The sequence below is a fragment of the Melanerpes formicivorus genome, unplaced genomic scaffold, assembly GCF_026170545.1.
Source record: "Melanerpes formicivorus ecotype bairdi unplaced genomic scaffold, bMelFor1.0.p_v2 SCAF_18, whole genome shotgun sequence".
NCBI classification, from domain to species: domain Eukaryota; kingdom Metazoa; phylum Chordata; class Aves; order Piciformes; family Picidae; genus Melanerpes; species Melanerpes formicivorus.
The window spans coordinates 5,531,036-5,601,124 of record NW_027142370.1 but is presented as its reverse complement, the minus strand read 5'-3'; the positions used below and the strand labels follow the sequence as shown (position 1 = coordinate 5,601,124).

General features: G+C 52.1%; 2 protein-coding genes across 3 annotated transcripts in view; both read right to left on the bottom strand.

The window, feature by feature from the left end:
• LZTS3 (leucine zipper tumor suppressor family member 3) overlaps positions 1 to 4,898 on the bottom strand; it is a 41,543-nt gene extending 36,645 nt beyond the window's left edge. For both annotated transcript variants that reach the window (XM_068149443.1, XM_068149445.1), the window contains exon 1: positions 4,695 to 4,898. The gene's annotated coding sequence lies outside the window, so the exon portion shown is untranslated. The remainder of the gene's footprint in view (positions 1 to 4,694) is intronic.
• Positions 4,899 to 34,893: 29,995 nt separating this feature from the next.
• Positions 34,894 to 69,465, bottom strand: DDRGK1 (DDRGK domain containing 1). The gene is made up of 9 exons (XM_068149442.1): positions 69,330 to 69,465; positions 63,756 to 63,914; positions 55,709 to 55,815; positions 52,832 to 52,933; positions 46,843 to 46,965; positions 44,795 to 44,833; positions 38,964 to 39,020; positions 37,472 to 37,520; positions 34,894 to 35,581 (listed from the first exon to the last, which is right to left on the bottom strand). The coding sequence occupies exons 1-9, from the start codon at positions 69,415 to 69,417 to the stop codon at positions 35,409 to 35,411; spliced, it is 897 nt and encodes a 298-aa protein (XP_068005543.1). The 5' UTR covers positions 69,418 to 69,465; the 3' UTR covers positions 34,894 to 35,408.
• Positions 69,466 to 70,089: the final 624 nt, after the last annotated feature.

Sequence of the window (70,089 nt, the reverse complement as noted above, 5' to 3'; positions counted from 1 at the left end):
TAAAAGGCTGGAGGTGGCTGCTGAGTGAGCAGTGGGAACATGGAGGATTCCAAAAGATGCTAAAGGGCACAGAGGGACTCAGAAGGCAAGCAGAAGTCATGGAGCAAAAAGGAAAGCTCAGGATCATTGAACAAATCCCATAGCCACCAACTGCTGGAGGCTGGGAGAGTTTCTCTGATGCCGTGAGTTAGCCCAGGCTGCTGTAGGTGTAGCTATCGTGGATCCTCCTGTGCACCAGAGCTGCCCAGGGTCTACATGCTGCAGTGAGGCTCCAGCTGCTAGAGTCATGTTATCCCACAACCCCTCCTAATGTCATCCAAAGGAAAGCCCCAAACATTTCCAGCCTCTGCGACAACTCCAAAACTCGACACGTGTGTGTGAGAAGGAAGGGGCCAGCCACAGAACCAATTAACACAGGAGACAGAAAGCAGACACCTGGCCACCAGGTCTCATCTTGGGTCAAACTCCAGCAAAGCTCAGACAAAACTCATGATCTTGACTCAGGAGCCAGACATAGCCAGCAGGATCCACACACTCATTGCAAGATCAATTTTGTGAGGGTGAGACTCAGCTATGAGCGCTGGGACCCTGGTTTCATCCTTGCAGTAGTTCCCCTGAGATAAATCATGGAATTGTTTTGTTTGGAAAAGGCCTTTAAGATCATCCAGTCCAACCATTCTCTAACTCTACCTAGGCTGGTGCTAAACCATGCCCCTCAGCTCCACGTCTCTGTGCCTTTTAAACACCACCAAGGATGGGTTTTCAATCTCCTCCATGGAGATGAAGCAGGAGCTTCTGCAGCTCCTCCTTTGGGTCAAGGAGATATTCAGCTGCCTCTTCCAGGAGATCTTCCAGCTCCAGCCAAACCTAGGTTATAAAGCATAAGTCATCTCCTCTCCTGACAGCTGCTGTAATACCTATGTTTGCTTTCCTTGCCGTTTAAGAGGCTCTGGGAACCTCCTTGCCTCCTGGGAAGGTGAACTTCTACCTGGCTGTGTTCTGCCTAACCTTCTGCTATGGGACTGCTGCTGTGAGGTTCTCAGAAGCCATGTCCTTCTCACTCATCCCCCCACCAAGAGGTACTTGTGCAGGAACAGCAGGGAGAGGCAACAGTCCAGCCCCTGGCTTCTGAAAAATGGAGGGTGTCAGCATGATCCTTTCCCCTCACGGTGGTGCCTGGCGCTGCAGGGTGATGGGAGAGCTGAGTTTTGGTTGCCTGTTGCTCTCTGCTGAGAAGCACCCACTGACCGCAGGGTCTCGAAGCACCTGGACCACCGTGACCTCCGGGACAGAGCATCACAACCTACCTACGGTGCCACCATGACCTGCATGAAAAGGACCCCTGGAGTACAGAAAGCACAACCAAAGGAGGAATCCAGCCACCCAGCCTAGCTGATGAAGGCTTTACCCAAGGAGAAGAGGCATGGGTGAGTCCGAGGGGTGACCCTGCCTGGTTCCACCAGCCTGCAGGGTAGGAACGTCTGGGCTCCTGGACGTGTGCCTTCATTTCACTTTCAGAGCCCTCAAATAATAACTGTGTTTGCCAGCTCCTGTGACAAGAATGACTAATGGGGAAAGATCCTCAGCAAAGGGAAACAAGAAACCTCCTGTTTCACCCTTTGTTTGCTGGATTTCTCTGACAGCCCCCGGGCATGGGGTGGGCTTTCCTCGGTGCGCTGAGGTCGCCCTATGAGAAAGCAGATTTCAAGCCCTGCAAAAACTCCAGCAACACCTTCTTAACTCTTAAGCTACCCCACCAGGCCCTGACTCCCTTCAGAAACTTTTTGCAGCCCAGTTTATCCAGATTCCTGCTCCACACTGAGTTATCATGCAGTGAGTGTCTCTGGCTGCCGATGCAACGTGGTTTTCACAGGCCATTTGGAAACCGCCCTCCCCATCTGCCTTTTTTGTTATTGCAAGGCAGGGAGCATCATCACACCCCTTGGCAGGGTGATGCCCCTGTGATGGGTGCTGCAGCAAGTGCCCAGGCATGATGTTGCAGCCCCCAGGGGGGCTGGGGCTCTCCCAGTGCCACCTCTGGTAGGACAAGCTGCTGCTGTCTCCCAGATACCTAAGCTTCTGCAACCAGGCATTGGACTTTCAAACGCTTTTCTACCTCCTCCTTTTGGATCTGAGGGCTGGAGATTGGTCCCTTAGGACATAAGCCCAGTGACCCAGCAAAGAAGAGGTCAAGGAGGAGGGAGTCTTGTCCCTGCACGGAGCTCATGGGGCCATGCACGCTTCTGCCCTTCTTTTTCTATGCCCACTGCTGCAGCAGGGAGCCAAAGGTGGGGAGATTTCAGCCCCTCCACAGCTGCCTCCCCGCTGCCGGGCTGGCGTGGCCGGGCGCCTCTCCAGAGCCCGCGGGAGGGCATCGCGGGGCCGTGGCGTTTCCACGCCCGTTCGCAGAGCAGTCGCCTCCCAACCTTTGCAGAAAATAAATTCCCCAGCCGGGCTGAGGCGGGATGACAGCATCACAGGCTATATATAGCCTCGGCAGATCGCCGCTCCAGCCAGGGCCACACGGCAGCACGCCCCACAGGTCCCTGCCGGGAGAAGAGATGACACCGCCGCCTGCCTGGGGGGCAGGAGCCCGCCTGCTCCACTCCACGGGTGCTCTGAGATCCCGTACCCCCTTTGCACGCCAGCAGCTCCCTCGAGGGCCCAGCTGCTGCCATAATCTGCTGCCTGCGCGGGCTGATGGATGAAGGATGTGCTGGAGGGTGGTGAAGGCACAGCACCGATGAGCTAAGGGAGCTGCCGAAGGTTATCCTGGGGGGCAAGTGGCATCCCCTGGCTTGAGTGGCACCCGTTGGCTCCCAGCTTGAATTAAAGAAGCTGTTGGCATCACCCCTCCTGTGTCCAGTGATACGGTGCAGAAAATGCCAGCGCAGGCCCACTACAGCATCTGCCCTCCCCTCCGTGGCTCCCTGCAGCCCTCCTGCTTGCATCTGCCTGCTCCTCTCCCATCCCAGCCCTCTGCCAGAGTGTACGGGGCTGCATGGGGTTGCTCAGAGCTGTGTGGGGTGGCATGGGGTCTGCATAGAACTGCACAGGGCTGCATGGGTTGCATGGGGATGCTCAGAGCTGCACGGGTTGCATGGGGCTGCACAGGTATGCATGGGTTGCATGGAGCTGTGAGAGCTGCATGGGGTGTGAAGCAGAGGGATGAGGCTGCCAGTGTGCCGCAGGGATCCCTGCCTGGCTCAGCTGCAGGCCTTACCTTCAGTCCCCAGCTCCCCACACATGCAGAGCGGAGGCAGGGGCTGCTCAGGGAGATGCTCAGGAAGCTGTGGGGCAACCAGCAGGCTGATGGCCTCCTCTGGAGCCAAGGGACCATCCAGCCTGGGGGACTGCCTGCAGCCACAGGTCCCCAGGCTCTTGCCTTGGATCTTGTCATGGCTCTGAGGAGTGGCTGGGGGTGGCAGAGTGGGTCCCTGGCACAGCCACACCCCCCCACTGGGGCTCTGCTGCAGTGCAGTAGCTCCAGCCCTGCTCTTTCCCCCAGGGAGCTGGCAGAGAGTATGCCTGCCTTCATCCTGCCATCATCTTGCCCTCATCCTGCCTTCATCATGCACCTTCTCTGCTGCTCCAAACCTGGCTGCCAGGCCACTGAGTGGGATGGGCCATGGAGAAGATCAGCAACCTGCTCCTCTCTTGCATGGGGATGGAGCCTGTGGGCCTGGGCACCCCTGGGGCACTGAGAGCGGTGAGGTGGGTTTGCACCCAGTGTGTACCCATGGCTTAGAGGTTGCAATGGCTGGGGGAAACACTCCATGCCCACATCCTTGAAAAGCTGGAGTGCCTCCTTGAGTGCTCCTCTCCTGTGTGGGGCTGGAGCCTGTGGGGCTGGTCACCCCTGGAGGCAGAGGGCAGCGGGGTGGGTTTGCACCCAATGTGCGAGCAGAGCTTAGGGGTTGCAACGGTGGGGAGGGGAGCCTCAATGCTTGCATCCTTGCAAAGCTGGGGAGGCATGGATGCCTCTTTGGGTGATGTCCCAAGTGCAGAAACCCATGTCTCATGGGTCCCTTCCAACTTGAGATATTCTGTGATTTGATGTCATGACGTCCCCCCCCCTCCACATCCTCCCTCCCTGCCGCGGCTGGGCGAGGGCCACCCAGCAGATGACATAATTCCCAGCAACTGCACGTTAATCACTCGGCTGCCAGCAGCCTCCTTTTGCTCCAATCCAACCCCCCCAGTCCTCAGGCACTGTCCCCTCCCCTCCACCACGGCCAAAGGAATCCCCAAATAAACCCCAGAAGGGCTAGCGGGGGCTGTGGGTGGGGGGAACAACCTGTCCCACTCCCCACCCCCCAAAGCCTCTTCCAGCCTTTCACTCTATTTTTGGGTGCTGTCAGATCCAAACAGCCCCGCGGGGGCCAAATCCAGGCAGCTGCGACTTTCGGCACAAACAAGGCTCCCTCCCCTCCATCACACCAGAAAGCGACGCTGCCAGCCCAGCCTCCAGCCCCCTCCCCAAAATCGTCCCCTCCCCCCCCTCCCCAAATCATATCTGGGTGGGTGGTTCAAGCTCCAGCATCAGCAGGTCGTGTCTGGAACACCCTACCCCTTGCTCTCCGTGCACCCCACATCTCCCACCCCTCAGGACCTCCCCTCCTTGTCACCCCCCTAACCCTGTCCCACACCCCCCTCCCCAGTTCCTCCCAGTGCCTCCCCACCCCGAGCCTTACTCTTGGCGGGGATGCTGGGGGGGCTGGTCCCCGGCAGCGATGGGGCAGCGATGGGGCAGGGACCGGGGGATCAAGCGGCGTTGGTCGCGCAGCCGGGCGGCCGCTTCCGTCCGAGGGGTCTCATCTCATTCTGTCGTATGTCGCCGACACACACGACACGCACACACGACACACTCGCAGCCACGTTTCCCCCCCCTTCTTGCGGCAAACGGCGGCCAGCCCCGACCCCACCCCCTGTCAAAGCAGCAGCCTAACAGCGAGGAAGGGAAGGATGGAGGGAGGATCTGCTCGCCTTCCCTTTAACCCTTCCCTCGCCACCCTTCTTCCAGGATAGGGCTCCACCGGCTCAGGCCATGGCTCTGGTTGGGGATGGCATTATGCTACGTGGAACTCCCTGCCCCCCATCACCTTCCCCCAGGGCTATTCGACAAGGGCCATCTGGAGAGCCGGTGGTGGCTTGGTTCTGTCCCCGCAGCCCGGACATGTCCCATCACCCTAGCGCCTCCCAGGAGAGCTGAGCCCCAGCACTGCCCCATGCAGAGGGGCAGAGGAGGTGTGAGGTGGCTCAGGGCCGTGGTTGGTGTTGGGGGTCCCAGGCAGTCCCATGGCATGTGGCTGAGGGTGGGAGCTGAGTCTGTCTGCATGTGTCTACTTTGAGACCATGAAAAACCCATTTTGGCCCTTGGCTCCTCTGCATCTCTGGGAGCAGAGCCCCTTGGGGTGGCACAGCCTGAACCCCTGGGGCCCTCCAGTGGGGCTGGGAATGGAAAATCGTTACACCAAGTGTGATGAGACACTGGCCCAGCTTACCCAGAGGTGGGAGAAGCCCCATTCCTGGAAACACTCCAGGTCAGGGTGTTTGGAGCTGTGAGCAACCCGCTGTAGTTGCAGAGAGGAGCTGCTACACATACAGAGGCTGGAGGCACACAGCCCTGCCCCCAGCTTCACCCCAGTGCTGTGCTTGCTGCAGGACAGTTGGGTCCTTCAACATGCACCATCGAGTTCTGTTTCTCCCCTTGGCCCCTTCTATGGATGTGTGGTGACTACACCACTCCTGCTTGGCTGAGGAGAGTGGGAGAGGAGGCAGAAGTTGCAACCAGTTATTTCTGCTGCTGCCCAGTGAAATGGCAGGTTGGGTTACTAATTATCCCTGTTAATATTGCTGGACAGGCCCTCCACTGCTCCAGCAGCAGCACAGGCTGTGGTTGCTGCAGGTGGAGCTCCAGGAGGGGTGTGTGTGTGTTCCTTCTTGGATGGAGAGGGCAACTGAAGCCCTCTGACCTCCCTGTAGTCACCATGGGGACCCAGGCTAGAGACTGGGACAAAGCCATCACTCCTGTGGGTGGGACTGCTGCTTCCCACCAGCACTGCCAAACAATGGAGTAGTTCAGGTCCTGCACAGGCAAGTGGGTGGTCCCTCTGGCTGTTAAATCAGGCAGGGTGAAGGGAGGGAGCAGAGCTGCCAATGACAAATGGAGTATGTCAAGTCAGATGGGTTTGCTGGGACTGCCCCACCAGAAATCACACTGTGCCCAGGACCCAGCAGCCTGGTCTCCTCTGAGATGAGTGGCACAGCCTCTTGCAGGGGATGTGCAGGGATGTGGGGTGTCTCACATGGGAGCTTCCCACACTGCTGCCAGCCTCAGATGAACCCCTCTCTGATCATCACCTGGCCTCACACCTCCAGGACTGAGCACCAAGGCTGAGACAGCTGCACCCAAGGGGAGATGAGCTCCAGCTCCTCTCTTCAAAGGCTGAGAGCCTTTCACTCGCTGTGTGTGTCCCCACTGAGTCCATCCTTACCACAAGGCATTGCCTTCTTCGGCATGGACTGAGCCTGTAGGGCACTTCACATGGTCTGGGTTCAGCCAGCACTATTCCCTCCCAGTCTCATCCTGTGACTAGCACCTGGGCAGCAGGTCTTCTGCTCTCCCCTTCTGTACCCTTTCCACAGTGCTCCATCACAGTGAGGGTGACAGAGCTCTGGAGCAGAGTGCCCAGAGAGGCTGTAGGGTCTCTTTCTCTGGAGACTTTCAAAGCCAGTCTGGACTTGTTCCTGTGTGACCTGCCCTAGGTGATCCTGCTTTGGCAGTGGGGCTGGACCCGATGATCTCTGGAGGTCCCTCCCAAGCCCTACCGTTCTGTGACTCTGTGAGATTCCGAGGAGTGCTTGCAGACATCGTTGTTTTGGACATCAGGCCAGGCTGAGCCCTCTCCCCAGAGGCCATTGCTCTGCCTCTGCTCCTTGTCCTCAGGATGGCCTCGCTGCCATCTCGAGTGGACTTTGTTTTCCCTCATTTGCTGAGTGTTTTGTGCGCCTTGATGTGGTTATCATGCTCCAGCCGTCAGATTGTAGCGAGTCCCAGGGAGAAGGTGCCAACTTTAACATATGCCTGAACAGTTCTTTTCAGACATATACAAACTGGAACAAAGCCTTGCTGGGAATATGCTTGTTGGTGCAATTTGCCAACTGTGGTTGCAGATCTGCTCTTTTCAGCAAGCAGCAACTATTTGTAGACGGTGCAAAATCTTGGCTAGACGGGGATTGATGGGGTCTCTGGGAGGCTCTCTGCAGGCATGGAGGAGCTAGCAGGGAAGAGAGCCCAGTGCTGAGTGAAGACCTCCATGACCATCACAAATAATGTTTGGATTAAACACTTTGCCTCCCAGAACCTTGGTCCTTTTCCCCTTTGCTTTAGGAAGTGGCCAGCACTGGGCAGTCTCTGGTCTCTCTATCCCATGAGCCATGAACACTTTCTCACCTTGTGTAAGCAGGACTTTGCTCAGCTCCTCACATCTCCTGGGTGCAGACATCTTCCAGTGGGTTTTCCATCAGTGGCACTCATCATTCAGATATGGCAGACACTCTCTATTTGGTGGTGCCCAGTAACAGGACAAGAAACAGTGGGTACAAGCCAGAGCAGAGGAGGTTTCACATCAGCATGAGGAGACACTTCTGTACTGTGAGACTCACAGACCTCCGGAGCAGGCTGCCCGGAGAGGTTGTGGAGTCTCCGTCCTTGGAAACTTCAAAGACCCACCTGGGTGTGTTCCTGTGTGACCTGGCCTAGGTGACCCTGATTTGGCAGAGGAGTTGGACTGGATGATCTCTAGAGGTCCCTTCCAACCCCTGACATTGTGTGATTCTATGACATCACTGGGATGTGACTCTAGTGCACTTGGACCTAATGGCACCCAGCATGGAGCCAACCAGGTTGTCTCCTCTCAAGCATGTGCCAGGAGCCAGCAGGAGCCAGGAGTGACAAATCTTGGTAGCTGAACTTTGCCCAACATCTCTAGAAGTGTTTAAGACCAAGCTGGATGAGACTTTGACCTGCCTGGCCTAGTGGGAGGTATCCCTGCCCATGGCAGTGGGGTTAGAACTAGATGATCTTGAAGGTCCCTTCCAACTCCAGCCATTCTGTGAGTCTGAGTCCCTGAGGCTATGAGGCTGTGATTATTCCTATGGACTTGCAGACACCATGACAACATTTGAAGGAGGAGTTGGAAGACAATAGCAAGGTGGGTTTGGGTTGTGTCTAAGATGATGGGCAAGAGGTGTTTTCTCACCACCAGCCATTAGGACATGGCTCTGCCCTTGCCCACGTGTCTGCCTTCAGCCTGCAGCCCCCCAGGGCAGGAATCCTGTTCTCTGATGATGAAACCCCTCGTCAGCTGGTAGGGGTGGGTGTGGAAACATCGAGGAGCTGGTCCAAGAGCAGGAAGGTCAGCGCTTGAGCTGCCTTTTCTCCATGGAGGACTGCCAAAGGCATATGTGTTTAAGACAGCAAATAATCAAGAGACCATTGTTCATAGCAACCTGGGTGGAAATATTTTTGTGTGTGTCTGTGTGTGTGTGTGTATGTGCTGGCATCCAAGTTGGCAGTGGTTACTCAGCACAAGTGGGCGGCCTGTCCCTTTCTCTCAGCTGGAGTCTCCTCCTCCTCACAAGGGCCCAAAAGAGGGATGAAACTGGAGCAGATGGTTTGGGGGTGCTCAGAAATACCAGTGCCAAAGGCTGTCTCATCACCAGCTAGAGCTTTGTGGCATGCTGAACATGCTCAAGATCAAAGAGGTCTCTCCAAGGAAAGGAGCTGTGAGCTGCTCTAGATGGTTTCAGCTTTTGGCTTGATGTTGAGAAGGGGCAGAAATGGAGATCTTTGGGGTATCATGCAAAGTATGAGGGTTGTTGTTGGACCTTCCCTCCCCAAGTCCAGGGGAATTTGAAGCAGTGATGCTGAGGGGACACTGAGAGAGGCCATGGTGGTTTTGCTAGGAAAAGGTCTCAGTGCTTTCTCCAAGGGAGACTCCAAGGCTGCAAGCTTGGAGAGCTGGCCAAGCTCCAGATTATCTCCTCAAGTGCCACAAAAGACCTGCCACAGTCCTTCAATGGAGAAACTCCCAGGCTCCCATTGAAAGCTTTGCTGCTGCTGCTCTCATCCTTGCAGAAGTGAATGGAGACATTTGTGCTAACCTCCATCCCCCTCCACAGCTCCTGGCATTTCGTTTCTCCACAGCACCCTGCTGCTGCTAGAATCAGCTGAGATGAAGCCGAGCTGGCTCCTACACACCTTAGGAGCTCAGGCAGGGCTGCTTCCCACACAGTGTCTTTCACCCAAATTAAACAGCTCTCAGCTGAGCTCTGCCATCCATCATGCCAACCCTCAGGCAGAGCTTGCTTTTGGCAGCTTGGGTTCACATTTAGCAGGCAAAGAGTGAGGACCTTGTTTTTGTGAATGTGTTGCAAGCGGCACACAGCTGAGGAGGCCACGAGGCCACCTTCAAGCTGAGGTCAGAGGGAGGCTCACAGTCGTTAAAGATAGGAAAGTCCTCCGTGTTGAGGGCTATCTCAGGCTGCCCACTGCAGTGCTCAAGAGGGCAAAGACGGATGTGGAGTACCTGCTCCCCAAATCTGTATCATTCTACCAGGCAGGATCACCTCTGTGACATCTGGAGTACTGCATCCAGTTCTGGGCTTCCCAGTTCAAGACAGACAGGGTAGAGAGAGGGTCCAGGGGAGGCTGCAAAGATGCTGAAGGGCCTGGAGCATCTCTGTGAGGAGGAAAGGCTGAGAGCCCTGGGGCTGTTGAGCCTGGAGAAGAGCAGCCCCAGAGGGGATTTGCTCAATGCTCAGCAAGAGCTAAAGAGCAGGGGCAAGAGGATGGGGCCAGACTCCTTTCAGTGGTGCCCAGAAACAGGAGAAGGGGTAATAGGCACAAACTGGAACCCAGGACCTTCCAACTGAACCTGAGAACAAAACTTTTTGCCTCTGAGGGTGCTGGATCCCTGGAGCAGGCTGCCCAGAGAGGTCATGGAGTGTCCTTCTCTGGAGAGATTCCAAACCCTGCCTGGACATTGTGATCCTGGGCAAGCTGCTGTGGATGCCCCTGCTTTAGGTAGGGCAGTTGGACTGCATGATCTCCAGAGGTTCCTCCCAACCCTTACACGCTGCAGATCAGTCATCACTGGGTTTCTGCAGGGAAAATAACCTGTAAACCTTGACACAGCAAGGAAAGCCTAATCACAACAGCTGATGTTGCAAGGACTTTGGTGGCCTGGGGCTGAGCTGCATTAAGGCACCCAGCTTCAGAGAAGTGAATGCACTCACTCTGTGTCAGTGGTGGCTGTGTGTCACTCAGCTGACCATACTTTGGTGTCTGCACTGACACTAGGTAAGCAGCTCTCCAAGCTGCATTGGCTGGAGCTTGGCTCAGTTGCCCATGCCCATGCCATGTAGGTGTCCCAGGACATCTGAGGCACTTACACAGATCAGGTAGACATGGCATAGGTCCTCGGTTAGCATCACCTATGGTAGTGATTCTTGGTGGAGACCAAATGCTGTGTGTTTTCAGTTGCAGCCAAGACAGCAGCCTGTATGAGCTGGCATCTGTGTTGACAAGTGTTTACATCTGGCTGTTGGAGGTGGGAAACTGAGAAGCTTTGGCCACCCGGAGGTGCTGGAGACATCTGCACTGTGCCCACATCCACACTTGTTTCAGGGGGTCCCAGCCAGCTTCCTATGGAACTTGCTGTACAGAGCTCTGATTTCTGGGCTAATTTTAGCAGCTCCTCCACCACATCTCTGTGTGGTAAATGAACATCTTCCAGCTCTGCCTTGCGTAGGCTTCACCCTGGGCTCACCAGATCAGCCACTTCAGCAAGGTGGAGATCTCTGGCTCTTTGCCACAGAAAGGCTTTTGGGAGAAATCATCATTAACTCACATTCTAACTGGCTTTTCAGATCCCTTTCGGGGAGGGTAGCCTTGGCTAGCAGATCCCTCGGCACCTCACTGCCTGTTGGCTGGAGAGCAGCCTGGGGCAATGACCTTAGACTCGGATTGCATTAAGGAAGGTCCTCGTTAAACAAGACTGTTCTGAGAGTCGGAGTTTACAGGCATCCTAGGCAACTGCCTCGGGCTTTTTCCAGTCCTCCAGAGAGAAGCACAGGCCCCAGAAATCAATAACTGAGCTCTTTTGAAAGTCGGCAGGTCTTTGGCTTGATCTAAGCCACTCTCTTCACTGACTTCATTCTGCTGAAAGCAAACAATGAAAGCCCTGGACTCGAGCAGCCTGGAGAGGACCAGCCCTAACCCTCTGTCCCATCACGAGGGGATGGACTGCTGGCCACCGAGCTGCCTATTTGCCCCCTACCGAGCCAGGCACGGAGAGCCCAAGCAGGATTGTAGACTGCTGAGCTTTTTAATTGGAAACATCACCCTGAGGCTCCTCTGAAGCAGGGAGAGTCAGTCCCACCTTTTATAGGAGTGAGTTGCCCAAACCCATTTCATCTTCACATAGTGCCCCTCATTCTCTTTAAATCCAGGATTTCTTCTGTGACCACATCACTCCAAAGGCTCCTTATTGAACCTGCACCCCAGTCCCTCCCTTGTCTGTATTTTCCCTTCCCCCAGACATCCCAAACAGCACAGCTTCCTTTGATACTCATTCCCTTCCCAGCAGAGCTTCTCCTCTCTCTGTCCGAGGCTTCTCCCTTGGTTGAGGGACTTGGAAGGACTTGTTCCCTTCCCTCATCTCCATCCTACATCTCTCCAGAAGGAAGATGCCATAAACCAGCAACTCTCCTAACACTTATGGAATCACAGACTGCTTTGGGTGGGAAGGGACCTTTAAAGATCATCCAGTCCAACCCCCCTGCAGTCAGCAGGGACATCTGCAACTAGAGCAGGCTGCTTGGAACCCCAAACAGCCTGACCTGGAATGGTTCCAGGGTTGGAACATCTCCCACCACTCTGGGCAACCTGGACCAGGCATCTTACCATCTGCAGGGCAAAAAATATCTTCCTTCCCTCTAGTCTCAATCTCCCTCTTTTAGTGCCAAACCATCAGCCCTTGCCCCACCCTGCTAAAGTCCCTCCCCATCTTTCCTGAAGCCCCCCTTTAAGTACAGAAAGGCCACTGGAAGGCCTTCCTGGAACCTTCTCTTCTCCAGGCTGAACAACCCCAACTCTCTCAGCCTGGCCTCAGAGCAGAGAGGTTCCAGCCTTCCCATCCTTGCTGAAGCCTCCTTTGGTCCCACTCCAACAGGTCCAACAGGTCTGTGCTGTGATGAGGGCTCCAGAGCTGGCTCCAGCACTGCTGGTGGGGTCTCAGCAGGACAGAGTAGAAGGAAGGCTGAGGACATCCTGATATAATCCTTCCTCCCAGCCCAGCTGGGTCATGTAAAGCCCACCAAGGGCCCCTTCTGATGCTGGAGCAATATATAGCCAAAGCTAAGCCTGCTATGTGATCCTCTCCATGGGCAAGAGAAGGATTTTGAGCCAGATTTGACAGAGCCTAATGGTCATTCATGAGATGAATTCATGTGTCATTGTATGTAAAATACTTTATGGAGAGGTTTATGTTGGCTGTTAGGAAAAAAGTGTATTTCCCAAAGGGGTTGTGAAGCCCTGGCCCAGGCTACCCAGGGCAATGGTGGAGTCCCCATCCCTGGAGGGGTTTAAGAGCCATGAAGCTGTGGTGCTGAGGGACATGGTTTAGCAGTGACTTGGCAGTGCTGGGTTAATGGTTGAATTCGATGATCTGAAAAACCTTTTCCAGCCCAAACAAGTTGGTGATGCTGTGATTCTGTGAGCTGGATTCTCTGGTGGAAGCTGAGAGGCTGAGGGATGCATGAGCCAGAGAGAATAAAACCTTTATTAGAATAAACCAAACCAGGTTGGAAGAGACCTTCAAGATCATTGTGTCCAACCCATCAACCAATCCAACCCACCCAAACAGCTAACCCATGGCACCCAGGACCCCATCAAGTCTCCTCCTGATCACCTCCAATGACGGCGACTCCACCACCTCCCCGGGCAGCCCATTCCAATGGGCAATCACTCTCTCTGTGTAGAACTTCTTCCTAACATCCAACCTGAACCTCCCCTGGCGCAGCCTGAGACTGTGTCCTCTTGTTCTGGTACTGGCTGCCTGGGAGAAGAGACCATCATCAGCCTGTCTACAACCTCCCTTCAGGTAGTTGTAGAGAGTGATAAGGTCACCCCTGAGTCTCCTCTTCTCCAGGCTAAGCAGCCCCAGCTCCCTCAGCCTCTCCTCACAGGGCTGTGTTCCAAACCCCTCACCAACTTTGTTGCTCTTCTCTGGACTTGTTCCAGCAACTCAACCTCCTTCCTAAACTGAGGGGCCCAGAACTGGACACAGGACTCGAGGTGTGGCCTAACCAGTGCAGTGTACAGGGGCAGAATGACCTCCCTGCTCCTGCTGGCCACACTGTTCTTGATGCAGGCCAGGATGCCATTGGCCCTCTTGGCTGCCTGGGCACACTGCAGGCTCATGTTAAGCCTACCATCAACCAGCATCCCCAGGTCCCCCTCTGCCTGGCTGCTCTCTAGCCACTCTGACCCCAGCCTGTAACACTGCATGGGGTTGTTGTGGCCAATGTGCAGAACCCGGCACTTGGATGTGTTCAATCTCATGCCGTTGGACTCTGCCCATCTGTCCAGCCTGTCGAGAGCTCCCTGTTCCACCAAGGGTCAATCCCACGTCCTGCTCCTGTGCCTGCGGATCAGAGGGAACAAAGGAAAGCTGAAGGAAGTTTAGGAAAGCACCACGTTTATAATGGGCTGAGCAACCTGATGCATGGCCAGAGGTGTAGAGGGCAGCTGTGTTTGTGCAAGGGGAGGTCAAGAGGTGAGTGAGTCACAGGCTGACACCACTGGCACTGTGAAGAGCTTTCTGGAGGTCCAGGGCTGATCGGTGTAGCTGGGAAAAGGCACAGCGAAAGGCAGTGATGAGAAGATGCAGCTCCCTCACTTCCCAAGTTCACCCATTTTTCAACAGTGAGGGTGTTCTACCAGCTGGAGGACTTAACAATTGGATCCTCTCCCAGTCCTTAAGCGGAGCCCATCTGTGTTTTTAAGCACTAAGTTTAACCCCAGAAATTAGGATCCAGATATGAAAAAAAAATGAAGTCATTGGCTGCCTTCTGAAGAGGTTCAGGATTGATGCTCTTAATGACCCCTCAGAAACCATAACAAAGCTCTGCACCTTTCAGAAACAAACTCCAGGATGTTTTGAAATGCGTTTGCACTGTGCCTGGTGTGATGCAGCAACAGCTGAAGGTCATAGGTGCTGCATAAATAGAAAGGAGGCTTTGTAGTGCCATGTCCATGCAGAGCTGTTGCTCCTGGGTGTGCCATCTGGGATGGGAACAGGAGTCTCTGCATTCCTACCAGGACAGAAAAAGAGATCCTGGTCCTTGCAAGGAGTGAAAGGTAATAATTCCCTGTAGGGGGGTAGCAACGAGGTTGTAACTTTGCTCCTCACTTCAGCAATTCTCCAGAAAAATCAGACATCTGATAGGATAGGAATAGGATAGAATTAACCAGGTTGGAAAAGACCTTTGAGATCATCAAGTCCAACCTATCACCCAACACCATCTAACCAACTAAACCATGGCACCAAGTGCCCCATCCAGTCTCTTCCTAAACACCTCCAGGGATGGTGACTCCACCACCTCCCTGGGCAGCACATTCCAATGGCCAATCTCTCTGTGTAGAACTTCCTAACATCCAGCCTAAACCTCCCCTGGTGCAGCTTGAGACTGTGTCCTCTTGTTCTGTCACAGGTTGCCTGGGAGAAGAGACCAACCCCCACCTGGCTACAGCCTCCCTTCAGGTAGTTGTAGACAGCAATAAGGTCTGCCCTGAGCCTCCTCTTCTCCAGGCTAAGCAACTCCCTCAGCCTCTCCTCATAAAATGCTTTAAACCAACTGTTTGTCAGCCACTGTCAGTAACCCAAAAGATTGGCTGTTTGGAACAGCAGAGAAATCACTCTTTTGGGGGGATGGTTTTCAGAAGCAGCATGACCAGTACCACGAGACAACTGATGCTCTGGGAAAAAAACATCAAATGGAGGAAGAAAAGGGAGCAAATAGTTTCAGCAACTAGAGCTGCAGGTTCCTTCCAGGGAGCAGGAGCGCTGCTGAGAAAGCTCCAGGAGACATCTAGGCCCTGGTATGAACCCAAGAAATAAATCCATCCTGCTGCAGAGAGCTGGAGAGTCAGGCAGGGAGGGGAAGGTTTATTTAGAGAAGCAACCGTGGGCTGCCTGCCCACATCAGGCTTTGAGCTGATGATCTGCACGTGCCATCTTCGGGGGCGGCTGGGGGAAGGAGTCCACTATAATAAGCCTTCCAGCAGCTCTACCCAATCCTGCTGGAGGCTGTGGAGGGGCTGATCCAGCAGATCCCACCTCTAGTGTCACCTTACCTGACCTTGGCAGGTAGGTTGCTAATGGCAAAGAGCAGCAGGTCCTGAGAAACTGGCTCCACAATTTCAAACCTGCCCAGAAATCCACTGGTGTCCTGAGCATCTGGCCTGGACCAGGAGTGGTGTGACCAGCAGGGCTAGGGATGTGATCTCGTCCATGTACTCAGCACTGGTGAGGCCATATCTGGAATACTGGGTTCAGCTTTGGGCACCTCACTCCAAGAGGGACACTGAGGTGCTGGAGTGTGTCCAGAGAAGGGCAATGAAGATGGTGAAGGGTCTGGAGAACAGGGCTGGTGAGGAGCAGCTGAGGGAACTGGGGTGGTGCAGCCTGGGGTGGTTCAGCTGAGGGGAGACCCTCTCACTCTCTACTACTCCTTGAAAGGAGCCTGAAGAGAGGTGGGGGCTGGCCTGGTCAGACAGGTAACAAGTGATGGGACAAGAGGAACCAGCCTCAGGTTGCACCAAGGGGAGTTCAGGTTGGATATTAGGAAACGCTTCTTCCCTGAGAGGGTTCTCAGGCACTGGAACAGGCTGCCAGGAGAGGTGGTGGAGCCCCCATCCCTGGAGTCATGTAGATGTGGTGCTGAGGGACATGGTTTAGTCAAGGACTTGGCAGTGTTAGGCTAATACCTGGACTGGATGATCTTAAAGGTATTTTCTAACCTAGGCTACTCTGTGATCCTGTGATCCTCTGCCAGGGCAGGCAGGGGGGATGTGGGGGAAGGCTGTGTTGAAGGGAGAGATGGTCTGGAGAGGCTGGAGATGTGTGGGTTCACCCACTCCTGAGCAGGGTGCAGTCTGAAACACCAGTGATCCTTGGGATTGATGATCTGGGTGCTGACTCTGTTCCATTTACACTTCTTGTTCCTCCAGACGTGGCCAGCACCCGGCAGTGCTGTGACTCCTGCAGGATAATTTATCTCTTTCCATCTCCATTTCTGGCTCTGTTAAACATCTCCTGCTCTGGGGAAGACTGTCCGCAGTGATTAAGGTGGATAGATCTCCCGGAGCAAAGGGCACTTCCCAGCTCATTAGCACCGGGGAGAACTCAGCAAGGACACCTCTTCCTTGCCTTGGAGAAGGACACAGAGAACAGCACGCTGCTGGGGATCCCTGAGCTGGGTCCTGCTGCTGGGGGCTGTCCAGAATTCAGATGTGTGGATGGAGACATGTGGCCAGTGTGCTCTGAGCTGTTGAGGTCCGAGGATCTGTTGTGCTCTGGGGGGCAACCACATCTGTTTGATAGGCTCCCCAGTTCAAAAGGGATGGGAACTCCTGGAGAGAGTCCAGTGGAGGCTGCAAAGATGCTGAGGGGCATGGAGAATCTCTGTAAAGATGGAAGGCTGAGAGCCCTGGGGCTGTGGAGCCTGGAGAAGAGCAGCCCCAGAGGGCATCTGATCAATGCTCAGCAAGGGCTAAAGGGTGGGGGGCAAGAGGATGGGGCCAGACTCTTTCCAGTGATGTCCAGTGACAGGACAAGGGGCAGTGAGGACAAAGTGGAACCCAGGAGGCTCCATCTGAACAGGAGGGGAAAATTCTCTGCTGTGAGGGTGGTGGAGCCCTGGAGCAGGCTGCCCAGAGAGGCTGTGGATTCTCCTTCTCTGAAGAACTGCAAAACCTGCCTGGGACATGATTTTGTGCAAGCTGCTGTCTTGTGTTGGAAGGAACCTTTCAAGTCATCTAGTCCACCCCCCCTGCAGAAACATGTCCAAGTTTCAGTGAAACCCTTCAAATATTTTGGCATTTATGATAAAAATGTCAGATTTTAGAAGGGGCTTGGGGAGCATGCCAGAAGGACCTGGGGAGCTGACTGGACTCCCATCAGGAGTGTGTTGATCCCACCCCAGTGGGAAGCCACCATGAACTCCCCCAGCTCACCTTCACCCTCCAAGGCAGCTCAGCCATGCAAGCCCTCGCTGACACTGCTCTTTCTCCTCAGTGCATTTTGGGGACCTTGGCTGGCTGGGAGGCACCACAACACAGTTCCTCTGGTGGGATCTCATTACTTGATGAGCTGAACATCTGGATTAAAATAGATCAAATAGTCACTAAATCCTAAATAAGCCTGGGAGCTCAGCAGCAGCCATATGCTTCCTACTGACAAGCTCAAAAAAATCTCTCCTTGCCATTAGCTCACACCACAGGCAGTGTTTCATCCTCCTCCAGCCCAGCTTGGAGAGCAAACCTTCCTGCTCCTCCTCCCCAGACCTCCCTACTCTGGCTGTCCTCTGAGCCAGTAGCCTGAGGCTCTTCTTAGGCAGGGTTGTGAGAGGGCACATCTCACATCTGAGGGCCCACATCACATCTGAGCTCTGCTAACTAGCAAGTGGGTGGGCAACTGCTCCACTCTGCAAAAGATTAGGTGACAGTAATGAAAGGAAAACTACTGAGAGTGACCAAAGGGAGCTGGCAAAGAAAGCCCAGAGCCTTATGGTTTAGAATCATAGACACTCAGGATCGTTGCAGTTGGAGTCACAGAATGGTTTGGGTTGGAAGGGACTTCAAAGTTCATCTAGTTCCACTCCTCCCCCCACCATGGGCAGGGGCACCTCCCACTAGCCCAGGCTGTGTCCAGCCTGGTCTTCAACACTTCCAGAGAGGGGGCATCCACAATCTCCCTGGGCAACCTGTTCCAGTGACACACTATCCTCACTGTCAAGAATTTCTTCCTCATCCCTAGTCTCAGTCTCCCCTCTTCCAGCTCAAAGCCATTCCCCTCATCCTGGCACTCCCAGGCCTTGTAGAAAGTCCCTCCCCAGCTCTCCTGGAGCCCCTTTCAGGTACTGGAAGGCTTCTCTAAGGTCTCCCTGGAGCCTTCTCCAGGCTGAGCAGCCCCAGCTCTCTCAGCCTGTCCCTGTAGGGGATGTCTCCCTAGTTATTCCTTTCCCTCCATCACCCATGGGCATGGTAGACCCAGGACATGACTGAAGGACACACATGGCAGCCCATGTGCATTGCTTCACATGGCCCAGATCTTACTGGAGGAGGCAACCAATGATTATAAATTGATGTGCATCAATATCTAAGGGCTGGGGGCAAGAGGAGGGGGCTGGAGTCTTGTCAGTGGTGCCCAGTGACAGGACCAAGGGCCAATGGGCACAAACTGGAACCCAGGAGGCTCCATCTGAACTTCCATGAGGAAAATCTTCTTTGCTGTGAGGGTGCTGGAGCCCTGGAGCAGGCTGCCCAGAGAGGTTGTGGAGTCTCCTTCTCTGGAGAGATTCCAACCCCACCTGGACACTATTCTACACAAGAGGTCCCTTCCACCCCCTACCAGTCTGTGATTCTCTCCAAGATCTGAGGGTCCAGCTGGGGCTTGCTGATGCCTCACGTCAGAGGGAGAGACCAGATATTCACCTCTGGGGCGTAGAACCTGAAGGAACCAGCTCTCCATTTGCACAGACATCTCCCCAGCCTGCCTCAGCTTCCCATCTATTTCCCAGAAAAGCAATTTTTTGCCTTGGAAGAGGCTGTTGGTGCTTCTGGTTCTGCAGGCTGATCTCCCCGTTCTTTCAGAAGGAAATTGAGGGAAGAGGAGAGGAAATGACATACTGGAAGAGGAGAATTACTAACCACGGACCCCCTCAGGCTTTGTTTCAACTGCCAAACACCTTCCTCCCCCCTGCCCTGCCTGCCATTTGTTTGGGGTTGGTTTGGGGTTTTTTTTGCATCCTGGGAAATGTCTGAATTTTGGGCCAGGGAAAGCTGTGGGGGAAGGAGAGGGCTGGTGGGGGAAGGGATGCTCTCCCTGCACAGCCTCTTCCGCCTCCAGTCCTGTCTGCTTGTGGCTGATCCCTTCTCCATGCTGGGTGATGGTGATGAGCAGAGACACTTGACTGTGCGGCGCGGGGAGACGACAGCCCCTGCCAGCCGCTCCCCTCCTGCCGTGCCAGGGCCAAGCCAACACTGCCCAGCGAGTGCTCCCACGGTGTCCATCAGCACCCTCATCCTCCTGCCCAGCCCTCTAGGTTGGGGTCTGGCTCTTGGAGGTGTCCCAGAGATCTGGGATGTGATGGTAGAAGGGTCTTGGTGTAGCAGGGCTAGAAGAAAGTCTCCAGCCCCTTGCTGGTGAGGAATCACCCTTCAGATGGGGCTCTGCAGTGGCAGAGGGCAGAAGCATTGCTGGACAGGGGCTCTGTGGTTTGCAGATTTGGGTGATGGACTGGGGGAAGTAAACTCAATAGCTGAGGGTGAAGGGTGGCTGCTCAGCCTGGCTTCACCTCCTCATGACCCAAATGCAAGCAAGGCTGTCCCTTGTCCATCCTCAAGCCACCTCTTCTTCAGCCCTGCCTTCTCCAACCCCAACCTCAATTTCTCCATCCTCAACCTCCTTCTCTTCATCTCCAGCCTCCCAGCTCCTCCTGCCTGCTCTGCACTTGGGAGAAGCTCTCTGCTGGCAGTCACACACTGTGCTGCCATGGGCTTGACTTGGCTTCACAACCCCCAGCCCTACAGAACACCGAGCCCGGTGCTATTGGGCTGAGCTCAGGAGCAGCCTTCTGCTTCCAACCTTGAGCCAGGAGGAGGAAGAAGGGAGGCTCCACCTCTCCTTTTCATACCCAGACTGAAGGCAGGGGGGACCTGAAAACACCATCTGCAGAAATCAGAGTGGATTTCTCACCCCCAGATCCAGAAGACACAGGGCAAAGGACATGACCTAGATTTTGATGGCAGCATTTAATATTTCCCTGCAAGACAAGCCAGCCCGGTTTCCTCTCCCTCCTGCTCCTCAGCTGATCTGGCCCCCTGCCTTCCCAGGGCTTAGGAGCTGGTGTGGCAGGGATGGAGGGGAAAATGTGACTGTGCAGCCTCCTCGGGAGCCCAGCTGTGCTGCTGATTCATTCGCTAATCGCCTAAGCCCCGGCAGCCGGCTGGCTCTGGCGGGAGCCGCGCCGGGAAGCATCTGCTTCCTACTGGTGGTGCACCGGAACGGGGGCTGCCTGTGGGGACCACCCTCCGGACAGGGAAGGGAGAAGGATCACCCATTGCTCAGCATGCTACCTGGAGCAGGGCAGAGGGCTGGGGATGGGGTACGGCGCCTCAAAACCGCAGCCGCAAGAGGTGAGGGGCTTGGGAAAATCCTTCATGTTACGGGCAGTGGGAACCAGCTGAGCGGATCCAGAAGTGCTCAAGACGGACAATCAAAGATGAGAAGACCAGTCCTGCCGTCACTCTGCAGAGCCCAGAGGGGTGTTTGCCCAGCCTGAGGGATCCAGTGGCCCTTGCAAAGGGACAAAGCTCCCTGGGATGCTTCAAGAGCTCGTCCGTGTAATCGTGTGGATGTAATTTGATTATTCCTCCCTAGATGTTTAGCATCACAAAGGGACAAGCTGCCTCCAAGCTGAGTCCTTGGAGCCACTGCTCCGAAACTGCTCTGGGCAAAGGCGGCTCACGAACTGGAGCTGAAGGAGATGCAGCACGGTTGATAGTGCTAAAAGCGTCCTGTCTCTGTTCAGTGCTGCCTCCCCAGCTGCTGGCTGTGCCTGTGTCAGGAGTCAATCAGGCTGCCAAGAGCACATGAGGGGTCCTCTGTACCCATGCTACAGCCCAGGTGTCACAAAGATCACAAAAGCCTTTTTAAACTTCCCTTTGAAGGACTCACTTGCCTTGACCTCAGACACTGGTGGTCCACTTGATTCACCCCACGCTGTACAGGGGAAGACTCAGACAGCTCCTGGTGCAGTGTTTTCAGATGTGAAGGTCAACCTGAACACCATGAAGGTGTTGCAAAGGGTTTACCAAGCCATCTGTTTCCCCAAGTCCAGGAGGAGGAGTGTGGGGTGCTGTTAATTTAATTGCCTGGATGTGAAACATTCTCCCAGCAGCAAACAGGCTGGGCCCTTCTGGAGTAGATGCAAAGCCCAGATACTGCTTTTGCTCCAGGGCACATGAAAATTCATTCCCTTTCCAGTAAAGACACAGACATCAACAGAAAAAGAGGATCAGGACAGTCTTCTGCCAGGGCTGCACATCCTGTGGAGCGAGGAGGTTTCAGCCAGATCCCAGAAGTCCTGATCTGGCTTGGCAAGAGCAAACCATGAGTGATGGGCAGGTGGGAATTTCCACAGACAATTTGGTTGTAGATTTGTGTGTGTGTGCATCTCTTGGGTGTTTGCCCAGGGATGAAGCAGTAGAGGCTTCAGAGGACAACACTGCACACAGCAAGAGCAGCACACAGAATCACAGCCTCACAGAAACAGGCTCTCAGAATCCCATCGTGGTGAGGGTTGGAAGAGACCTCTGGAGATCATCCAGTCCAACCCTCCTGCTAAAGCAGGGGCACCCACAGCAGCTTGCCCAGGATCATAATGCCCAGGTGGGTTTGGGAGACTCCACAACCTCTCTGGGCAGCCTGCTCCAGGTCTCCAGCACCCTCACAGCAAAGAAGGTTTTCCTCTTGTTCAGACAGAACCTCCTGGGTTCTGTTTTGTGCCCATTGCCCCTTGTCCTGTCACGGGGCACCACTGACATGAGTCTGGCTCCATCCTCTTTTCCCCAACCCTTTAGCTATTGCCCAGCATACATTATCCTTTATCAAAACAATATCAGCAAGATGAGAATATTTAAGTGCTGTGCATTAGAAATCATCTGTTACTGCAGGACTTCATCACTGTCACCTGCACACCCATTTTCACACCCAACCTGGGCTGCTGCCTGCCCCTGTCTGACAGTTTGGGCTTTTGGATTTCACAGGCTGATGTTTATGAGAAAGAAGACAACCTTAGCCAACCCTTTGAGGAGATCACCTGGCCATCTCCTGGGCAGGAGGTCCCAAAACACAGCCACCTCACAGGGGAGAAGCCATGAAGATGTTGAATCTGCACGTAGCAAGAGGGGAAGAAACAAAACCCCAAAGCCCTTGAACGTTTGGGCTGGTGGGTGTGCAGATGGGGAAGGGAGTGCTGGAGCCTGTCACGTCCTTCTGGGCTGCTGGTGGAGGGAGGGAAGCTTTTTCCTCGCAGAGGGAGTTAGGGGCTGAGCGAGTGATCCAGGAGCTAGCACGGTGTTTGGCTAAGCCAGGGGTTTAGCACAGCTCTAAGCGGCTTTAGGAGCAGCGCAGGCAGCAGAAGCTCAGGCAGCAGAGGCTCAGGCAGCAGAGGCTCAGGCAGCAGAGGCTCAGGCAGCTCAGGCACAGGCAGCTCAGGCACAGACAGCTCAGGCACAGGCAGCAGAGGCTCAGGCAGGAGCAGCAGCCAGCAGGAGTGGCAGCAGTTATGTGAGGGATCAGAGCCGCGGGTTGTCAGCTGCTGCCTCCTGCTCCCGGAGTCTTCCATCGCCCTGGTAATGCACCCACGGGCTTTGAGTTCATCTCATCTCATCCTTTGAGTTCATCTCACCGAGAAGCTGGGGGGGGGGAGATTCAGAGGAGTGAAAGAAGGTTCAAAGACAGGCAATAGCTTCTGTAGCTTCTTGGAGGGATGACAGAGGAGGAAATGAAAGGAGCTGCAAAAGTGAGGCTCCCAAAATTTCAGCACTGGATCATCCCAAACAAAGATTCCTCCAAGCAGAGATCCCACCTCTGCCTTAGGAATTGTTTGCATTTCAAGTTGGAGGCTGGAAGAGAATTGCTCCACATTGTCTTTATGATTTCTTCCCTTCTTCCCTGCTCTCAGAGCTAGGATACTGAGCTAGAGGGACCATAAGCTGGGTGGTCCATAGAATGGATGGTCTACAGGGTGAACAAGTTTGATCACTCTTGTGCTGTAGAGCAGAGAGGGCAGGTGGTGACATATCTATCTGCTGTATTGAGCCCTTCTTGGATAAAGTTCCCTCAGGGTCTTTCCCACTCCAGTATCCAGGAGAGCTGCCCACCTGGGTGATCCTCACCAGCCAAGAGTGTTACCTGTGGATCTGGAGGAGGAACAGGGAGGAAATCCTTGGAGAGGACTGACTCAGGGTCATCCCAGATGCTGGCTGCAGGGCTTGGGGCTGTCCCTCCTTTACAATGCACTCACGAGACACCAGGTCTTGGAGAGGATCCTGCAGCAGGTCAGCCCAAGCACACCCACAGCAAATGCCAAGGTGATGTCAGCAAAGTTCACCTGAGGAGGCCAGGATAATGTGTGCTGCAGCCTGCCTCATGAAGACCTGCTCCAGGAAGGACACCCTGAGCCTGTCTCCTGTGCTTACTGCCTTTTCTTTTTTGCTTTTTTCCCCATACTTCTATTGACAAGATTGATTCCCCTGGCTGGAAAGTTTGTGCAGCCCTCAGCCAGGGCTGTTGAATCACACCACTGTTTGATTTGGCCAGCAAAGCAGAACAGCAATAAATGTCCTGACTTCATCTGGATCGCTCCTCTCACAGTGACACCCATAAATAGAAGTGGGTTTGAGAGAGGTGGGGAGGTCTGGGTGGAAACCCAACACAGCTGGATCAGAAAACACAGCCTCACAGAATCCCAGTGCAGTGTGCATTGGAAAGGGGCCTCTAAAGATCATCTAAAACAATCCCCTGCTACAGCACAACCCACAGCAGCTTGCCCAGGATCACAATGTCCAGGTGCATTTGGAATCTCTCCAGAGGAGACTCCAGAACCTCTCTGGGCAGCCTGCTCCAGGGATCCAGCAGCCTCACAGCAGAGAAGCTTTTCCTCCTGTTCAGATGGAACCTCCTGGGCTCCACTTTGTGCCCACTGCCTCTTGTCCTGTCTCTGGGCACCACTGGAAAGAGTCTGGCCCCATCCTCTTGCCCCCTGCTTTTTAGCTCTTGCTGAGCATTGGTCAGATGTCCCTCTGGGGGCTCAACAGTTCCAGTGCTCTCAGCCTTTGCTCCTCACAGAGATGCTTTCTTGTGCCAGATCCACCTCTGGGCTGCACGTGCTGCCTCTCTTGTTAATTAGAGAAAGAGATGATAAATAAGAGCTGAGATATGGTGGGGGTGGGGTGTTTGTCTTGGGTTGGGTTTTTTCCCTCCTGGCCCACAAATCTTGCATCTTAAAAGGGAAACACATGGTCTCATGGCTTCAAGAGGTCTGGCACCAAGAAACCAAGCAGCCAGCACCTTTTGGAGGAGGTGGAGAGCAGAGCTTTGACCATGCATGGCCACTGGGGATCCTCTACTGAAATAAAGACAGAAAATGTAGTGTTTTAGAGCTTAGAGGTTGCTTTAGTATCTGCTTTGGGGCAGTCTCAACACAGGGCAGGTTGTCCTGGGAAGGTTTCTCCACCATGTCAGTGGAGGGACCTTCCTGCATCTCCAGACCCTGACGTGTTCCACTCTGTGCCTCAGTTTCCCCTGCTCCAGAGCAGGGCAGAGCTACACACAGCACGTGCTAGAAAATGTGCAAAGCCAGCCTGGATGGAAAGTGATGGAATTTGCTCCACAAGAAGAAAAATAAATCCTTGAGAGGGGATGTTTGCCTTCCACGTGGAGCTCCAGCCTGTCATTGCAGCAGAGCCAAAAAAGCCTCTTTCAGACACCCCATGAACACAGATTTCCTCTTCTCCAGCTGAACAGGAAAGTTTGTGTCCTAAAGCTTCCTCAGACCTCCCATTACTGCTGATGGTCTCTGTACAAGGAACTTTGGCTACCTCAGCACCCTCCTTAACCACATCTGCTTCCAGGGGTCGTCCAGCCACACCCAGGAGGTCAGGGAGAGCCTTGTCTGACCAAGAACCACCAGAACAAACTGTCCCTTAACAGTGAGGCAAATATAATAATGAGGCAGTAAGCCTTTAGCCATGCTAGAAGACTTGCCAGGCGAATTATCTCCTCCAGGTGGCCACTTTGGCTGTGGTGGCTGCTCCTGACTTCACAGAATCCCAGCATGGTGGGGCTTGGGGGGGCCTCTGGAGATCACCTAGTCCACCCCCGCTGCTAAAGCAGGGCCATCTTGCTGTATAGTGCTTCCCAACTCTGCCTGTTGCAGCTGTCAGTGTCCTGATAATGCTGTTCCCTTCCCCTGGAGCTGAGCTGCACCTGTGCTGCTGGCATGGCTGCTCTCCGGGAAGCAGGCTGAGGAATTGCCACCTGCCTGCTCTTTGGTTGGGTGAATGGACATGTGGTTTTCTTCAGCACCAGTTTTCCCCTGAAAAGCTGGAAATACAGTCCTCCTCCAAAGCTATAACACTCCTGACTGAGCTGCCCTTTCCTGTCCACTCCCAGGGTGCACCATCCCCGAGGAAAACTGGGATGGTGCTGTCAGAAACCCACTCTTGATCCATTTTTGGTTGTGTATCAGCTTCAGCTCATTTGAGAAGGGTGGATCTCTGCCTCCTCTGCAGTGTTCCAGGCTTTTGCAAGACATCCATATTTGTTTCCTTTCCAAGCCACCAACTACTTTGCAGTGTCCTGTGTCTCATTCCTTACCTCTTTGTGCTGCTTTGTTTGTGGATCCTGTTTTCATGTGGAGGTTTCTTATGGCCTCCTGGATGTCACCCATGCATGTTCTTGGCCTCAGTGCCTCCTGCTTTTTGTTTCCTGGATGGAGGAAGGATCAGGAAGTTGGTGGACTGAAAGGGTTCTCGAAGATGGGAACAGGTTCCCCAGGGAGGTGACTGAACCCCACCCCTGGATGTATTTCGAAGAGGCAGAGATGTGGTGCTGAGGGACATGGTTTAGCACCAGCCTTGGCAGAGCTGAGTAATGGCTGGACTTGGCTGAAAGGCCACCAGAAGGTCTCCCTGAGCCTTCTCTTCTCCAGGCTCAACAACCTCAACTCTCTCAGCCTGGCCTCACAGCAAAGAGCTTTCAGTCCCCTGGCATTGCTGTATCCTCCTCTGGCCCTGCTCCAACAGGTCCCTGTCTGTGCTGAGGACTCCAGAGCTGGCCCCAGCATGCAGGTGGGGTCTCAGCAGAGCAGAGGGGCAGAATCCCCTCCCTGCCCCTGCTGCCCACACTGCTGGGGATCAGCCCAGGACAGGTTGGCTCTGGGCTGTGACTGCTCAGTGCCTGCTCATTTCCAGCTTTTCAGCCCCCAGCACCCCCAAGTCCTTGTCCTTAGGGCTGCTCTCCAGCCCTTCATCCCCCAGCCTGTGTTGATACCAGGGGTTGTTCTCACCCAGGTGCAAGACCTTGTACTTGGCCTTGTTGAACCTCATGAGGTTCACACATGCCCACTTCCCAAGCTTGTCCAGGTCCCACCTGGCCCTCAGGGGTGTAGCCAATTAATTGCAGTCAGCCTCCTCTGCAGCATATTAAAAACCTAAAAGCTAAATATTCTGTTACCTGGGGGGTTAGGAGTGGATTATTATGGGATTTTTGAATGAAAGGCTTCCCTGCAGCATTCAGCAGAGATTGCAGCTGGCTCTGCTCATTCATGTCCCCACTGGCTTCCAAAAGCTGCAGGTGCACCAAACCCATTTCCATTCGGCTGAGCCAGGCTGACAGCATCCTGCAGCCTGTGCTGCACTGGGGGGCTCGCTGTGACCCCCACCTGCCCTCATTCCTCATGAATCCCAGCAGCTTCATGCTCCCAGCTGTGTGGCTGCTCCCTTCCTAGCCACCTGGGCAGACCGTGGCCACCTCGAGTACGTGGGACTGCAGCTAGCCCCTTGCTGGAGGGAGCAGAGCATCACAGCCTGGGCAGGCAGGACGCGGGCAGGCAGGATGCAGGCAGACAGGACACGGGTTCCTATGACAACCAGTTCAGATGTGAGGGCTGGAGGGGCTGCAGGTGCAGATGCCTCCCGGGGCAGGGGCGCAGGGGCGCAGGGGCGCAGGGGCGCAGGGGCGCAGGGGCGCAGGGGCGCAGGGGCGCAGGGGCGCAGGGGCGCAGGGGCGCAGGGGCTGGGGCCGGCAGGGGTCTGCGTGCTGCGGCGGGGAGATGGCAGCTCCGCGCCTGAAAGCTCCTCTGGCAAATGTCAGAGCGGAGCTGGGAATGGCCTTACACAGCTTGTTTGCTTTGGCTCAGCTCAGCAAGTGAGCTCACGTCTCCTGCAGGCCTGAGGACATCGTGTGACAGCAGCCAGCAGTGCTGGGCCCACGGAGCTCCACGGGCACCGGGGGGCTGTGCTGTGTCCTTCACACCGGGAAGACCCCCTTGCCTCCCGGGACATGGTGGGACCACATGGCCTTTCCTCAGCTCCTGGAGCCACGCAGCCCTGAGGAGCTTCCAGCTCCTGCTGGGACTGTGGATCTTAATAGGCTGCCTGAATCTGGGCCAAAAATATTTTCCTAGCTGCTAATAAAGCCAGGCACTCTCCTGGGAAGGTGGAGAGGGAGGAAGAGTGAAGCAGAGACAATTTCAGGCTCCAGCAGAGCCTTCCTTTTGTATGCACCTGCTTTCTACAGAGATCTTCCTTGGATCTGGCTGGCTGGCATCCTATCTTGACCTGCTGCCACCAGAGGCACTGGAGGATCCCTCCTCTACCTGAGGGACCTCTTTGGTGGCACAGGTCATTCCCACCCTCGTGGGTCATCACTTCTTCAGGGTCGGTTCCTGTCCTTTGTAGCTGAAAGAATATAGTCTCTGTTCAAAGCTATGAGCTGCTGGCAGAAGAAAGAGCCACGGGAGCCCAGCTGCAACTACTCCACCCAGTGCAGTTTTTCCCTCATATGAGGTGCATGTGCACCTCAAGAACGTGTTGGCTGAACACCTGGAGCTGAAGAGGGTCCCAGCAACCAGTGTTAAGTCTTGCAGAGGAAGAAAATCTCCTTGTGCTCCCTTCTTCTGGCCTGGGCTCAGTACAGATGCCAGGAGGCTCAAGATCTGATGTTTCCTGCTGAGCTGCAGATAACTCTACCTGCTGGCTGGGAGGCAGAAAGGACTTCCTGCATGAGACACCCTCTGGAGAAAGTGTATCTGCCTTGGTTGCATATTTCTACCACATCCAAGATCATTGTCTGGATTAGAGTGGGGTATAAGCTTGGAAGGAAGCTTTGAGAAGTGGAGATTGGTGGTGAACACTAGTTCCTATGTTCCACAAGCCCTTGGTCCTTGCTATGGGTGATCCCTTGAGAAGTGAAATGTGCAGTGGCCCACCACATTCTGCTCACAGAACTGTGCCAGGTTTTTAGATGTGTGTTCCTCTCTTGGGATTTTTCCTTTTCTGCTCTTCCACACCCAACAGGCTAAGGCAACACTTCAGAGACACCTCCAATGTCCCCTGTGGCCCAAAGGCTGGGGTTAGGTTCTCTTTTGGCTGGGCTTCAAGAACAGCATCTTGTTCTTTGGATGTAGCTCAGCTGGGACAGCTACTGAGCTGATCTCATCCCTAGGGCTGGCCTGGATGTTGTCCATGCAGCTCATGAGAGCTTAGAAGTGAGGCTCAGCCACTGTGCTGCTCAGGACAGCAGTGTGAACTGCTCTGCTCCTGGTACAAGCAACCTCCTAGCAGAGGCTTTTGGCATCCTTTGCAGACATGGCTGGTGCTTCCTGCTGCCTGCATAAGCAGTTGAGTTTGCATTCTGTCTTTGTTCTGTTCTGTTTATATTCACCCAAAATATCTTGGTGTGCTGGTGAGTGGCAGCTCTCTGGGCTGTGAATAAACTTCTGCTCAGTGTGAATCCCTCCTGCCAGTCAGGCAAATAATGATGGCAGGGAAACTGGGAAAGGAGAAAAGAACAAAGACATGCAGCATCTCTGGATATAAAAACAGTGGGATCTGCCCAGAGACTCTGATCTCTGACCAGGAGACTTCCAAAGAAAAGGGGCTGTAAGCCTTCTGGAGAAGAAAGCTGCTAACAGCCAAGAGCAGAAGCCAACTGGCAGATACCTGAGGATGGCCCAGTGCTGGGTGTTTTTCCATGGAGCTTTATCTGCTGTGTCAGTCCAGAGCTGGGACTTGAAACCACAGCAGTTCATCAGCCAGAGTCCAGGCTGGAACAACACAAGAGAAATGTCTGGTTCTGTTGTGTCAGGTCCTAGCAGGGTGACACCAGCATGGTCAGCACCTCTTGCTGCAGCTACTGTCCCAAAGGGAAAGATCTGGCAACTAGACAGCAGCCCTAGGACAGGACCAGAGTCACTCCTGCTCTCTGTTGGAAGGAGAAAGACGAGCCCAGCTCCAGGGCTCATCTTGTGAGTCTGCAAATGATGTGGAGAATAAGTTATGGCTGCTGGCCTGTCCTCACCAGTGTTGAGGGGACTAACAGTTAAGGAGTTTGGAGAGCATCAGATGGAGTGGCCAAACCTAAAGTATCATAGTATCATAGTATCAGTCAGGGTTGGAAGGGACCACAAGGATCATCTAGTTCCAACCCCCCTGCCATGGGCAGGGACACCCCACACTAGATCAAGCTGGCCAGAGCCTCATCCAGCCTGGTCTTAAAGTACTGAGAGCTTCAGTGTTTGAAAGGCTGAGAAACCTGGGACTGTTGAGCCTGGAGAAGAGCTTCCCCAGAGGGGATCTGATCAGCACTCAGCAAGAGCTAAATAGCCTGTGGGAGTCAAGAGGATGGGGCCAGTCTTGTCAGTGGTGCCCAGGGACAGGACAAGGGCCAATGGGCACAACCTGAAAGCCAAGAGGTTCCATCTGAGTATGAGGAGAAACTTAGTTGCTGAGAGGGTGCTGAAGCCCTGGAGCAGGCTGCCCAGAGAGGTTGTGGAGCCTTCTTCTCTGGAGAGATTCCAGCCCCACCTGGATGCCTTCCTGTGCAGACTACCCTGGGTGATCCTGTTCTGGCGGGGGGGGGTGGACCTGATGATCTCTGGAGGTCCCTTCCAACCTCTAACATTCTGTGATTGTGTAAGGTCATCAAGTCCAACCACCAACCCAACACCACCATGTACATTAAACCATGTCCTGAAGTGCCACATTACCTTTATTTTGAGCAGCTCCAGGGGTGATAACTCCATCACCTCCCTGGGCAGCCTCTTCCAATGCCTGACCACTCTTTTAAGTGAAGAAATTTTTCCTCATGTCCAATCCAAACCTCCCCTGGCACAACTTGAGACCATGCCCTCTTATAGAACCACAGAATGCCTTGGGCTGGAAGGGACCCCTGAAGATCATCTTGTCCAATCCCTCTCCAGTCAGCAGGGACATCTTTAACTAGATCAGGTTGCTCAGGCCCCATGAAGCTTGACCTTCAGTGTCTCCAGTGATGGAGCCTCCATCACATCTCTGGGCAACCTGTTTCAGTGTCTCATCACTCTGATGGTGCAGCACTTCCTCTGCACATCCATCCTAAATCTGCCCTGCTCCAGTTTCAAACCATTGCTCCTTGTCCTGTCACTACAAGCCCTTCTAAACAGTCCCTCCCCAGCCTTCCTTCTTGTTCTATTGCTTGTTCCTTAAGAGAAAAGACCAACCCCCAGCTCCCTCCAACCTCCTTCCAGGGAGCTGTGGAGGGCAAACTGCATTACCCTGCACTCAGCAGCTGCATGCCCCTGGTGCTCACCTCAGTCACTTCACTGGGGTGCTGGGCAAGGAGTGAAGCCTCAGGCAGCCTCCTGCAAGCTGTCCCCGGCCCGTTTATGCTGGGAGATGAGCTGCTTGCTGGGAAGCAACCTTCTGCTCACCTTCCAGGCTCTGGGAATGATGATGCTTTGCTCCTGTTGCCATAGAAATGCTGCGCCCGAGGAGGGGGGGCGGGGGGATAGGAGATCTGCTGCTGCCATCTCCTGGAGCAGGCGTGGATGGAGCAGGGGGAGTTAGGGAGAGCATGGACGGCTTCAGAGGGGTTTCACAGAACCACAGACTCGTTTGGGTTGGAAAAGATCTTCAAGATTATCGAGTCCAACAGTTCATCCAGCACTACCAGGTCACCACTAAACCATGTCCCTCAGCACCACAACTGCATGTCTCTGAAACCCCTCCAGGGATGGGGACTCCACCACTGCCCTGGGGCAGCTTGGGCCAGGGCTTGACAACCCTTTGGGGGAAGAAATTGTTCCTCAGGTCCAATCTAAACCTCTCCTGGGGCAACCTGAGGCCATTTGCTCTTGTCCTGTTGCTTGTTCCTGAAATGAGACCAACCCCTAGCTGGCTCCAACCCCCTGTCAGGAAGTTGTGGAGAGCCAGGTCTCCCCTCAGCCTCCTTTTCTCCAGGCAGAACAACCCCAGGGCCCTCAGCTGCTCCTCACCAGACCTGCGCTCCAGACCCTCCACCAGCTTTGTTGCCCTTCTCTAGACTCTTCCCTGGAGCTCCTTTGTAGGGTTTGGTTATCTTTGTAGCCTGTCCTTTTGGATGGGCCAGGCCAGGCCATGCCAGGCCAGTTGTTCAGCAATTTAGGGTACAGTCAGCAGAAGCTTGTTTGTCCTGGTGTGCAAGCTCAGCACTCTTCAGAACATCAAACAGCTGTGCAGGCACTTTCAGAAGGAGACAAGCTCCATCAAGAGGGTTTATCTGGCATCAGAAAGGGAAGCACAGCTCCTTGACTCAGAAGGGAAATGAGTTAGGTTGCTGGTCAAGAACTAGAGCTGGAGCTGTTCCTCTATCTCCCCACCAAAGCAGCCTGCCCTGTGATGAGAAGCCTTCCAGAGGGTGAAGAAGGCAAACCTGGACCTGGTGGGCTGAGGAGGGCTGGGGGAGCTGTGCTGGGGGGGCTTGTCCTGAGCCACCTGAGCACCCTGCAGAAAATGGGTTCCAGAGAGCAGCTTAGCTGCTGCCACTCTTTGTTTCAGCACACAAACAGACACGAAGGACTTGTCCTCGGGGACAGCAAATGTCACATGTGATGACTGCAGATGTGTCCACAGAGACCATCAAATGCTCCTTTGTCTTGAGGGCAGGAAGGGCACTTGTTTTCTCCCTTGTTCTAATTGACTTGCCCTTTGCTTTTTTCTTTTTTTTTAATCTCTCAGCTAAGATGAAAAGAATTCAGGTCCCATCCTGACAGTGCTCCAGGCACAGAGCTTCCCTGGGCATCAGCTCTTTTGTAGAGCTTGCTGCATTCCAGCCACACAGCAGCACTGGGGCTCTGAACTGGCTTCTAGGGCTGAGTGAAAGAATCAAACAGCTAAAACCAGCAAATACCAGAAAGCACCAGCAGGACCAGGGCAGGGATCATGCCCTGTACTCAGCACTGGTGAGGTCACCCTGGAGTACTGGGTTCAGCTTTGGGCCCCTCACTCCAAAGACACTGAGGTGCTGGAGGAGGTCTAGAGAAGGGCAATGAAGCTGGTGAAGGGTCTGGAGAGCAGGGCTGGGGAGGAGCAGCTGAGGGAAATGAGGTTGCTTACTCTGGAGAACAGGAGGCTGAGGACAGACCTCCTGGCTCTCTACAATGCCCTGAAAGGAGGTTGGAGCCAGCTAGGGGTTGGTCTCTTCTATAAGTGATAGGATGAGAGGAAATGGCCTCAAGTTGCACCAGGGAAGGTTTAGGTTGGGCATGAGGCACAATTTCTCCCCCAGAAGGGTTGTCAAGCCCTGGCCCAGGCTGCCCAGGCCAGTGGTGGAGTGGCCATCCCTGGAGGGATTTCAAAGCCCCTTACATGTGGTGCTGAGGGACATGGTTTAGTGGTGGCTCTGCAGTGCTGGGTTAATGGTTAGACTCAGTGATCCCAGAGGGCTTTTCCACCCAAAACTGTTCTATGTCAATCTGTGACTCCACAAGGTGGCTGTCTCTGTACAGAGCTTCATGCTTCTGCCATCTTGTGATATCTAACACAAAATACCCAGAAGAACCCCAATCAACAACAACAAAACCAACCTCCCCCCCAAATCTGTTCCTAGTATCCATAGCTACAGAGAAAAGCTGGAAACCACGAGCCTGATGGGCTCTCAAAAGCACATCCTGAAGAAATGGCACAAGAAGCTGTGACAGTTGTTGCTTTTACAGCTTTGCTCCCTGTAGCTGAGTTTTCATTGAAAAGGAAGCTGGAGTTTCCCATGATTAGATCTTACCTTGGGTGGTCTAAAGACAAGGTTTTCATCTTGGGGCTTTTTTTGGGCCTCTGCCTTTGGGTGCAATGGCAAAATTAGGAGAAGGTCACTCAACCTACCACTATTATTACTAATTAGCATTATTAGCATCATTATTATTATATGGTTTGGGTTGGAAGGAGCCCTCCAAAGGTCATCCAGGCCAACCCCCCTGCAATCAGCAGGGCCATCCTCCACTAGATCAAGTTGCTCAGAGCCTTGTCAAGCCTGCCTTTGAGTATCCCCAGGGATAGGGCCCCAACCACCTGCTTGGGCAACCCATTGCAGTTCCAGCACTCTCCTGGTGCAGAACTTGTTCTTAACATCCAATCTAAACCCGCTCTGCTCTCATTTCAACCCATTGCCCCTCGTCCTGTCACTGCAGGCCTTTGCAAACAGTGCCTCTGCAGCCTTCTTGTAGCCCCTTCAGGTACTGGAAGGCTGCTATTAGGTCTCTCCAAAGCCTTCTCTCTTCCAGGCTGAACAACCCCAGGCCCCTGATCATTTCTGTGGCCCTCCTCTGGACCTGCTCCATCAGGTCCTTGTCCTTCCTGTGCTGTTGCTATCACTATTATTATTCCTCCCATGCAGAAGCAGAGTAGCTGGAGTGATTTTGGCACTCTGAGACACAAATCTTCCTCAAGGTAAGAAATAGGAGTGGCCAAGAGGAGATGGCACCACTTTGGGCAAGCACTGCTAAAGTCACAGGGCAGCTTTCCTGGTGTGGTTGCACTAGCAGAGCAGAAAGGAGCTTGGATAGGGTGGTGTTAGCTACTTCCCCAGAAACTGGGTGGTTTCAGAGGGTTAATGGAATCACTGGTCCCTGCCTGGGCACCCTGGAGGCTGGGGCATTGCTGGTTGGCTCCTTGACCTCCCAGACTTCTTTAGAACAGTTCAGAAAAGCCTTCCAAGACAAAGCTGTGATGATTCTTTCAGCATTGTTTATTTTAGTACAAGAATAATTTAGGGCAGGCCAAGAAAAGTCATGGCAAAAATACTTGTTTGAACAATGAAGAGACTGCAGAAGCCTCTCAGCTCAGCTTTGTGCTGTGCCATGTACCCACCCTGGATGACAACTCAGCACCCCTGCAGTGTCACAGTCAGCAGCAGTTCAGAGGTTAAACAGGAACAGTGCTCCCTCCTCTCACTGCTAATGCAGCTTTTCCTCTGCTCCAGTCAGCTCTAAGTCAGGCAGAGACCAAAGCAGCTCCCCTTGCTCTCCCCAGCTGCTCCATGGACACACCAGTTGTGCTAATCCTCCTTTCTGAAATCAAAGTATCAATTAGGCTACTACATAAATATTCTGATGCAGGAAATCTCCTACCCCTACAATTAACACATTAACAATCATTTAACTTGCACCATGACTCATAGTGCCTCAAGTCTTGATTTGTTCAAACACCCAAGCATCCAGGACACAAAGGCCATGGAATGAGGGTGTCTGAGGCCACCAGAGCTGGCTCTTACTTCAAGAGATGACTCATCAGAAGCTGGCTGCTATCAGTACAATTGGCCTTCACAATGCATGAGGCAGGTGAGCCTCTCCCTGGAGGTGTTTCTGTCTCCTGGCTGCACAGAAGTAACTGAGCCTGCCTGCAAGCAAACTTCATACAGTACATAAACCAAGCCATACTGACATGGCAAAGGTTTCTGAACTCACCTGTTGAAGTTCTCACAGCTCTGGAGTTTCAGTAGGAACAGAAGCACACTTCCAGTATTTCCTTTTTGACTCCATCCTTCCAATGTGTATAGAGGACACAATCTGCAAGCCTCCCCCCCTGCACACCCATTTATTACCCTAAGCTGCATATGGCATTGCCACAGAGTTACACAGCTCTGACAGTGCAGAGCAAGCCTGGAGAATCCCAGAGACAATCACAGCCAGCTTATATTTGCATCAGACAGCAGAATCTGGCAAGAGTGAAAACTCAGGGTGCAGTCACATGAGACTGTCTGCCAAGGTAAAACAACCACCTAAAACCTGCTGGTTTTCCAGGGTACATCAGTGTTTTAGCCCCAAGCTCTTGGCCAGAACCAAAGCCTGCCCTATTTTATACCAGCCCTAACAGAGTGAAAAGAGAAACTTTTGATCAAGTCTTGCAGCTGATGCTTAAGAGCATCCAAGCACTGTGCATGGACAGGAGGGGCTCTTGCTTGGTTTCAATTATGGGGCTCCTTTCATTACAAACTTTAACTCCTGCTATATTTTTGCTTTCTCCTCATGACACCACTTCAGGCCACAGTTGGAGGAACAGCTTGGCTGTCAGGCTGGAGGTTGATGAGGGAATTGCTTGCTTGGGCCAGCTCTGCGATGGAGACTCGTCCTCTCTGTTTGATATACTGAGCCACGGCAGCCATCTCCTCCGGAGTGATGTAGATGAACTTCCCTCTGTCATCAATCACACCTGCAGGGGGAAAGAAAAGACCTTGAAGTCAGCACTTTGGCTCCTCTCACTTCCCAACAGACATCAGTCAATCCTTCTGGTAGGGATGTTCAAACTGCTGAGGCTGCATTTCCTATCTAGGGCAGGCAGAACAATGTGCTAGCAGCCAGGCTTTTATCTCCTCCCTACTGCTGGCTCTTTGAGCAGGGACAAGAGCCCAGTGCCTTGGTAAGACTCATTTTGTTCAAAGTGACACATCTTACAGGTCCTTGCCAACCTAAATAATTCTGCAATGCTAGGATTCTATTCTTTCCATTGTGGGCAACTAGCTGGGAGTACCCCAGCAGCTACTTCAGGCATGTAGTTTTGGTGTGGATGCTCCGGGCTGAGGAAGCTGCTGGAGGAAGGCAGAGCAGCAGGAGGGTCCAGGAGGTGATTTGGAGCCTCTGTGGGGCCAGCTTAGCTCTTCCAACTTATCCTCTAGAAGGGAATGAAGCTCAATTCCCATATTTCAGTAGCTCCAGCAAGAGTGAGAACAGATCTCTCTGTTCTGAATGTTACCAGATCAAATGCAAGGCAGAAAGCCGCCCTGACATGCCTTTCATGTCACAGGCACATCCTTGGCTTTGATTCAGAGCACTTTCAGATCATTTCAGTCACAGAACCATAGAATGGTTTGGGTTGGAAGGGGCTTTAAAGGTCATCTAGTCCATTCCCCCCCAAGTGAAGAGGGCCAGTGTGAATAGGTATCCACAGGTACCTATCAAGAGAGTTGTTTCCCAGCCAGGAGCAGGGTATAAGGTTAACAAATATGTGCATGGGCACCTTCCTCTACTTCATCCTCTGAAAGAAGACTGCCCAGCAATAAGACAAGCTTGTTCAGACAGTGAGCTACTCACATGCTCAGTCTCTGCTTACACCCCAGCTCTTGATTGTCTGGGTGCCTGGCTCAGAACAGGCACTTCACTTACAACAGCATCCTGGAGTGCCTGGGATGTTTGCTTCTCCTGCAGCATGACATACCCCTGCTCCTGGCTTGAGCCACAGCACCTTTGTAACATGCTTGCAAACTACCCCAGAACATCCAATGATTCCTTCAGATTCAGATTTCAGAGGACATCCTTTGCAGCTGGCTGCTCAGGAGCCCCTGAAGGCTTTCAGCAGGGCTCAAATCCACAGGCAGAAGCCTGGTGCTGGTTCCTGAGCTGCTGGGGACATTCACTCCCTACCCCTAGAGGCAGTCACATCCCATAGTGCCTTAAACAGTCATTTTATGGCAACTGAAGCAGGGAGAATAAAAAAGAGCTATTTTACAAGTCCTGCCAGGATCCTCAGCACAGCACAGACAGGGACATGTTGGAGCAGGGCCAGGGGAGGCCACAGCAATGCTGGGAGAGCTGGAAGCCCTCTGCTGTGAGGCCAGGCTGAGAGAGTTGGGGTTGTTCAGCCTGGAGAAGAGAAGGCTCCAGAGAGACCTTCTGGTACCTTTCAGTGCCTAAAGGGGTGATCAGAAAGCTGGAGACAGACTTTTTATCAGGGCCTGCTGTGATAGGACAATGGGTAATGGTTTGAAACTAAACCAGAGATCCAGACTAGAGAGAGGAAAGACATTTTTTGCCCTGAGGATAGTGAGACCCTGGCCCAGGTTGCCCAGACAGGTGATAAATGCCCCATCCCTGCAACCATTCCAGGTCAGGTTGTCTGGGGCTGTGAGCAACCTGCTCTGGTTGCAGATGTCCCTGTCCAAGGCAAGGGGGCTGGATTGGATGACCTTTAAAAGATCCCTTCCAACCCAAACCATTCTGTGCTTCCATAACCCTCTAGTTTTAAACAGGATCTGCACTCTGCCATAGTGAAGGCATCACCTCTTCAGCAGCTACAGCTAAGCCCCCTTTGTGCTTTGGCTGTCACCTGTTAGAGTGCCATCTGCCATCAGGTCCTGGATTCTGTTAATTGCATCCTGTTCAGAAGAGAAAAAGGAATGACAAACTGATCATAACAGAGGCAACAAACACTTCCCATGCTCAGATCAGCTGCAGGCTGAGGTTACACTGGACACCTCAGTGTGAAAGGCTTTGGTGAAGGACACACAGCAGCACTTCCACACAGCCCGAGGCAAAGAGCCCTCTGCTCTTAGAAAGCTGAGGTCAGCCTCTGCACTTTGGGCTGTTCAAATAACTCCCCTATGCCCCAAAGAGGTTTGTATTCCTGCTACAGAAATCTTCCCAGGAAGGGCTGGGCAGTGCCAATGCAACAGCTAAGTTCCATGAGGTACTTCTCTGAGATCCTGGCTGTACTCAGTACATCCCAGAGCTTGCCATGGTTTGTTCTGTCTCTTTCCCTGCTCCACTTAAGAGCTTGTCCATTTAAGAGGTTGCTCTTTTACCTATCCAAACCCCAACCTGTTGATTTGATTGCTTGGTTAATTCCACAGTTACTCCAAGCATGCAGTTCCACTACACCTTAAGCTAGAATCTAAGCCCTGTTTCTGCTGTTCTGCCTCCCACCCTTCCTTGCCTTTATGTGACTGCAGAAGCAAGCTACAGTTTAGATTTCAACCAGGAGAATTCCCCTAGCTGGCTCAGTGGATGCTTAAGTGGAGTTCTGGCTTAAGAGAGAGGCCAGGGCACAGCAGCCTGGGCTTGGGAGCTGCTGCACATGGGCACCCCAAGAGCAGGTGAGGCACACAGGATCACAGGATGTTAGGGATTGGGAAGGACCTCCAGAAATCATAGAGTCCAACATCCCTGCCAGAGTAGGACCACAGAAGGTCCCACAGGAATGCAACCAGAACAACAGAAAGCATTATCCACTTCAAAAGAGCTGTCAAAGTGTTCAAATTTCAACCAACCAAGCCACCACTGTTTTTCAGAGTCAAAACACAGTATTTAGACAATAGGGGGGGAGAAAAATCTCTCTCTCAGCTCATGAGCTTCCCTTGCCAGCTTTGTATGGTGCTGAGAGAGGCAACACTCTGATGTGAATGCACCAGAAGATATACATTCTTCAATGGCTAAAGAACACTGGAGCAGAACAGCTCCTCTGGTTGTCCCCAAACACATCACCACAGGCAGTGCTGCAACTTGCTTCTAGCTCTGCTTTTGCTTGCCCAGTACCTGAACTGCTCCGTGGCTAGACCTGTCACCACTACAGGATCCACTGGCCAGCAGGCAGCCTGAGCACTTCCCACTGAAACCATCTTGTGAGCCCACAGTCCTGCACTGGCTGGCTGGCACTTTGAGCAGTGGCCACATTTTTAGGGCTGATTTTGCTGCACTTCACCCAAATCCAAGCACCTTCAGTAATGCTGAGACATTTGCACAGATTTTGCCCCCTTTTACTTACCCACTTTCTCTCCTGTCCTTTGGAACTCATTCCTTGCATGCCAAAAGTCAGTCCTTACCTGTGTTCTCAACCCCAAATGAGAAGCCAAGTCCTCCAGCTGGATGACCTTTGTTTTCTATGGAAACAAACCAGAGTCAGATGCAGCTGATCAGTCAGAGGGTTAGGCCATTTCTTTTTCTTTCCAATACAAAAGAATTTAATAGGAAGGCAGAAGCTGCCATTCTACCCAACTTCTCCCAGGGAGCACTTCTGTCTGGCTGAATCCTTCTAACCTCAGTCACTTAAACCACTCTGCTCTGTGGACAGACTGTTTGTTCTGACCCACTGAAGACTCAAATACATTTGCCAGTGTTCACCCTGAACCTTCCTTAGGTGCTTAGAGCACAAGCAGAGTAACAGCCAGGGCTCTGCTCTCCTGCCACCTGAGTTTCCCAACTGCTACCTCTAATTTCCACTATACTTTAGCAGAGTAACAGCCAGGGCTCTGCTCTCCTGCCACCTGAGTTTCCCAACTGCTACCTCTAATTTCCACTATACTTTAGCAAGATACCTTTTTTTTTGGTCCTGCTGTGAAAGGACAAGGGGTGATGGTTTGAAACTAAGAGGGAAAATTTAGGCTACATAAAAGGAAGAAATGTTCTATACTGAGGGTGGTGAGACCCTGGCCCAGGTCATTCAGAGAGATGCTCCATCCCTGGAACCATTCCAAGTCAGGCTGTGTGGGGCTGTGAGCAACCTGCTCTAGCTGCAGATGTCCCTGCTGACTGCAAGGGGGTTGGACTGGGTGACCTTTAAAGGTGCCTTCCACCCCAAACCACTCTGTGATTGAAGTACATCTTAAAATATCCTTAAATGCACAGGTCTGTAGCAGCACAGACATCAAAATCCAGACCAGACTGGCAGCATTAAGTTCTTTAGTCTGTTTTACTGATGCCATGGGTGTTAATGCTGTCATAATCCTCCTAAGCAAGTGAACACCTTCAGAAGTGTCAGTGCTAGTGCACCCCTGGGCAGGCAGCAGGAGGATCCCTCAGAACAAAGGCTGAAGCAGGAGCTGCTCGTTTCCATTTTGCTTTTCAAAGAGGTTCTGCAGCCAGCATTGCTCACACCTGGTTTGACACTCCTCTGTAGCTCCAGAGAATTACAGAGCAAACACTTGGTGCACTCATCTGGAGCTCCTTCCTGCCTGTCCTTTCATCTGTTGAGATGCAGCAAAGGGATTCACTGTTTGTGAGGAATCTGGGAAGTCTAAGGCTTATAAAAGCTCTTCAGTCAACACCCTGGCCTACACTGCAAGCCAGGTTAAGTGTGGCCATGAGAGCTACATCTACATCATCAGATGCCACACTCCAAACCACAAAGGCATTTGCTGCTGATCCTGAGAGCACACTGGAAGGACACTGAGGAATGAATTAGAGAGGCTGAAATACATGAATCTTTTTTGCATTAATCAAATCAGGCACACAAAAAAAGAGCAAAGCCACACACAGACTTTAGGAGCTGTGAAGTTCGATGCAGCCAAGCTAGAGAACTGAATACCATGGACTGAATGCATGGAACTGGAACCAGTCCATGGAATTCAGTTCTCAGAGCTGGGAACTGCCAAGATTCGTCACATCTTCTTTTAAAAGAAGTCACAGAAGCAAGAAAAAAGCAGGATTTAAACCTTCACTGACAGATATTCACCCTCAATGACCAAGTTTGGTGGAAGCTTTCCAAGGGAGAGCCTGCTGTGAATCAGAGCCCAGAGGGTGGGGTGGAATTGGGATGCCCTCCCCACACACTGGGATATACTGGCACTGCAAGGTCCCAAGTGACCAGAACACTTCAGCACATGCTTCATGTTTTAGAGCCAGGCTTTGCTTTTGCAGAGCAACAAATACACCCCCACACTTCACTGCATTCATGGCAGGTTAGCTGGCATTCTGCTGCTGTCCTAGGCAAAGGAGGAGACACAGCAAAAGCTCCCAGGATGGAGATGAGCAGCAGGTTTTCCCCCCCCCCCCCCTTATCTTGTTGAAGGAAAACCAGGGCAAGGTATAAAGCCTGTGAGTCCTTTGCTGTCCCTTTCAAATGCAGCTTGCTGTTTCAGTTCACTGGCTGCAATTCAGATCCATTCAACGATAAGCTGTCAAGCTGGGCGAGAAGGGTTTGATGGACAAAGTGCAGGCTCACATTTCCCTGGGCCAGCAGAGCCAGTGCTCCACAGCAAGGGAACTGCTCAGCCCCTCTTTAACCTCTGCCCACTTCATTATTAGTGTTTGCAAGTGCTCAAGAAGCCCCAGAGCTGGTTTGTAAGCTGTGTGGTGCAGCTACGCCACTGCTGAGTGAAAACATAAGGCTCACTCCCATCAGGAGCTGGTTATTCAGCTCCTCTGGGAGCACAGCAGTCAAGCCTCTAACCTCAGGGCTGGCCACTGTAAGAACAAAACACAAGGGGTGGCTTCTGCAGCAGAGACAACACCTCAGCCTGAAGTCTGAGGTGGTCAGACTGAGGCTGAGGGGCTACTAGGAAAGCCCCAAAGGGAGGGAGATGCTCAGCTTTCAGAAAAAAGCAGAATGGAGGCTGTCAAACCTTTTCTTTTGTTGTGTTTAAGGACAATCCCATCAAAAAACAATCCCACAAGGCAGAGCTGGGAGAGAGAGAGAGGCTGCCTTTGAGTTCAGACACCTTTAGGAGCGAAGCATGAGCTGAGCTGCCTCCAGCCAGCTACACCAGGCCACTAAAGTTCTTCAACAGAAGAGCTAAATTGAAGTTTGCCTTTTGAAATTGCCAAGTGCTCTGCATTGATACATTTTTCCAGCCAGCTACCAGCAGCTCAGCACTGCTTCTTGAGCCAGGTCAACCATTGCTGTGAACAGAGCAGAAGATGAGGGCAGCCCAGCCTCAATATTCAGCATGCTTTCAAGAGTGAAAAAAAACAAACCACCAAACAAGCAAAAATAAGTTATAAAAAGAGTTGTGAAAGCAAGCAGTGCCCCAGTTCTGCAACTCATCTCCACAGAGGAAATCAGGTGTCACATTAGGTTTGCAGCCCCTGCTTCGTTCCTCTGATGTCAAGCTGAGGTGACTAATCAACAACCATACAGAGGTGCTCGAGCTGAACGCAGAGCCTGTGACTAATCTGTTCCATCCACCACGACCAGCAGGGCAATGTGCAGAGTCAGACCCCTCTGTGCTAGCCCTTGGAAACCAGCCCAGTTCCTGTGGGAGATCCCAAGGGACAGTGAGGCAGCCCTATTGTTCTACCAGTCCAAGTGCCAGGGGCTGCACTTTGGCTACAGCAACCCCATGCAGAGCTACAGGCTGGGGTCGGAGTGGCTGAGAGCTGCCAAACAGAGAGGGACCTGGGGGTGCTGATTGACAGCTGCCTGAACATGAGCCAGCAGTGTGCCCAGGTGGCCAAGAAAGCCAATGGCATCCTGGCCTGCATCAAGAATAGTGTGGCCAGCAGGAGCAGGGAAGTCATTGTGCCCCTGGACTGCATTGGTTAGGCCGCACCTTGAGTGCTGTGTCCAGTTCTGGGCCCCTCAGGTTAAGAAGGACATTGAGACACTTGAAGGTGTCCAGAGAAGGGCAACAAGGCTGGGGAGAGGCCTTGAGCACAGCCCTGTGAGGAGAGGCTGAGGGAGCTGGGATTGTTTAGCCTGGAGAAGAGGAGGCTCAGGGGTGACCTCATTGCCCTCTACAACTACCTGAAAGGTGGCTGTAGCCAGGAGGGGGGTGGTCTCTTCTCCCAGGCAACCAGCACCAGAACAAGGGGACACAGTCTCAAGCTGTGCCAGTGGAAGTTTAGACTCGAGGTGAGGAGAAAGTTCTTCACAAAGAGAGTCATTCATCACTGGAATGTGCTGCCCAGGGAGGTGGTGGAGTCACCGTCCCTGGAGGTGTTCAAGAGGGGACTGGATGTGGCACTTGGTGCCATGGTCTAGTCATGAGGTCTGTGGTGACAGGTTGGACTTGATGATCCTCAAGGTCTCTTCCAACCTTAGTGATACTGTGATACCTACTGGGAGTGAAAAGCAAGCTGCCTTGGGATGAAGAGCAGAAAGGTTTCCCTCATCCACAGCTTGGCTGCATCTTGAAAGCCTTAGATGGGAATGGGTGAACTGTGATCATGCCACATCATGGAGTCCACTTCCACAGGTACTAATGGAAAACAGAGGTCTTGAAGCTGTAGGTGGGGAGATTCAGGCTGGATGTGAGGAGGAGGTTCTTCACCATGAGAGTGGTGAAGCCCTGGAATGGGTTGTCCAGGGAGGTGGTTGGGGCCCTGTCCCTGGAGGTGTTTAAGCCCAGGCTGGATGAGGCTCTGGCCAGCCTGATCTAGTGTGGGGTGTCCCTGCCCATGGCAGGGGGGTTGGAACTAGATGATCCTTGTGGTCCCTTCCAACCCTGACTGATACTACACTATACTATGCTACTACTATGACAGCCATGGCTGTTTCAAATTCCCCACCCTCCCAAAGAAACCTCTCTGGTTTGGTGGAGAGCAGAACACTGCAATCAGTGAAGGGCTTCGAGAGGAAATGTGCCATCCTGTGGTTCATCTTCAATCCCTGCTGTTCCCTAGGCTCTTCAAACATGTCACCCAGAGCTCCTCCTGTCTGCTCTTGGCTGTCTCATCTGCTTTTGGTGGTGCTTCTGATCAGAGCTGGCTGGCCTGTACTGGAGCCTGGGTTACTGAACAGGGGCTATCTTAGTTTGGGCTGCAGCAATGGAAACTCTGGGTGCTGCTAGCCTAGACTTTCCCCACTGCTCCCTGAGAGCACACTGAGCAGTAAGCACTGGGCAGATGCAAACTCAGCACCTCTCCCACAGTGGCCCTGTGACAGTGGGACACACCACCCAAAGTGCCAGTGACACAGGAGACAGAGAGCAGCGCAGCAGAGCCAAGCAGAACCATCACGCCACTGCTCAGACTTAATGTGGCACTCACTCAAATTAACCTCTGGAGGAGTTACCCACCAGACAAATCTGTCTGTAACTGCAGGGGCTTGCTGTGGTAGCAGACATGCAAAACTGGTCCAGGGTGGGAGATTCTGGGTTAACAACACGATTAGAAAGCTGCTAGTTAGGTAAGTGATTTGCTCACTAACCATGCCATGCATCCAGATAGGAGTCCAGCTTCCAGTAAGAGAGGAAAGGGATTCATTAGGACAAAAGGTTTGCATAACATTATCAGAGTAAGAGTAGAAGAACTCATCAGACCTTTGATCTACCAACAGTGGAGTGAGAAGCATTTGCTGTTAGCAGATCAGAAGTGGAAATGCTCGGGAGCATACCACAGCTTTTAAACAGCCAACCATTGAAGGCGATGAAAGGGAGACTGGCACACCCAAGGGATCATCTCCTTAAACATCCCTGCCAAACATTAAGGCAATCCTTGCAAAGGAGAAAAGAGATGGCATGAAAAGTGGGATTGACCTTTAGAGGGCCAGCATTTCAGCCACAGACACATCCTGCCCGCCAGGCCCCAGCTGCTGCAGCGCTTCTCCTTCACGCTGAGCTGCCACCACGCTGGGATTGTCTTCTAAATCAGTAGCTGATGTTCACGAACAAAAAGCCTGAATGTCCCAGATCCCAATCAACAGCAAACATTCCCCGCTCAGAAACCCTGGGGGTGAGCCACTGCTTGCAGTGCCTGCCCTGGTGAAGGAGGGTAAGAGCCACAACGCTGCCTCCAAACCAGCTATCACTACAGACCATTTGAACCCAGGCAAGTGAACAAGGCAGACTTTATCTCAGGTGGGACTTGGGCTGCTTGTTGAATATTTGAGTAGAATCGAAGGGGAAGTAAAAGCTTTCCCTTCCTTCTGCAACTCAGCTCTTTGACAAAGGTACTTTACAGGAGGCTGGAAGGCTGAGCGAGCTCAGGGGTGGCTTACCTTCACGTAGGCAAGGAAGTCCATCAGAAAGCTGCGAGACTGCACACAGCAAGAAGAACAACTGTTATTGTCATCTCTGTTTAAGTCATGAACAGCAAATCCATCACAAACTTGCCCAGCAGAAACATTAGCAAAGTGTTTAGCTTCCATGCTTCCCAAGAAAGTGTTAAATAGAAATGCTGAGAAAGCCTCTGAATTGCACAAGGAGAAACAGAACCCAACCGACACATCCCTAGGTCGAATCTTGCCCAGGAATCTGAGAGAGGTATTTTCTAAGACAGAATATGGCTCAAGGACAATTTGCATTTGCTTTCTGAAAGGAAACCTTTGAATCTCTTACCCTTCACATCACACACAGCCCTGAAACAGCCACATCTGGGCAAGTTTATGCACGGTGGATTAAGTTACACAGACACACAGTGAGGACATTCAGGGCAGAGGTAAAACACCAAGTGATTCTGCTCCTGCAGATGGCCAAGGGTAGCTCCCAGCTGCACAGCACATGTGGAAGGAAACTCAAGTTGTTTTCCAAGCTGTGCACCTGAAATCCTGCACTGCATTGCAAGTGGCTCCATTTTCAAAGGCAATGCAAACAATGTCCATTTAAATTAACAGGAGGTAAGGTTACTCTGCCAGCCTGGAAATCAATCAGCCCTTAATCAACCACTCAGCTCTAGACTCAGGACCTTAATTTTCAGCAGGAGTTTGGGCAGCTGGCCTCAACAAGGCAGAGTCAGCTCCTGTAACATGATACTGAAATGCTTCAGCACGTTGCCCACCCCGTGTGGCTTCCCTCCTGGCAAAGCCAGGGACTCCAAGGAGCTACTCCTAGGAAAGTTCTAACTCCCCACCCCTACCAAAGCTATCTTGTGTTGAGACCCAGGATCACTAGCTGCCTGCCAAGCTCTTTGGAGTGGAGAGCACCCATGTTCCCACATACAGAAAGATCATTTTCCCCTTGACAGGCAGCTGTGGGAACACAGCCAATAAACACCTTCTAGCTTTAAAGGGTGTCTGAAGTGGAACAGTTGAGTATTTAAGTACAGTCTGATTTTTAACAGGACACAGACAGACTGTTTTGAAGGAACTTTCAACAGAAGTATGCATCTGGCTGTTCCCTCTGTCTCAGGAAACTCCCCATCACCACATACAACCTCTCCTGGTATTAATCCTGGCACAATGAAGGAATTGCTCTTAATGGGAAGACTAATGTTGAGTGGCATTGACTCATTACAAGCTCCCCAGCCCAAAGCTGCTACCCTGTGGTGCTGAAGGCAAACTCACTCCACTCAACATGGTTGCTTTAGCAGCAAATGCCCAAAGGGCCCTGGAGAAAGTCCTTCTCATGAGATGCAATGGATGGCCCAAACTTGGCAGCTACCACCCAAGAGCGATTTCAGCAACTGAAATGTGTCTTCACACATGTTTCCAGAACAAGAACACTGCCTCCCACAGCACAGGAACCTTTTCAGGTTGGCTGGGACACAGCAAGTATCTCACTTCAAGCAGCTGTGCACAAGTTTGAAATGCTACCAAGCACAGCAGGCACCTGCAGCACTGGAGGCAGTTTCCCAGTGTACAACCCACAAGCAGCTCAGCTGTGGCCTGTGAATTCTTTAAACTGAAGTCTTTGAAGGCAAGGGCTTGGTTTTTCAAGTCATTTCCCCTGAGATACATGGGCACCAAACTCCACATTGAGCCTTGCTTTCACCTGGCCCATGCTGTATGGGCAGGGCAGAGTTGAGGACAGTAAGAAAGCACCTGAATTCCAGAATGAGTTTGATTTCAGTCCTTAGATGAAAGGAGGAGAGAACTCCCTTCTAGCAATGTGCCTTAGCACTCTAAAGGAACTTCTGGGAGTCTGGAATGAGGGGCTGTAGCATTCCCCAGGAAATACTCCAGGTTCACATGTGCCATACACACCATTCAGCTCTCACAAGCACAAACATCTGGCTGCCTCAAGCTTTCCAGTTCATTTGTCATGAGGCAGAACACAGAAAGAGCCTAACCAAGAGAAGGGCCCTGCTGTAACAGCCCAACACACATACCTCTTCCTCTGTCATTTCTTCTTCAACCCCTTCCTCTTCAACTACAAAACTCTCCTTCAGCTTCAGGTACTCTTCATACTCTCTCTTCTCCTCTTCTTCCTTTGCCTTCCTTTTTTCCTCCTCCTGGACAGAAAAGATGACAAGCAATCAGTTTGCTCCTCCCCAAAGCAGGTTTAAGTAAAGCAGCATCTTCTTTCTCTGGGGTCTGGCTTTACTGGGACAGGCAGCAGGTCAAATGTTTCTAAAATGAGTCTCAGTTCTCCCTTGGTGGCATCATTAATTTCTGCAGTAACCATCTCACAAGGCAGTGTCAGCTTGCACCCAGCACAGCCAGGCTGGTTCTTAACCATCTCACAAGGCAGTGTCAGCTTGCACCCAGCACAGCCAGGCTGGTTCTGAACAGCTATGACACTGGGGAAGAAAAAGCACTCTTATACAGCAACCTGCCCTCCTAATTTGCATGAATCTGCCTCTTCTGCAGATCCCATGACAGGAAGTCCCTGCCCCTAACTGTACTTTGATGCAACATCCACATTTTCAGTATGTGGCCTCAATTCTGCTCTGACAGGCATTGGTGGGCACTGGGAGTGGTCACAGAGGATGGTGGAGTTACACTGGGGTCCAGCTGCTGGCCTGCACAAAAAGCTTCAAGTATAATCTCTCCCTTAAGACACAAACCCAACTGATGTGTACATGGCCTGGAAAGACCCAAGTATGGCAGACACAGGTGGCAAGATGTGTGTTGAGGGGAAGCAAACAGATTTTTCCACAGGTTTTATTGTTAACCAAAACCTAAAGGCTCTCCCTTACTCACAGTAAAAACATTTTCAGTTGCCTACCCTGAGCAAAACATTGAAGTTGAAAACAAAATAATGATGTTGAGCCCCAAAGACTCCAAGCCTGACATCAGTGAAAAGCTGAGGCCTGCAGAGCAGTCAGACACAGCAAATCCAGCATTCACTTTGCAGCTCCAAGGAGGCAGTAGCGTGCCCTTGAGGCTGGAAACACCAAGGAGATACTGGGGCGCACTAAGAACAGTGTGGGAGGTTCTCCAGTCCCTCTGCTCTGCCCTGGTGTGGCCACATCTGGGGTCTCTTCCAACCTGGTTAATTCTATTCTCGTGCATCCAGTCCTGGGCTTCCCAGTTCAGGAGAGACAGGGCACTACTGGAGAGTCCAGTGGAGGCTACAGAGATGCTGAGGGGCCTGGAGCAGCTCTGTGAGGAGGACAGGCTGAGAGCCCTGGGGCTGCTGAGCCTGGAGAAGAGCAGCCCCAGAGGGGATGTGATCAATGCTCAGCAAGAGCTAAAGGGTGAAGAGCAAGAGGATGGGGCCAGACTGGACAGTGTCAGGACAAGGGGCAGTAGGCACAAACTGGAACTGAGGAGATTCCATCTGAACACAAAGTCAAACTTCTTTGCTGTGGGGGTGCTGGAGCCCTGGAGGCTTTCAAATCTTACCTGGTGCAACCTGCTGTGGGTAGCCCTGTTATAGCAGCTAGATTAGAGGTCCCTTCCAACTCTACCTTGCTGGGAATCTGTGATAAATCACTGAAATGGTTTCAGATGTTTACTGGGCGCTCACACCTTTGCAGCTTTCCAGCATTTTCTTTTAAAGGTTGTTTTGCTCTTCTCCAAAACATTTGACCCACGTTAACTCCACACAGAAGAGTGTTTCCTTGCACAACAATTCCTTCCACAGAGAAGAGCACTTGGTAGAATGAGATTCCAATTGGCCTGGCCTCTGGTTGCTATTACATTGCAAAGGCTCTATTGAAACACAGGAAGATGAGCTCTTCACATTTCAGTGACAACCTCTGGGCATTCCTTCGCCATTAGCATAGGAATTGATCTCTTAAAGAGCAATCAGATTGATTTCTGCATGCTTGTCATGCTCCATCTTTGATGCTAATATGCTAATTGCTTCCTTAAATGGCTGGAAAGCAAATGCTTGTTCCATTAAAACAGGAAGAGACAGGGAAAAGTCATTAAGTATAATGAAAAATGGGCACATTAAAACCCAAGATGCTGTGCAAGGCCAAAAGCAGCAAGATACCAGAACTGGGGATGGGGAAGGCTGTCTTTCAACAAAAACCAAGCAGAAAGTGCCTTTGGTGCTGATTGTGTTTGAGCAAACTCTCACAAAGTCACCAGATGGAACTGCTCCCAACAGGCAAGTGGGAGAAAAACAGGACTGGAAGGATCTTGGGGTATGTGCAAAGCCAAAACTGTTTTGTTAACCTGGTGGGAAGGGATCTGAGGTTGCTCCTGAGACAAAACAAGACCATTTTCTGGGTCAGTCATCACTGCAAAGTTTTTCTTTGTAAGTGCTACAGGTGCCAAGCACAACATCTCCCTATTTCATTTGGAAGTGGCAGCAATTGTTCTTTTCCTGTAAATGCACTGAGTCTCATCTTGAGTGTGGAAAGAGAAGAACAAAGCTCTTCCCCCTCAGTCTGCTGCAGAGGCTGGAATTCAACTGGCATTTAAATGAGGAAAAAAAAATACATCAAAACAATCACAAACTGTGAAATTTGCTTTGCAAAGAGTTTCTAGATGGGTCTCTCTCTAAAAAAAAAACATCAATCATTAGAGCAGAGAGCCCCACAGAATCCCAGCGTGGTGGGGGTGGAAGGGACCGTCCCTGGAGGTGTTTAAGCCCAGGCTGGATGAGGCTCTGGCCAGCCTGATCTAGTGTGGGGTGTCCCTGCCCATGGCAGGGGGGTTGGAACTAGATGATCCTTGTGGTCCCTTCCAACCCTGACTGATACTATGACCTCTGGAGATTCCCTGGTCCAAGCCCCAGCTAAAGCAGCATCTCTAGAGATCATCCAGTCCAAACCCCGCTGCTAAAGCAGGGCACCCACAGCAGCTTGCCCAGGACCACAATGTCCAGGTGGGGTTGGAATCCCTCCAGAGGAGGAGACTCCACAGCCTCTCTGGGCAGCCTGCTCCAGGGCTCTGTCACTCTCACAGCAAAGGAGTTTTTCCTTATATCCAATTTACAGCTGGGAGCAACAGGAATAATCACTGCAGTCCAAGTAAGAGGCAAACTCCAGGCTGAGCTCTGCTTCTGCAATAGCAATCTCATTTGAATGTAAGAGTGAACAAACCCCAGTCCCCACTCCTGCTGTGACCTCTTATTTCACAACACTTAAAAGCCTGCTCACTGGAAGACTGGCAGTTTCTCTGCTGTACCAAGCTGTGTCCACTCTGCAGTGCATTTAGAGGCAGCACTGGCTGCTCAGTGCTGCTTTTCTAGAGGAGTGACAGCTGTCAGCCCTACAGCTGCACAAGCAGGCTCCTTAGGACAGCAGAAGCTGGGCTGAGGGAGCTCTGGCTACAAAAATCCCTGTGCACAGATAAATAAACCCCAAGCTCTTGAGTGAGCACTCTGCAAGGCTCTGTCTGAAGGCTGTGTTTTGCAACATCTGAGGAAGTTGGCTGTCATTGATAAGGTGTCAGTTGGTAAACCAGCTCACCACTGAAAAAGTCCAAGAGTGGAAGGGAAATCCCCAGGGCAAAGCAGAGCTGAAGCAAATGCCAATTATAAGGCAGCTCCCTTACAGCTAGAGCCAATCAGGTCATCAGAACACTGGAGAGGAAACTTGAATTTAAAAATACATTATCTGGTTTGCAACACTGAAGCCAAGGGGCAACTGCATTTATTGATACCTGGATGCAATCACACTGACACTGAGGCAGGGGAGCATCTGCACAGAATCCCAGCATGGTGAAGGCTGGAAGGGACCTCTGGAGATCATCCAGTCCAACCCCCTGCTAAAACAGGGCATCCACAGCAGCTTGCCCAGGATCACAATGTCCAGGCAGGATTTGGGATCTCTCCAGAGAATGAGACCCCATGGCCTCGCTGGGCAGCCTGCTCCAGGGCTCCAGCACCCTCAGAGGCAAAACTTTTCTTCTCAGGTTCAGTTGGAACCTCCTGGATTCCAGTTTGTGCTCACTGCCCCTTGTCCTGTCGTTAGGCACCACTGAAAGGAGTCTGGCTCCATCCTCTTGCCCCTGCTCTTCAGCCCTTGCTGAGCAGAGCAGATTCCCTCTGTGGCTGCTCTTCTCTAGGCTCAACAGCCTCAGGGCTCTCAGCCCTTCCCCCTCACAGAGATGCTCCAAGCCCCTCAGCATCTTCATAGCTCCTACTGGACTCCCTCCAGTAGTTCTGTCAAGAATATGCAAGATTTCAGCCCCTCTAACTCCCTTGAGGGAACACTTCCCACTTGAAATAATGTGTAGTTGCCCAAAAATAACTGGAGAGATCCATGTGCTTATAACACACAGCTCAAGAGTTCCTTGTTTCTCTGGACCTCCTATCTCAGACTGGTTGAGTGGGGAGTGTCTGTGACAGGGTTAACAGTGCTGGTGACATTATCAAAGATCAACACTGGGGAATTTCTAGAAGATCTACATGCTGCAACATGATTCTCCACCCTCCCTCATCATCTGACACACTTCTAGCAGATATCTAATGGCACAGGAATCCCCTGCTGCTGCTGGTGACTGGGAAGTGTTGGTCTGAGGCTGCAGCTGCAACGCTGAAAGGAAGCTCTGCTTCACCCGAGCCCAGCTCCACGTTCACAGAAGTCTGCACAGTTTTGTTAGCACTTCTTTTGCAGAGAGTGAAAGCAGAGTGGCAGAAGAATGTTTGTCACAGAGCCTGGTGGGCTGGCTTGGTGTCTTGATAAAGACCACTGGGAAAAGTAAACAAACCAAACAACCAAAGGTTAAAATGAACAGAATTGAAGTAGCTAAGGAAGGTCTTGGCTAAAGTCAATGGCAAGCTGGATTCAGGCACCTGAGCAGCTTCCAAAATTCTTCTAGTTGCTCCTTTGGACTGCTGAGCACAAAGCTTAAACAATAAACCAAAGCACAACCCCCTCCCAGCCTTATTTCTCTTTTTCACTGAGCCCTGAGACAGGGAGTGGAGGTCTTTCAGTGCAGCCTGTACTCAGAATGATGAAAGTTATAAACCAGAGGTTCCTTATCCAACCAAAATAAATTTCTCAGCCCCAAAGTGAAGCAAATTAAAGATGAACACACACACACACACAAGCTGAATGTTAATAAGCACTTTGTGTGTGGAGGGGTCTCTGGCTAGAATTTCACCCTGATTTTCCACACAGCTTTTCAGCCATGCCTGACTGGGCCTGCTCAGCCAGTTGTACTGCCAAACCCCAGGCCACACTCCCAGGCAAACAAAAGGATAACATCTCTGTCCTGGGCTACAGCTTCTTCTGAGCAGGTTGGCCAAGCTCAACTGCAATTTGCTTGGCAATTCATCTGCCCTCCCAGCTGCCACTCTGGAAAGAACTGAAGTTCTGGTTAGGAGGTCCAGACAGTGAGGCCTACTAATTCCCCCAAAATATGAGGAGTCATTTGGCTGAAGTCAACCAACTCTTCATGGTTTCAAGGATACTCAGTTCCCAGAACCTCAGGAAATAAATAAACAATCAGGGAACTGAGTGGAGACAAAACACTTTAAAGAATGCATCACTGGAGGGAAGCTTGCCATCTGAGGTCTCCATTATGCCAAGCCCATGACAGAAGAGGAGAATGGGCAATAGACATGGTCTGGAGGCAGACAGAGCTCATCATGCCTCTTTCTGAGCCAAAAGTATGAGGGGGGAGAAAGTGGCAATATTTAGGAGAAAAGCAGAGTGGTCACAGCAACTGTAAGGCAGAAGCTGGTGCTACTGAAGTGTGTAGGCAGGGGAAATCAACCACCCCCCTGGGGAGCCTGTTCCAGCCTGAGAACCCTTTCAGTGAAGAACTTTCTTCTAACGTCCCCTTCTGCCACTTGAGGAGATCAAAGCTGGGATCTGCAGCTGAGATCACCCAGAACACTGCAACTCCAAAAGGAGCAGCAGAAAAGCCAACTACAAAAACATGATGCAGTGGTAAGGAAAGGCAAAGGGAGCTCTGCTGCTCACACACACACCCAGCTGCAATCCCCAGGACAACCACAGCCATTCCCACCTGCCGCTCCTCCTCCAGCCGCAGTCTCTCCTCTTCTTTCCTCCTCTCCTCCTCTCTCTTGGCCTCCAGCTTTCTCCGTTCCTCTCGCTCTGCTTCTTCAGCCTGAAAACAAACAGATACCAAACCATCATGCAAGGCAAGCCTTGCTCTTCCTGGACATCTGGATTTCCATTTCCTATTGTGATAGCACAGGAGGTTTGTGTCTTCCCAGCCCCACATTTTGGGTTTCTTTTCTGAACAAGCACAAAACAGTACACAGAACCAGGGGGAAAAATAGCCTCCCCACATCTTCAGCATGATCATCATGGCAAACTGAGAAATGACCCTTCCCACTTGCATTAGCTCTATCCCCACAAGGCTTTCAGCTTGCTAAATGCCTATGAGCTTATTACAAGAGTGCTATCAAGCAATCTTCTCTTATGGCATTCCATTTCCCTCCTTTCAGGCTTTAAAGAGAGTTTGCCAAACCGAAAGGAGAGCAGAATATAGATTCTTCAAACCCAACTATTCACATTTCTCATTACAACCAGCACTCAATCTCTTACAGGAAGAGCTGTACTGGTCTCTTCAGATACTTTTTGGATGTATGGTCACAGTATTTTCAGATACTATTTTGGATGAATGTGCCAAGGCATGTATTGTTTAGAGACTGAAGTTGTTCTGCACTCTCTTCCGCACACTTACACTTGAAAGTATATGAAGTGAACAAGCAGAGAACATTCAAAGGGAGTACTCCCACCTGGAGTACTGTGTCCAGTTGTGGAGCCCCTATGACAAGAGGGATCTGGAGGTGCAGGAAGGTGTCCAGAGAAGGGCCATGAGGATGATCAGAGGGCTGGAGCACCTCTCCTATGAGGACAGACTGAAGGAGTTGGGGCTGTTCAGTCTGCAGAAGAGAAGGCTCTGAGGTGACCTCATTGTGGCCTTCCAATATCTGAAGGGGGCTACAGGAAGGCTGGGGAGGGACTGCTCAGGATCTCAGGTAGTGATAGGACTAGGGGGAATGGAATGAAGCTGGAGGTGGGGAGATTCTGGCTGGAGGTGAGGAGGAGGTTCTTCACCATGAGAGCGGTGAAACCCTGGAATGGGTTGTCCAGGGAGGTGGTTGAGGCCCCAGCCCTGGAGGTGTTTAAGCCCAGGCTGGATGAGGCTCTGGCCAGCCTGATGTAGTGTGGGGTGTCCCTGCCCACAGCAGGGGGGTTGGAACTAGATGATCCTTGTGGTCCCTTCCAACCCTGAATGATACTATGATTTTAGGCTTGAAGTGAGGAGAAAGCTGTTCACAGAGAGAGTTGTTAGCCATTGGAATGTGCTGCCCAGGGAAGTGGTGGAGTCACCATCCCTGGAGGTGTTCAAAAAGAGATTGGATGTGGCACTTGAAGCCATGGTTTAGGAGTCATGAAGTGCTGGGTGACAGGTTGGATTTGATGATCTTTGAGGTCTTTTACAACCTTATTGATTCTATGAAATTGCATGGAACAATCAGAGGGGAAAGAAACCCTGATGCTGAGCAACCTCATGTTGACTTGTCTGAGGTTTAGTAGTCATGAGGTCTTGGGTGACAGGTTGGACCTGATGATAGTATCATAGTATCAGTCAGGGTTGGAAGGGACCACAAGGATCATCTAGTTCCAACCCCCCTGCCATGGGCAGGGACACCCCACACTAGATCAGGCTGGCCAGAGCCTCATCCAGCATGGGCTTTGAGGTCTTTTCCAAGCTTATTGATTCTCTGATTTGTGGCTGTGAATGTTTCAGGGAGATACCTACCAGAGGAATTTAGCTGTCTACATGGGAAAATAAAAATCATCATGTTTTCAAATGAAACAAAAGATTCCCCCACCCCACCAGCCCATGCTTAGCTAACTTCACTCAACTCTGCTCAGATTTTCCACCCAAAAAAAAGAGTCCAATTGCACAGAACCAATATGGAAAGTAGTGACAACATGGTTAAGGCACAGAGTGAGAAAAGGACTGTGATGGAAGTTTACATGAAAAACCATGCTACCCCATCCAGTACCAAACACACCAGCTACAGGCTGTGTCCCTGGAGCAGAAACTGGCTTTAAACCTCAGCTGGTACTAAAAGTCTCCAGATGGGATCTCACTGGCTTCACTTGGACCCTCTACACATCAGAGATGTTGGCACTCTCATAAACCTTGCCTTTTTGTAAGATGTGTGAAGCCCACTGTCCACTCCAGCCTCTGCCAGGCAAAGGCTGCTTGAGTTCTTAGCTGCTTCTTGCAACCACACATCCCAATTCACAGTTTGTAACAAACCCTTTAGAACAACTACAAGGAACTGATGCACAAGCTGCTGCCATCCAGGAGCACACAATGCAGACAGGAAGTTTCAACATGCTTGTTGCTTCCCTGGAATTAAAATCTGCAGGCCCCAAATGTGCTCCCATTGGAGATTTCAGGGGATGACAGGCTCTGCTTTCCATCTCACCCAGCCCATAAAAGCAATAAACATGGCTCACCACAGATAAACCCAGACAAAAAGGCTTTGCACTGCCAGAACACTGCTCAGAACCACCCATGGTTCTGCTCACAAACCAGCAGAGCTATGTGGGTGCTGAGTCTATCTTTAAGGGGAGATAGGACTGACTTTAAGCATCCAACTGAAGAGCATTCAAGAGAACTGCTTTCTCCTCCCCATGAGAATGCCAGAGAACCCATGGGAAAGAAGAGACACCATTTTGCATGGACTCCATGGGATATGGCATCAAAAGCTGGATTAACATTTGTGAGAGCAAAGCACTGCAGTGATGACCCTGCCTTTGCCTTTCTGGGGTGTCCACCATCACCAGGTCCTTGCTGAGGGCTGCTAAGCAGGCTCTGCTCTGGGCTCTCTAGGTGGCAGGAAATGCTTACCTCTCTCTGTGCTTTTCTGGCTTGTTTCTCTTCTAATTTCCTCTGCTTCTTTGCTCCAATTTTCCCAGACACCTGAAATTCTGGCACTTCCTCAGCATCATCTTCCTCTGCATTAAAGAGCAAACAACAACTTTTAGGTCAGCTATAGAAAGTCCCTTTGAGAACCTTCACTGCTGCCTAGGCCAGCAGCAGGAAAGCAGAGACACACTTAGACTTCAGGCAAGACCTATTAGATGGAAAACCCCAAAATGCCAGGGGACTGCCAAAAGCCACAAAGAAAGAAGGCAAACACACATATGGGTGAAGCCAGAGGAAGGCTTTTCATAAGGATCTCCTGCTTCCCACAATTAGGATACTTTCTATTGTACATAGAATGTGCTAATGGCTCTCATGGTGCAACTGCTTACATCTCACCTGCAGACACCTTTTGTGCCAGTTAGCTGGCTCAGCAGCCATCCATTGCAAGGAGTGGGATTCAGAGGCATGCCACTCACCCACTAGATCTAGCCTGATACAACCAATGTTTAAGGGAAGCAAAATAGAAGCTCCCTGCACTGTGAATCTTGAGCTTGACTGCACCAAAGCTACACGGAGAGAGCTCCCTGTTGTACAACAAGGTACAGAGATGGTTATCTGTAGACAGATGAGCTCTGCAGCTGGGAAACAGAAAAGGAGTCATGCTGAAATGGTGTGTCAATGCACTGTATTGCTGCTCACCCACAGGCTAAGGGGCTTTTACAGACTGCCAGTTCCTCCCCACCCCAAGGCTCAGCAATATGTGGTCATTTTATTTGCTAAGCTAAATTAGTCCTTGGTCCTACAACCCAAGTGCACTGGATTGACCTCAACACTCTAAGAGAAATCATGAAACACCATACACCATCTAGAGATTCCTGCATCTCAATCAGATGGCAGTCACAATGAAAGCTCTTTTGTCACACGCGTCCCTGTTGGGGCAACCTGCACTCTGAGCATCCACAGTGCTGCTGGGCTTGGTGCTGACTTCACAGCCACACATCTTCACCCCCTGAAGAGTGGCACTGCCAGCTCCTGCTCCTCTCCCAAAATACAGCATTTACTTAGGGAAGGAGAAGAGGAAGAGAGTGGAGGAAGAGGAAGTTCTTAAGTTTTAGCTCTCATCATCGGGGGTGAAAACACCCTAGCAATTCCACACTTACACAACAGCCCTTGCTCTGTAAGATCAGGCTAGCAGGAAGGAAAAGCCCAGCTCCACAAGAGCCTGCAGCAGCTGGACCCTGACCTCACCACGTTGTAGCAACCACCAGAACTGGTTTGGTAGCTATTTTCTGTATGTGGCTCGCTCCAGAGCCTGCTCTCCTACACCTGGGAACCCCAAAAAGCTGCCACTGAAAGGAGCATGTGTAGGGATGAGCCTCCCCCTTCTTCACTATGCAGGCTTTGGTTTGAAAGAGTCTGGTTTTACTAATTCCAGTACCCAGCATGGTGCCATGGTTAAGCCACACAGACACATCAACGGAAACAAAAGCAGCTGAGAGCTGTGTAGGTGGCTCTCAAATAGCTTTGCTGCCTTCAGGAGATGGAAGCTAATACAAGGCAGGCTCGCTGACCTGGCTTCATAGAAACACTGGGAGCTGATTCCTGAGAGGATCAAAAGGGTTCCCCCTTCCTACACCACAAACAAAGAGGGCAACAGGGGACAGTCAGACTTGACACAGTTGCTTTTAGAGTTTCGGGCCCTGTGCTCTTTAACATCTTCATTGATGATCTGGATGAGGGCATTGAGTCCATCATCAGTAAATTTGCTGATGACACCAAGCTGGGGGCAGGAGTTGATCTGCTGGAGGGCAGAGAGGCTCTACAGAGGGACCTCGACAGGCTGGACAGATGGGCAGAGTCCAAGGGCAGGAGATTGAACACATCCAAGTGCCAGGTTCTGCACATTGGCCACAACAACCCCATGCAGTGCTGCAGGCTAGGGCCAGAGTGGTTGAGAGCAGCCAGGCAGAGAGGGACCTGGGGGTGCTGGTTGATGGTAGGCTGAACATGAGCCAGCAGTGTGCCCAGGTGGCCAGGAGGGCCAATGGCATCCTGGCCTGCATCAGGAACAGTGTGGCCAGCAGGAGCAGGGAGGTCATTCTGCCCCTGTACACTGCACTGGTTAGGCCACACCTCGAGTCCTGTGTCCAGTTCTGGGCCCCTCAGTTTAGGAAGGAGGTTGACTTGCTGGAAGGTGTCCAGAGAAGGGCAACAAAGCTGGGGAGAGGCCTTGAACACAAGCCCTATGAGGAGAGGCTGAGGGAGCTGGGATTATTTAGCTTGGAGAAGAGGAGGCTCAGGGGTGACCTCATTGCCCTCTACAACTACCTGAAGGGAGGCTGTAGCCAGGCAGGGGTTGGCCTCTTCTCCCAGGCAACCAGCACCAGAACAACGGGACACAGTCTCAAGCTGCGCCAGGGGAGGTTTAGGTTGGATGTTAGGGAGAAGTTTTACACAGAGAGAGTGATTGCCCATTGGAGGAATGGGCTGCCCAGGGAGGTGGTGGAGTCACTATCATTGGAGGTGTTCAGGAGGAGACTGGATGGGGTGCTTGGTGCCATGGGTTAGTTGTTTAGGTGGGTTGGACACGATGATCTTGAAGGTCTCTTCCAACCTGGTTTATTCCATGTAAATTCTATGTAAGTATTTGCCTAAGCCTAAAATAACTTGATTTGTATTTGGAATAGCAGGCCAAGGGGAGTTCCAAGCATGAGTGACCCAGCATTAGCAGTTATTATTCTAACATCAGCAGCTCAACCCTGCTATTGTTCTTTATTTTACAAGTTCCTTCTGGAGAGTACCACAGGAACAAACCACCCTCTATGGCACTGTTCCACCTGAGGCTCTCAGTGCTCCTCAGATTTCCTCTCCATTAAGAATACCTGAGCCAGAGGTTAGGCAGAAGACTGAAGAGGCTTTTAAAGCCTTTTCCCACTGCTAGATCAAACATGGCTTTGTTCAGCAGCGTTTGCTTTCCCCCTGTTTGAAGCACCTGATGGGATCCCTTAAGCATCACTTCCCCCAAGCTTTTCCTAGTGTGTGGAGCTCCATTCAAAAAAACAAACCAGAGCCAGTGATGCAGACAGCCTGGGATTCAGCAGAGCTTTAAAGGTCAACTTGGCACACCCAGGGCACCAAACCTGCAATTAATGTGGCCTCCCTAGGGCTGAGTGGAAGGGGAGGCCACATTTCGAGTACTGAGTCCAGTTCTGGGCTCCCCAGGTCAAGAGAGACAGGAAACTGCTGGAGAGTGCAGCAATGGAGATGCAGAGAGGCCTGAAGCAGCTCTGTGAGGAGGAAAGGTTGAGAGCCCTGGGGCTGTTGAGCCTGGAGAAGAGCAGCCCCAGAGGGGATGTGCTCAATGCTCAGCAAGAGCTAAAGGGTGGGGGGCAAGAAGATGGGGCCAGAATGGTTGGGGTTGGAAGGGACCTCTGAAGATCATCAAGTCCAACACCCCCTGCTAAAGCACCCCAGCATGCCCAGCATCACAACATCCAGACAGGGTTTGGGATCTTTCCAGAAAAGGAGACTCCACAACCTCTCTGGGCAGCCTGCTCCAGGGCTCTGTTAACTTCACAGCTAAGAATTTTCCCCTTCTGTTCAGATGGAACCTCCTAGGTTCCAGTTTGTGTCCATTGCCCCCTGTCCTGTCACTGGGCACCACTGACAGGAGTCTACCCCATCTTCTTTTCCCCTACCCTTTAGCTCTCACTGAACATTGCTCAGCTCCCCTCTGGAGCTGCTCTTCTCCAAGCTCAACAGCCCCAGGGCTCTCAGCCTTTCCTCCTCAGAGATGCTACAATCCCTGCTCAGCTTGGCCTTTCCTGCCCTAAGTGATCAACCCCTGAAATCCACATACATTTATTTATTGAGGAGAGCTTATTTTCATCTTGGCTGTATCCAGCCTCACAAAGCCACCTCTGTCAGGGTTCAGTTTAAATGAAGGTACAACACAGCTGCCAGCTGGGCTATCAGAAGCAGCTTAAACACATGAACACACACCTCTCCTCCCAGGTCCTTTCCCACAGGGCAAGTCAGAAGCCTCTGAGTCCTCTGAGACACAGGTTTTCAGCAGCCACCTCAACTGCACTGGACTGCCTGAAAGGCAGCAGTGTTGTGACTGGAACTGCATGGGGTGACACAAGCCAAGCAAGCCTCCTCTTCTAATGCCAGCCTGGACGTCACGCTGGTGGAACACAGCTCAGGGGTCTCAGTCATTCTGAGAGGCACTTTGTCACCAGTGAAAAATACCTCCCCAGCAATCTTGGGTCAGCAGAGGCTATTAATAGCTGTTGATATTCTCCTGGCAGATGCCCTCTGAGTGCTCACCAACCACCGAGAGCTGTTACTCAGGCAGCGGGCCGGGGGCCTGTCCCACAGCAGCCCACACAGAAGCCCAGAGCAGGGCACCCACCCACGCCCTGAGGGCTGCAGCCCTGCTAAGAAAGCCAAGGCATTTACTGCCTCACCCTTTACTTTCTATCTGTGACAGTCTGTAAGTAATTTAGGTGGCCTTCCCCACCACACTGAGCTGAAGGAAGGGTTTAGATTCATAGAATGGTTTAGGTTGGAAGGGACCTCAAAGACCACCCAGTTCCAAGCCCCTGCCATAGGGAGCTTCCACTAGCCCAGGGTGCTCAAGGCCTCATCCTGTCTGAACACCTCTAGGAAGAGGGCATGCACAACTTCTCTCCACCTATCCCTCACACTCAAGAATTTCTTCCTCATCTCCAGCCTCAGTCTCCCCTCTTCCAGCCCAAAGCCATTGCTCCTCACCCTGTCATGACAAGGCCTTGCCAAAAGTCCCTTCCTGGCTTTCTTGTAGCCCCCCTTCAGGTACTGGAGCCTGGTTTAGCTCTGCTGGCAATGGGTGTGTCTGTATTAGACAACTCCTTATTCACACTTGCAAGTAAATAAAATTAAGATTTCAAGTACAGAAGGGACAAAAGTTAGGAAAGTTCTGATCCCAGTGGCACAACCTGGTTTGTTTTTCTGCCCCCCAGCATTATGGTGCCAGAGATTTGAGCACTGTCCCAACACAACCTAGTGCAGGCAGCAGAAACCATGGGCTTCTGTTGTACCCTTGGAGCTTTCTTGTTCATTTTGGAAGGCAAATCTGATGGCTAGATGGAAAACAGAACCCCCTTACACTAACCACAACTTCAAAGCTTTGCTGCTGTGAGACCATTTCCTAGAGTCAGCATAACTGGATCCTGAGCAGGCAGAGCACCTTGGTGCTAACAGCAGTTCCTACCTGCCTCCACTTCTGTGTCTGTGAAGGTGGCACAGATATGGCCAGGACATCCTCATGCCCTCCCTGAGTTTGGTGCCAGAAGTCATGGAGTGCTGGGCTGGTGCTATGCCTAAGCCTGAGTGAGACAGAGCAGGATCCAGGCAGCTCTGCCCATTTGCATGCCAAGATTGCACAAACCAGACTACCTTGCTGTCAGTGTCTACATTGCAAATGGCTTTGGCCTTCAGCCCTGAGTGCCCCAACTGGTCCAGCACTGCCTGTGACTGTGCACCATCACCTGCATTCTGGGCTCTCTATCCATGTGACTCTGATTTTCAGAACAACACTGATTGGGTAACTGCTGTCTCAGCAGCTTCAGATGGAGGCTCTGTGTTGCAGTGCCGTGGAGAAAATGCACATGGCCCCTGCATGAAGGGGACAAAACCAAGCATTAACTCCAGGCCTGGGCTCCATGCTCACTTTAAAACATGTAAAATACCCTTCTCTAAGGGGGAGTCCCCCCCAGCCCTCCCACAAATCTAGGTAGCTCAGGACCAGGCTAAGGGCTTTGCAGGACAAAGGCAAGCCAGTCCATGACAGAAGGTGGCTAATGCCAAGCAGTAATGGCCATTAGTGCCCTCAGCACTGGGGAAGCAGGGGCAGATGCTTCCCTCCACAGCTACACTGCTGAAGTTTGTGCACAGGCTCCAAAGGCTGTGTGGTGGTACTGCTGGGAAGCAGTACTTGGGCACTTGGAAACACCACCCCAGTCTATACAGAATTAACCAGGTTGGAAAAGACCTTTGAGATCATCAAGTCCAATCTATCACCCAACACCATCTAATCAAATAAACCATGGCACCAAGAGCCTCACCAGGCTCTTCACCACCTCCCTGGGCAGCACATTCCAAAGGCCAATCTCTCTGTGAAGAATTTCTTCCTAACATCCAGCCTAAACCTCCCCTGGCACAGCCTGAGACTGTGTCCTCTTGTTCTGTCACAGGTTGTCTGGGAGAAGAGACCAACCCCCACCTGGCTACAACCTCCCTTCAGGTAGTTGTAGAGAGCAAGAAGGTCTCCCCTGAGCCTCCTCTTCTCCAGGCTAAGCAACCCCAGCTCCCTCAGCCTCTCCTCACAGGGCTGTGCTCCAGACCCCTCCCCAGCTTTGTTGCCCTTCTCTGGACACCTTCCAGCAACTCAACATCTTTCCTAAACTGAGGAGCCCAGAACTGGACACAGGACTCAAGGTGTGGCCTAACCAGTGCTGAGTCCAGGAGCAGAATGACTTCCCTGCTCCTGCTGGCCACACTGTTCCTGATGCAGTCCAGGATGCCATTGGCCTTCTGGGCCACCTGAGCACTGCATGGGGTTGTTGTGGCCAATGTGTGTGAATCAAAACCCAGGCAGAAGCACAGAGCAAGAAGTTGTTTTGATTTGGGAAACAAAAGAAAGGAGAAGAGAGAGAGAGATTACACCCCCACAATTAAATGATGCAATTTCAAAGAAAACTTAGAGCAAGAGCCTCAGCACTTGCAGCTGCAAAAGAATTATTTATAAGGCCCAACAACACAGATTCTTCTCCTGCTCCAGTGACAAAGAAAGATGAGCTGCTTGCTTTGACAGCTTCACTGGTGGCCTTCAGCACTCAAACTTTTGATGTCTGGAGTTCAAGGCAAAAAGATTTTCAGATTTCATTTCCTTTCCAGGATGTTATCACATGAAAAGAAAAGAGCTGAAGTTGAAAAGTTCAGCCCTGTCAATTCTCCCCTTGTTGAAGACAATTAGCTTGAAGAGCAGGTTTACCTGGCAGCCCCAGTGCAAAGCTGCAAGACAAGCTGAAGAAAGTGCACCTAGCCCCTAATCAGAGCATCACACAGACGTGTGCTTGCTGGCTCTCACCTACTGCACACCAAAAGGACACCCTGATCTCCACTGCAAGCTCAAGTGAAGCAAAGCACACTTCCACCACTCCTGGAGTAGAAGCCCTGAACACCTCACCCACAGTCTGAAAGGAGAAGGGGTCCAGCTGGGTGCATCATGGTGATGCTGTCACCTTTAGTAATAAAGATAACATGTGAAGTTTCACCAGCAAAGGAGTGAGGCTTGCAGGGTGCACAAAGGTGTTACTTATCACCATACTAGAGAGGAGGCTGAAGGGTGACCTCATTAATGATTTTAAGTATGTAAAGGGTGAGTGCCAAGAGGATGGAATCAGGCTCTTCTGGGTGATGCCCAATGGCAGGGCAAGGGGCAATGGGTGGAAGTTGAGGCATAGAAAGTTCCATGGAAACATGAGGCTGATCCCTGGCAGCAGGGGCAGGGAGGGGATTCTGCCCCTCTGCTCTGCTGAGACTTCAGCTGGAGTTGTGTGTCCAGCTTTGGACTCCTCAGCAGAAACAGGGACCTGCTGGAGTGGGGCCAGAGGAGGCTACAGCAATGCTGGGAGGGCTGGAAGCCCTCTGCTGGGAGGCCAGGCTGAGAGTTGAGGTTGTTCATCCCAAAGAAGAAAAGGCTCCAGGGAGACCTTCTGATGGCCTTTCAGGACTTATGGAGGGCCTGTTAGAAGGGGACACTTTCTAACTGGCCTCTGAACAGGGTCTGCTGTGATTGGCCAAGGGGTGATAGTTTTAATGTAAGAAAGGGAGATTTCAACTAGAGAAAAGATGTTTTCCACTGAGTAGTGAGACACTGAAGCAGGTTGTCCAGAGAGACGGGAGATGCCCCATCCTTCACCAGCCTTCACATCTGTTGTGAAGGTACATTTCAATGTCTGCAAGAGGAACTGAAGCACATTACCTTCCAGCCAGTCTTCTGCCTGCTGTGCTCTCCTCTGGGCCATCATCCTGTTGCCCATGTTCCTCCGGCGCCTCGGCATCCCATCTCCCCGCTCCTCCGCATGGGGCCGAGGCCTGGCCCCTGCTGCTGCTGCCACATTCTGCTGGTGCTCCTCATCAGCTGCAGAAGGGAAACACAACCCATGAGAGATCTGCCATCTCTGCTTGCCACAGCTGTCCTTTTGCCAGTCAACTTTTGCAACAGCAGCGCTGCCTTCAGCTGGAGGATGCCTCCCCACTCCCATGCGGGTTTTCTCCTGCAGGCAGGAGAGGCCTGCGAGCTGCTCTCCCACGATGAAGCAGGATCATGCACTGGAGCTTGTGTGTGCACAGTGCTCTGCAACAGGAATTTTATCCTGACAGCAGTCTCTTAGGCAACAGCATACAGATTACTGTAAAGAAAAACCTACAGCTGCATGCTGATAGGGTCCTTTGATCTGACAGAGCACCCACCAGAAAGTCACCCCACCACAAAATAAAGACACCCCCTCCCTCAAAGAGCTCAAAAACACTCTTAACCTAATAACTGAAGATACTGCTACTCTGCTCTTCCCTTTACCAGGCAACAGTCCTCTTTATCTGGCAGGACTAGCAGTATATAATGCTGAAGCTATCAAAAGGCAAGGGACTAGAAGTACTTTTTCTCCCCATCTAAAGCACTGTCAACTTGTAAGCTGTTTTACACTGGGTGCAGAGCATGCACGTTGCAGAGTGCAAGTGGTGATGCCCAAACCAAAAGCTGCATGGCTAATAAGCAGCACAAATGACACACATCCAGGGATGACTTCATTCTGCCACGCTGAGTTGAACTGGAGGTCTCCCAACAGCAGAACACCACAGGCCACTGCAGCTCTCCTGCCTTCCTCACTGCAGTCACTAATTAAGAGCTGACAAATGAGGAACATCCTAACAGAGGAGCAGCTGGGAGACAGCATGGGAGCAAGAGACTGACCATGGGGCTCCTGTCAGAAGCCCTCCACTGGGTTTTTCTTTGACACCTCCATGACCCTGCTGCTATCAACTGTGGCAGTCACACCAAAACAAGCAGATGCAGATAGAGTATCACCATCCTTGATATCCACTCTGCATATTCTGTTGATAAGTGTATGAGAGGTTTGTGTATGCTGTTACCTGCTCAGCCCTGCAAAGCATTAAATGCTAGGGCTTGATTCAGGTCATCAAGATTCAGAAGGTCTCATGGAAACCCTCCCCAAAGGTGTTTAAGGCCAGACTGGGTGAAGCCTTGGGCAAGCAAGTCTAGTTGAGAGGTGTCCCTGCCCATGGTAGAGGGGGTGGAGTAGATGACCTCTGAGGTCCCTGGGTCCAACCTAGGCCATTCTGTGATTCTGATACAATATTCAAGCTGCAGAACTACTCATTTACCACAACTCAGGACACACTTTTGTGCTTTGCCACATTAGTGTCCCTGCAGGAGTTCCAAACACTTTCCACCCTGCCAAGTCTCCAGCATCCCCTGATCCAAACAGTGTCTTCCTAAACCCCCCTACTATTAGCATATCTATGATAAGAAAATGAGATGCATTATAACTACATCTACATAAGGATCAAAGGTGTGCTTGCAGCTCATCTCAGTGCAGCTCTAAGTTCTTGAGATGTGCTACAACTCAAACCACAGAATCCTTTCCACCGCAAAGCTTCAGCGTGTCTACCCCAGCCCCTTCTAGAGGTGGTCCTCTGCAGGCTGTCAGCTGGCTTTTGGTTCCTCTGGTCCTTCCAAAGGGCCTGCTTTGCATTTTGTGAAAGAGGAATCCATTTACAAGCCGTGAGTTCATCCTAAACTGAGATGCTTAACCCTCACAGAGCCACCCACCAACCAAGCCATCCTGTTTCCTCAGTCGAATTCTTTACAGCAGACAAAGTAATTCCTCAAAGTTTACCAGTGTCAACAGTACCCAGAAAGCAGGAGAAACTCTACCCAATCTACCCTAGATTGTGGTCAAACATAGAAGGCAGTTGTTGGACAACACCTGCCAGATCTCCAAAACATTCAGACAAAGAGCTGAGGACACCCAGATGCTACAGACTGACATTTGGGAGGAAAAGAGATGCTTTAATACAGGTTTTGTTTTCCTTCTCCCCTATGGCATTCAGCTGGACAGCCATTTGAAAACTGTGGATGTGAGTCCTTGCATTTCCTCCCATCCTTCAAGAGGAGAAAATCAGCTCCTCTGCCTGTAACACACCTACACCTAGCTGGTTCTTCAGGGGTCAGTGATTTGTCTACGTGGCCCAAGACGGATCACTTGTTGCTGTATCAGGGCAGCTGGATGTGCCTGCTCTCCCTCTGGACTGGGGCTAGAGCTGCACACAGAGGGCTGTGACTGAATTTCCCAGAGCACAAAGAATACACTTAAAAATCCTCCTCCTACTCTTGGAACTAGACTGACAACTTGGAGGTCAAGAGCCATTCCCTCTGGAGTCCATCCACGCATTCCTCCACGTCCTCCTGCAGCACAGCGTGGTTTGGCCACTGCACTGATCTGAAGACATCTTTTCATCTTCCTGTAGCTGCAAGAGGTCTCCAGCAGAAGTGGCCCCTCAGGCTAACCAATTCATGCAGAGATTAGTCACACAAGGATTAATTAGACTTGAGACAGAGCCACGTTGAGTCAAACTTAGCAACCAGTATTATACAGGTGAGACAAGTGGCCCACCAGCTGCTGGATGGTATTGCAGGGAGGCAGTCCAGAGAAATTAAGGAGCTAAAGCCCTGGAATTAACAATGCAAACAAAACATTAAGCAAGTATCTCACAAATGCCCACGGGTTTAATTTGTATTTTAAGCTTTAGGTTCTCCAGTTTCTGACTCAGCCTCCTAAAAAGCCCAGCCAGTGCCTCTTCTTTTGGGAACAGGAGGTTGAAAGATGTGCTGAGACAGCAGCTCTGCCTCTGTGCTTTTCAGAGAGGCAGCAACAGAGATTTCATCTGACTCTTCAGGCAGTGCACAGCAGCACCTACGAGACTCTGGTTCTACTCTGAGGGACAGAGCAGAACTCTGCTCAGAAAGCTGAGCTCTTTCCTAAGCTGGATGTGAAGCATCACTGCTCTAGAGCATTACAAAGAATCCTATGAAATCTTTCAGAGCCCAGACTTCTAAGAACTTGATTTACATGCCCTAAGTAGAAATCTGCTCCTTTACAAAGCTCTGCAAATTTCCACCAGCTCAGAGCTCAGAGATTTTTCCTTTGGGAAGCCCTCCTTTGACTATCACAGCACATTATCTCCGGTTACATCACAGAAGCAAGTCCACCCGGGTAACACCCGGACTGACAGCTTTGGAGGCACTTTCTGTGTGCCCTCATCCTGCACCCGTGCAGAGAGAGCTCCACCTGCTGCACCCTCACAGGTCAGTGGTAAACACCACCACACCACAGGCATCCTGCATCTCTGCCCCTTTCCTGCTAACTTAACCTGTGCAACTCAAGGAGAGCAAGTCAAAACGCAGCTCGGATTCGCTGGGGAGGTGTTTTTGCCCAGTGCAGCTTATCATATCAGGCCTTGCTCACAAAGAGATAAGCCAACCATGTAGAAACGCTGCGGCTTTGTTTCTGCTCTCAGCAGAACAAGTCCAGGCATGATCTCGCTGGAAACACTCTGCTGCCCCAAATGACCTTTCAAAGGAAAGGCAGCATTTACCTCCTGTGATCATTAGCTCCCTTCAGGCAAGCTCTGAAACTTTACAAAAGGCCAATTCCCGAAGGAGAGCACAAAGAGAATCTGCTGCCCCTATCCCCAGGCACTGAAAAAAGTGAGAGCTACCAACCAGTTGTCTAGGTCAAGAGTCCCTAGTTCCAAACCCTTCCCATGAGACATTTACTAGCAGAATTGTAGCACCTTCCATTTTCCACATAGGAAAAAGGAACAGGAAAGCAAAGCCCTGCTTGAAACCAAGGCTTGCAGATGTTAAACACATCACAGCTCTAATGACTTCAAAGACCTATTTCTGTCATGTAAGGAGAACAAAGTCATCCCCATGACTGACATTCTGCAGAGGGCCTTACCCTGATTTCTGTCTCTAGATTAAGGTAGAAACCCTCTTGAAAATATCAACCAAAAAAAACCGAGGCAAGACCAATGTGGCAGAGTCTAAAAGATGACAAAAGAGAGGCTTCAAAATGATTATCCTTAATGCAAGCTAACTTTAAGCAAGCTGCACAAAACCACTATTAAAGCTTTTTGAGAGTTCAGACCATTTAAAACAAATGTTTGGGCTTCAAGTTTGTTAGAACTTCACATGCTAAACCCCAAACACCAAGACTCCCAAGCCCCCCAGCCCCTGATTTACCTAAGTGCTGCTAAAAGCCAAGCTGAGGAAGTGAGATTATTTCCAGCAGTCTCTTTTCTCTCTGGGACCCACATCACTGACATTCACCCAAAAACTCAGCTCGAAGTCACTAGGAATCTGAAGGAATTTCAAGCTGTTGAGAAATCTTTAGACCAAGTCTATGGAAGGAGAGGAACATGCTGGAGAATTTCATAAGAGCAAGACCTGCTTTTAATCCCAAGTTCTCAGCAGCACACACTTTTGCCCTGGCACAGCCACGTTCATACCTGGGGTGTTTGCAGGGTTCTTTAGTCTAAAGAGTTAACAGAGCTCAAAAGATAAACAAACAAACAATCCCTAAAACACCCCAGAAGCAGAAAATGGTGTTGTTATATTGATAAAGGCTTCAGTGTTCGCCCGAGGTAAACACCTGGATTTAAGACCCACAGCTAAACGAACTCCCTTCTTGCTCCCTGAAAGCACAAGGCTGGTGAGCTCTCAGCTCTGACTTCTTCCCCTAGCACTCCACTTGTACCTACACGAGGCCACTTCCACCACAGTTTCACGCTGCCACAGTGGACTCAGCAGCGTTAGGTTTATGGTTGGACTGGGCGACTTTAGAGCTCCCCTCCAGCCTTAACGACTCAGGGGTTCCAGCCGCCGGTCAGCGGTGAAAGGCGGGCTGCAAGCGCTCTATCGTCTACCCCTGCCCGCAGCTGGGCTGCGCAAGCCTGCGCCTAAACCTGGAGTGCCCAGCGAGCCCTCGCAGCGTCAGAGACAGTGGGAAAGGAGCAGAAGTGGGTAATGGCTAGGAAACGCGGGTGAAAGCGGCTGCCAGAAGCCGTCCCAGCTCTGACGAGAGCATAAACCGGCTGACCCGCCTGTCAGCTAGGCTGGGCTGCCACCTCACGCAGTGGAGGAGCCTTAGGGACACCTTCCTTCCTCCCGCCCAGATCGAGAACAGGGAGCTCAGCCACGGCAAACCCAGTACCCCTCACGCCTCCGACCCAGGCCCGGAGAGCAGCAGGAGGCCTCGCCGCCGCCTGAGGGGTCGGCGGAGGAGAGGGCAGGAAGGCGAAGACCCCGAGGGAACCACCGGGAAACCCCACCAAGAGGGCTCACCACTAGGGGAAGGTCCTTCCCACCCCGGGGGCTCCCTGCCCCGCGAAACTAGGGCCGGCCCCACCGGAACAGGGCGGACAGCGGCCCCGGAGGCGGCGGAAGGGGAAGTCCAGCCGGGACGTGACCCACCTGCCCTCGCTTGGCCGCGGACCCGGGTGGCGAAGAAGAGAAGAACAGCGAGGAGCACGGCAGCCGCAAACAGCAGCACCGCATCCATTCTCCAACCCTCGGCGGGACCGCCCACACCGGCACTCGGCGCGACCCGCCTACCCCGCCGCGAGGACCCGAGCCGGGCTGCCCGCTGCGTGCCTGCAGCGGAGAAACGCTGGGAGGGCTTGGCGGGATCGCACCGGCGCGGCAAGGGCAGCCCGACTGGGGCGGGGGGTCCTGAGCGGCCAGCAGGCAGCGTCAGCCCCGGGGCGGGAAAGAGGGACAGGGAGAAGGGGACAGGGAGAGGAGAATTTAAGGTGACACCGGGTTGGGTGGGACTGCTGGTCTGCTGGAGGGTAGAGAGGGGTCTGCAGGGAGAACTAGCCAGGCTGGATCGATGGACCAAAGCCAATGGGCTGAGGTTCAACGAGGCCAAGTGCCGGGTGCTGCACTTGGGTCAGAGCACCGTGATCGCCCCAGACTTGGTGCCAAGTGACTGGAAACTGCCCAGCAAAAAGGACCTGGGGGTGCTGGTCGAGAAACGGCTGAAGATGAGCTACTGTGTGACCAAGTGGCCAAGAAGGCCACCAGCATCCTAGTTGGGATCAGAAATAGTGTGGCCAGCAGGACCAGGGCAGGGATGATGTGCCTGTGCTTGGTACTGGTGCGGCCACACCTCAAATACTGTGTTCGGGTTTGGCCCCCTCCAAGAAGGATATTGAGGTGCTGGAGCATGCCC

Bases quoted from the DNA above. Each gene is read 5' to 3' on its own strand.
- DDRGK1 (XM_068149442.1), bottom strand. From the start codon at position 69,417: ATGGATGCGGTGCTGCTGTTTGCGGCTGCCGTGCTCCTCGCTGTTCTT. The intron at 52,934-55,708 runs GTAAGCATTTCC...GTTTGTTTTCAG, and splicing joins CCAGAAAAGCACAGAGAGAG to GCTGAAGAAGCAGAGCGAGA. The intron at 35,582-37,471 runs GTGACAGCCAAA...TTCCCCCTGCAG, and splicing joins GGCAGATGGCACTCTAACAG to GTGTGATTGATGACAGAGGG.